The sequence below is a fragment of the Anopheles marshallii genome, chromosome 3 (genome assembly GCF_943734725.1).
Source record: "Anopheles marshallii chromosome 3, idAnoMarsDA_429_01, whole genome shotgun sequence".
NCBI lineage: Eukaryota > Metazoa > Arthropoda > Insecta > Diptera > Culicidae > Anopheles > Anopheles marshallii.
In genome coordinates, this window is record NC_071327.1 from 36,571,041 (window position 1) to 36,643,129 (window position 72,089).

The 72,089-nt window shown below is 38.7% G+C and overlaps 1 protein-coding gene across 1 annotated transcript; it reads left to right on the top strand.

Annotated features, from left to right (window-relative positions):
- Positions 1 to 3,526: 3,526 nt before the first annotated feature.
- Positions 3,527 to 37,360, top strand: LOC128712555 (AF4/FMR2 family member lilli). The gene is made up of 15 exons (XM_053807448.1): positions 3,527 to 3,594; positions 5,461 to 5,581; positions 28,723 to 29,112; positions 29,469 to 29,663; positions 30,449 to 30,674; positions 31,730 to 31,760; positions 31,848 to 33,848; positions 33,950 to 34,196; positions 34,290 to 35,639; positions 35,722 to 36,236; positions 36,363 to 36,443; positions 36,510 to 36,681; positions 36,777 to 36,869; positions 36,988 to 37,093; positions 37,183 to 37,360. The coding sequence occupies exons 1-15, from the start codon at positions 3,527 to 3,529 to the stop codon at positions 37,290 to 37,292; spliced, it is 5,706 nt and encodes a 1,901-aa protein (XP_053663423.1). The 3' UTR covers positions 37,293 to 37,360.
- The last annotated feature ends 34,729 nt before the right edge of the window (positions 37,361 to 72,089 follow it).

The window sequence follows — 72,089 nt, forward strand, 5'->3', positions numbered from 1 at the left end:
ATCGATCTCTTGGTTGTGTGTTTTTAGCGTTTCTTCCGAACTGGTGAAATTGATATTTGCCATTGAACCAGCTTCGGTTTATATGCGTTGTATGTCGGTGATTTCGTACAATAATGATTGTGAAAAACTTATCTAAGTCAAAACGGTCGCATAATAACACTAACGCTGCCAAAGTGACAGTACTAACAGTCTGAACTGAGGCGCTGGTATTTATCAAAACGTCACAACAAATTACAGTGTGTGGCGTACAAAGTGTAAACAATGATTAAACATTTGTTGGTTCCTATTGTACTGAAATAGGTGCTTCTTAGCTTGCTGCTTCTAATTATATACATCCGTTTTTAACACTAATGTCAGAGTGTACAATAAACAGTGTCTGATATTTTCATTTTTTTAGTACAGATATTATCACCTAGAAACCATTCTACTAAGTTATAGAAACCTAAACCGTTCTACTACAGTCGCTTCATTGGCTTGATTGAGATTTTCTTCGCAGATCGTTTAATGTTCACGGTAGGCAATATTGACTGGCCTACGCATTTACTGATCTGATGTCGTAAGACTTCTAATCTTGGGATCCAAAGAGTACATAAACCAGCCAAGGACATTGTTTCGGGCAATAGTAACTATATCAACAGCTACACATGACATAGTAATAAAAAATATCTAAAAAGTGCATTATTTGTGCATTTTATATATTTTTATTTGGAGTAGAAACTGAGCTGTGCGGTATAATTATATTAAAAAGAGTAGTTGATCTTTATTTTTCTTTGATCAATCTAAACTTCTGTGCAAAAACAAAATATCTTGCTTTAAAGCAAAGAAATTTCATAGTCAAATGCAGAAATGATACACCCTGTTTTTTCACAACTGTTCGATCGCATTACCGCAACATGCAGTTGTCGATCAAACATAACACAAAAAATATATATCATGTCCTTGATGGAGAATATTATTTGTTGTTCGTTTTGGTATAATGCCGCTCGCGGTGCAATGTCAGATAATTGAATTTCCTATGGAAATGGACGAAGTAAACAGGTGTAGCTGTGTGCAGGCAGGCTACGTTACTACTGTCAGCTGCCGCTAAAAACGGTCAGTCTATACACCGGATCGATCTAAACTGAAACTTCCGAAAGCGAATTATTGCTAACCATTCTCCAACAAAACTCCAAACGGGAGGTAGTAACATGAGATGTTGTGGAGCTTGAAGCGTATAGGAGTTTTTCACTACGAAAGGGTGTTTTTGTTTTGCTCGCAATATGCTTCCGGGTGTTCGGTTTCGTTTAAAGCCACCCCATCCGCTTTGAACCGTTTTGGCGTAATTGAAGCTGGACAGTTTTGTTGGGTCAGGATGTCAGGAGAAACGATATTTTTCAATTAAACCAAACAAATCGCTTTGCGAATGCCACCATCCACACGCTGGGGAATTCCGTACTGGTTGTGGGTGTTTAGCTTTATAATGTGTCGATTATGGGGATGATTCGATTGTTGTATCAAATTTACTAATTCACCCGGTGGAGATGAGACATTTTGCTTTCGGTGTTGGTGTGATTGAAATTTTGAACCATTGAATTTGTTTGCTGAGGTAACGTAATGTACATGATATGGGTTATTTAAATCGATGCCCGATAATTTTACTAGTCGGAAACAATTGATAAGGCTATTGGAGTAATTAAATTCATTATCGGTTTGTTCTGTAATAGAGAGTGGGCACATTGCGCTACTGATACTAAACGAGAAGTGGTACGCACGAATAATACGCTAATTATAAATTGAATAAATTTAAAGTGGAAGTGAATGTAAATCGTGCTTTTTTTAAAGCGAAAATTTGTTGTTGATTTTTAACTATTTACTCCATTGAATGTTTTTCTTGTAATGCACTAAAATTTACGACAATGCATATTCTTTTTAAAATTCGTTATAATTCGTTCGTCTCCGTTATAATTAAACTTTCCTACCGTTTTAATGCTACAATTTTCGAATGCAGCTTGGCATCTGGTTTAAGTTCAGCGGCTTATGCATGCCGGGGTCATATTGCAAAAAGTTATGAGGCGGGGAAGCTTCATGTTTGAAGGAAGAAATAACGCATGTATATCTTTACATATCTTTACATATGCTCCATGCCGTTGCTTGACTTAAGTTAAACAAAGTGCACTAGATGGGTTGTTACGAACAGCTTATGTAGTGATTTGCGAAACGAATTGGTTTCCCTCCGGCTGGGCTATTGGCTCCGGTTTGTCAGCAAGACAATTTCTTACGCATGTATACATATTTACATATTTCCACACTCTTACCGAAGGCTAACTGTGGCGGATGAGGTTGGTTAACTTTGTGATAACACAATCTAACAAAATTAGCGTCTGGTTTGCTTACCGAGTTGCGTTTACGTATTTCTGTAAGTCGTAAGTATCGGAAGTTGCTACACCCATCATCTGTTCAAAGCGGTTCTCGATGTCCGACGAATACATTTCTGCGGTTTGTGGGACTGCATACTGTCCTAGAATGTATTGTGCAAAGTAATGTACATATACTACCGCATGTTATAATTCGTACATGCAGACGATAACAATTAACCGCAACCAGCAGAGAAGTGGTGAAATCCGTTTTATCAACATCAAACGTTGAACTATCATTTATTAAGTATCGTTGATTGTAGATCATTTTTGTTTGGTTTATCCGGCTTGTTTTAATAACGATAGTATATGCATTGGCAATGGAAATATTTGGTTCGCATCTGATGGTAGTGCATTTAAGCTTTAAGGAAGTATGATCATTAAGAAATTGGCTATTGTTTTCTGGTTTTTGGATATGCGGATATGGGTAATTTTTTATCAATTTTATTGTTTGGATTATAAAGCGAATTTAAAAAATTTGTTATTTTTATATATAATTACATTTGTAATAGTAGTTCACCTAGAACGAGCAACAAATGAGCAATTTCTATCTAATTGCGTGTAAATATAGAGTTTTTTCGTCTTTGAGTAACAAATTGTTTCTCAATCAAATACAATGTAAAATCAATATCTTAATGCTTTGTTCTCAATTTCCAACATCAAGCATTTTAAAATTATTTATTGTATTTTTCTTGATTTAAATTAAAATTGCCATTATATGCTGATTTTTTAATTTATCAAAATATTTGAAAATGTGTTATTCGAATTAGTGCCGTAGACGAGCTAAATCCGTGAAATCGACGGGACTGATAACAAGTCTAGTTGGAAACTGCTTATAATACGTTTGCTCACTATTTGCGACTTACGGAAAGGTAACGAAAGTATCCTCCGCGTCTCCCAACGTCAGCTGGTTGCAACGTTTACTATCAATTTCCTTGTGAACGGGTACGATGAAAATAAAATTCATTTCAACTATCGTCGGAACCTATATGTATAATTTTTGATGCGTATAAGCGACATCATAGTAAAGCAGGAAAAGCACAATATGGCGGGATTTATATTGTGTAGACTGTGTAGTGAGAAAGAGTAACGAAGGGAAACAGGAGCGATGTGCAGCACAGTTTCAAGCAATCATGTCACATGGTGCTCATGCTACTGGTCTGGTATTGCTGATCTTCCTGCACCGTATGGTACCGTCCCGGTACGGATCATATAAAGTCACCCTGTGAACGATAAAGTATGCCTGCCGGACGCTTTTTCTTTGTCCGGGTTTGTTTCCAGACGAGCTCGTGTCCTTTTTATAGCAAATTTTTCGAACGATGATGACGACTTTTCCACATCGCCAAAGGAACGGGTAACGTTGCCATTAAGTATGCATCATGTAGAGATGCTGCGATGGCGAGATGTACGTAGAATCGTAGTGGTTGTGCTGTTGTGAATTGTATATGTGTGCTTTGCCTGTTATGTTCGTTGAACAAGTTTGCGTGTACTTAGTGCGAGGAATGTGAATAAGTACATTTTTTTTTCGAAGTCATCTAAGAGATGTAGAAAAAATAGTCAATATCGTTTGCCGAAGTGTGCCACATTAGCTAAATTTTCCCTCACCAATATGTGTATCTTGTTATAGCAAACGAGTTCAATGACGCCTGAGGGTATATATTGCCAGAAATAGGATGGGTGAGTAGTGACCAGCGCTGGTAGGAAATGATAAATAAATTAGCATGAAAACTAGAACAGACACTGCAAGATAGATGCTACGTGGTACACTGAATTTTGCAGGAAATTTTGTAGAACTTCCTGGCATTGCTTTCATCTAATCCGTGAGAACCATACCATCCTGCTTCTAGGCACTGGGGCAATCGAGGGCGGTTCCCGATGCTGGTGACCATGACGATGGCGATTCCGGTTTTTGTGATATGATGAATTTGTTTCATAGGCTTATGAAGGGGTAAAATTCCATGTGTCTTTGGGCTCGGCTAGCATCACTAACCAATCCTTCAAATGTATAATTGATTGTATAAGTACCTGTGTGTACGATCAAACCGTTCAGACAGTGTTGAGGACAAACAAATGCGAATGCGTATAACGTTTCTTTTTGACGAGATGATACAGTTTATGCGTATTCGGTGTGCCATTAAGAAATAGCTCAAAACGTTAATTTAATGACATATGAAGTAGAATATTTTAAAATGATCACTTTAGAATGAAAGGTTCAACTAAAATCAGTATTGTTAGATGTGAAATAGTTTCAATATGTAAGACAGAATGCATTTCTATGGAATTTTAAGTTCTCATAATCAAATGTTGAAATGTCGCGCTATAATGGATCCTTCTATTCTCATTTTCAATTATATTTTATTTTAATGTCGCAACACAGACTTGACATAGACTGAGGTGATGAAGTTTAATGATGGGCAGTAGGAGCAATCTTTGTTATATTTTCTTATTGTGCTCCAAATCGTTAATGTGTATGCACTTGGAATGTAAAAACGATCGAGAATAGAATTCTGCTGCAATAGCGTGGGTAACGATGCTGGATATTTGTTTTTATACTGCGAAGCTAACGAATTCTACCAGCATCACCTAACGAAAGATAATCTAATTCCTATTTCATTGGAATTAGTGTTGTTGCGAAGCCAGAGCAAACATTCGAAGAGTTACACCCGCATACATTCTATCGAATAAAACGCTGAACATGACGGTATTGGCCATGATATTGTATTTTAATGCTTTAACGCGCTACAAATTGAGGACTTGTGTGTGACCCTGTTAAAATGGTCGACGAGTTTGAATTGCGTTTTTGTTTTTATACTACCGATGCATTGTTGTTTGACCTCAGATGATACAACGACAAAAAAACAAACGAGTAGGTATTGAGAGAACCTTGATTCGTTTTATGTGTCAATAAGCGTATGGGGAGCGTACATTTTATGCTGCATTGATTGAAAGTTGATTCATTTGAAGGCATATGTTTTAACAATTGAGTGGACTTGGATTGAAAGCATTAAGCGTTCTTTGCGGAGCTCGTTATTTAACTAGTTTGTTTGGTTTCTGTTGATACCCACAGGCACGACGATGAGCATGAAAGGATGGAGCGGAGAGAACGGGATAAACAAGCCCGTGCCCAACTGCAGGCCGAACGGGAACCGGAACCAACAGCACCACTATTCGCAGCACCGGTTAAAGTGGTAAGTGTTTTAAAATCTGGCTTTTAGTGTTACTTTTGTTTATCGAACCGTCACGTGTAGAGATTCAGTATATTTACATACGCCCAGAACTTTTTTTAAATGATTGTGAGTTATAAGTTGACTCGATTGAATGGATGACATTGACCTTTGATGTTATTTTATCTGATATATATCGATAATCGATTATCTAGAAGGTGAAAACTATAAATCATTATTTAATCAGATACCAGAAATTTCTACACACTCGTATTCCCAGTTTGTGAAGAATGTTTAACTTTCGAGGTTACAATTGGTGGTCTTCAAAATAGGAATTTCTCTGCATACAAAAGTCAAACAACCCATAAGTCCATCTGAATAAAGCTGCATCAATGAAACATTTTATTATTGGTCGGCTGACTGTATGGCATGCCCTCGAGAAGAAAGGTTTGTGTGAAGATATTTGTTCCGTCAGTTGTCCGGTACAACATGTCCACATCAGCAGAGCTATCGTTTGGATAGGATACTTTTGGGCTTAAAGAGTTGTCTGTGCATACATTCTCCGTTGGGGATGTAGGATGTGCCACTTGGATCTTGTCAAGTGTTACCCATGGATTCGGAATGGGTCCAAATTGAAAGGAACTATTGCAAGCTAGGATGCACTGTATGTTGAGTCTTCTTCTAATCCCATTGGAGATACGAATATTGCTCCCACATCCCAAGACGAGCACGCTGAATGTTTATCCAACCGTGAACTGGGCAAATAAGGTTATGTGCGCTCGCTCTGTGGAGGTTTTTTTCCATGTGTGGGTTGGTGGCGCTCGATTCCTTTGCTCTCCAGCTGAGCGCGTGCGATGTTACGTTGCTCGTTCCGGTGTGTTTGAGACAAGCAGCTGCTAGATGCAGTTACGCCGGTCGTCATTTTTTCCAGTATCGTGCAACTGTTTTTGAAGTTTGTAGGATAGTCTGGTAGAGTGGATGGTTTTGTTTATTTTTTTCTTTTTAAAATATACTCTTGATTGGAACGTTTCTGTTACAATACTGTCCAGAACTTCATGAATTTAATTTTTTAATTTTTTTTTGTTCATGGGAGGGTTAGCATTTTGAATTAAAATTTTCGCAATGTTGAATATTGCTTTGTTATTTATGAACATATTGTTTTTGTTTGATAAAAAATGTTATTTATTTTTATTATTATTTTTATTTTTGTTTTCAAATCTACTTACAACAACACATCGTTTGAAGATGATTTGAAATGTTTGATTTTGAAATGTTTTTACTTTGAAGACGAAAATACAGCATCGCAAGAAATCGTACTACCTTACTACTTACTTACCTTACTCATTCTATTGGTGGAGTTGTGATTCCTTATCGAGTGCACCCCAATTGCGATCATTGCTAGCTTATATGATTGCTCTGCTATCCTGTAACCTAGAGATCGTTGGCAAATGGGTTTACGAGTGTGACGGAGCGTGACGACGAGAACCGGTCGTCTTTGTTGGTAGTACGTGTGCTTTTCATTTCTCTATTTGGCCATCCTAGCGATGTTCGTATTGGGCGTGTGTTTGTTTGTTATTTTTCCTACTCTCAATTTGACCACTTTGACTGAAATTTGTGACCCGTAGCGAACACGACGGTGGTTCCGGTCTACCATAAGCGTTCGTTTACCGGCGGGATGGGATATGCACATAAAATGGAATACCCTCCGACACATTGCTGACCGTTTGTTGGCGAGTAGTTGAATATTCGTTCGTTCGTTTGCACTGAGCAGTTACGGAAAAAAAACGTCTGCCAGCAGAACAACACCAAACTATGGAAACTCTTTCAATTCCCACGAGGGCACGAACTTTTCCTTACGTCGTTGGTGGGTGTACGTACGGCTTAGTCGATGTCCCGTGGCCTTCTGTCTTGGAGTGTTATCTTGTTGCACACTATGAAAAATCTGACTCTGTTCCGCTGACGAACAGAGGTGGCAGGTCCCTGTCTCGCGTTGTGGATTAGAACGAAGAGTGGAAAATGAGCGGGCATCTGGGAGCAACTTCTGGGGAACTTTATATTCCTTTCGCATGTACATCGTCTTCTATTTTCCACTGCTCTGTAAAAATAAATCCTGGAAGAGAAATCTTCCTTCACAGTGTTTTACCGATCGACATTTACCTATACCTGGTGCGCCGTCTACATCGACTAAGAATGCAATATTGAAGGAACTGTAGATACTGTATCGTTCTCGTCTCGTGCTGAAACTCTTTCATCTGTTTCCTGCATCCGAAAGTGTTGTCAAATCATGATGAACTATTTTCGAAAGCTTTGATACTATGTTGCTAGATAGAAGATAGTAACGTATTGTTATTCTTTGATGTATTCCAATCTCGGAAGTCTCAGTCTGTAATGTTGGACCCTTCATGTAAAAAACCAGCTCTGTTGATATTATATCCTTGGTACACTGATAGCTCTGATTGGAGAAACAACCAACATACAATAGTAATAAAATACAATACAACACAATAAATTGGTTACATCTAGATTACAAGATGGAATGCGAACTCTGTGTATAAAACGTTTATCTCTGCAAATTCATCTGTGTTTAAGCTCTTTATGTATATTTGCTAATGAATTTGAGTTGTACCTAGCTAACACGCAGTGATTTTATTCATTTAAAAGCATTAGCTGTAATGAAAGCAGAACCGTGACAAAGCGTTTTTGCAACCGCAAATTCCTCAACCGCATCTGCTTAATCTCGAAGCAAGCATTATTTAGACTGAGCTGTATGTGTGTTTCCAGGTTCAGTCTCCAGCGCTGTGGGGAAAAGTACGCGCGAGAACATACGGAGAGGTGATTGTACCTGACAAAGCAAACACTAATTACCATAATTAGTCGATGGAAATTGTTTCCAAAGTGCGACTCACTGCAAGAAACGCTCTGTACCGTAAGCACCGGTACGTCAGAGTGTTGATGATACTACGAAACCTAGTGATTCTCTGGAATGGAAAGAAGAGCAATGGAAAGTATGATTGATGGAAAGAGCAAAGTAGATCGTGCAAAGGATGCGCGTGTTTGGTGGATGTACATTGAAGTCAACCCACCTGGAGGGAATCGATATTTATGTGAAACGGAACAAAACTTGAGCACAGGTTTTTGCGTGTTTGCCTCAAAATCAGTACCTCCGTCAGCACTTGCATACACGTGAAGGCGAATCGTGTTTAAAATATTTCGCCCAGAAGAATGATGACGAAGATGCGATTGCTTTTTAATGAGATTGTGAAAATCGCAAACGGAGAGTGATTTAGATTTTGAATTTGTTATCACTTCACCACGAGGGCAATGAGTTTTTATTTGAAAATGTATCAGTATTTTATATTTGAATTTTTGTTGCAATAATAGTCCATCTTGTTAACTACGAACATAAATACTACGAAGACATAAATATCATTCTGCAAAGTTGTTGCTTATAAATGGAAATAATTGATCCATAAAATATGAATGGTGGGGAAATCCCATCGTACTGAACGATTAATTTCATTCCACACTCACCGTGCGGATTAAGTAACAGTTGAGCCAACGAGGCAAATATCCAACAAGATTGCTCGGGCGGGCCACCCGTTGACCTTTCGGTGCGGATCGAAACTCATCGGAAAAATGAATCAGTATCAAATAAAACCGTTCCTGGCGTTCCACTACCACTGGTCGTTAGTGATGATGAAGATGATGATGCTGTTAGTGATGGACCGTAAGAGCCTGTTTGAAGGATTGGTTTGCATTCGATAGACATATCAAAATTTCAACAGTACACGAAGCAAGTGGTGAATCGAAGTGGAGTGCTTAAGGGTCTACCGCTTAACAAGACGATGCGTTAGTACATGTTAAATCATATTCGTTATAGATGAAAAAAAAACATGTGCAGTTTGTAGAGTATCTGCTTTATCTGTATGATTTAGGAATTATGTAATACGTCTTGAAAATTCTAATGTTTTTTGTGCAACTTTATGTTTTCGATAAAATATCTTTTTTTTTATCGTTTAATCATAAACATTGTCTCTGATTTGTTTCTACACCGCACCTTACCCTCATAGTGATTATGATACAGATTTGCAAAACCTTGGTCGTGTCCTGTCCTCATTCCAATGACGGGTATACTGTAAGATGTGCATTCAGCTATGTGCTAGTACAGTGCATCCTCTACTTCCACACGTTCACGACACACTGCTGTGTCGAACGAGCTTGTGGTAGTGTAGAACAGCCTGTTTCTGCATGTCAGCTTCACATTTTGCATAACTGTTTGAATCAGTTACATTCGGCGTTCTCGTGACCGTCGTCGTCCAACCCGAGCTTATCGAGCTGGCGCGTACGTCACACAGCGACCGGTGAACTGTCTGATGGTCCTACGGAAGGTTTCGCATTCTGGAATAATCATCCAGAGTACACATATACCCCAACCGACCATACCTTCTGTATACCGTTTCATGGTTCTCACGGACCTTCCCATAACCGGCAACGGACGACAAAAGGGATGCCATCGAACGAATAGAATGATCCGGTTGTTGCAAGTTTAATTACACATCATTCTTCGGTGCGAATGTACCAGACTGATTGTTTGGGGTTGTGGGTTGGAACAAGCGCGCAGCGTCGCAAGAGCAGCATGATGAGGCAAACAAAATGGAGCAGAGCGCGCACATGGCACACGGTCCCAGATGGTACCGACGGCTCCGTTACAAAGTGTTGGTTGGAAGCGAAACTCGTTGGATGTTGATGTATGCAGAATTGCATCACGTCAAGGTTAAAGTTTTACCATTATCTGTGATGATCGTGTGAGAAGCTGAGCAGACTGCCCATATATGTATCCCGTTTTCTCCCTCGTGGATGAGAAATTAAACTTTTTTGATCAATGAGAGGGTGGCAGCTTCTTTGCTTGGGTTGAAAATTTTCATTTCGTTCAAGTTATAATTTTACTTGTTCCACTGTTGCATTGTGCATTTTTGTTGTTTAATAGTTTAGACTTTATTGTGTTGAATATGTTTTTATACATTTCTTAAACTATGTAATTCTGCTGTAGAACAGTTGTGCTTCAAGATATTTTTATTTTTTCTTGATGAACGATCTGGTCGTATTTTAGAGTATAATTTTGATTTAAATAACATTTTTAGTGTACACCATGATAAATCACAAATTATTTTAGAGAGCATGCTAAATGGAATAATAACACCGTACAAAAGTTATTGTTTTGCTACTAACTTTCTCTACAACAAGTAAGAAACACAATTTTACGAGCGTAACTCATGACCCTAGTGTCACGTCCATATTAAGTGGAGATTTAAATATGGACCGCTAAGAGACCATGCAGACGGATGATGGAAAATGGGAGCCGTTGGGTTTATAGTGCACAGTGTAAACTGAGTTCGCATTTATTGCGGTCCGATAAGCTGTGTGTCATCCGCAGAGATGTACGGTTGCATCTGCGAGTTTATTTATCCTGAAAATGAGTAACGATCTGTCTGATGTTTATGCCTGGAGAAGTGGAATAACAAAGGACGAAGAAACTGACGGCCGGAGGATGCACTTTGCCACCCTCATATATGACGAAACGGTGAAGTTACGGTAAGGCAAAGAAAGGTATAATGTGGTTCAGACGTTGCAAAATGCATACGAACACGTAACGAACTCCACACTGAAATGGAACGCTTTCCCGAGGCTGTGTCTCAGCGTTCTTGTTTTAATGTATCGTTGAGCTGCTAACGAAATGAGGTAACTTTCGCGGTACAGCTAGTTCAATGATTGTAAAATTTGCATGAAAAAAATGCATACAGGTACGGTACTTTTATTTTAATCTGTAACCTTCTCTTCAATAAGAGTTATGGCGAATGTAGTTGAGAGTTGCGACTGGAATGAAGCAGTAAAAAATTTACAGGGATGTTTTTGAATGTTAAGTCGTAAATTATAGCAGGAGTTTTAGTTAGGGTAACTTAAAACAAAACGTTGCTAACCGAAATGCACGTGTACTTTTTAACGAAATATTTACATTTAAAAGAAGTTGATGTTGTGTAAATTCTTATGAATTATTTAAATATGTCACTGATAAATCGCATGAATTGTAAATTATAATGACATGCATTTGTCGTTTTAATGTTCATTCATAACTCGGTTTGTAAAAGTTTATTTCCCTACAACTCTTTGAACCCACGTTGATTGTCCCAGAAATAGACAACCAACGCAGTTAGGAAACGCTCCTGTGATGGTGCAAACGAACCTACAACTTCGTTTATATTGCCCTCGGCACAAGAACCTCCACCCACGTCCACTTCCCTCGTCCGATACAGGACGTACGATCGGCGAAAATGTTGGACTCGGCCTGACCGGGTTACAATGGGTGAGGAAAATTGAAATTCAATTTTCCATTTCGCTCACGTGCCGGTACACTCGCGCGCGCATATCCAACGTGCACCATCGGTGGCGCAAAGATAAGGGAAATTGTGTTGGTGTGTCCTTCGGCAGAAACCCACAACGAGTGTACGTCTCGTCAAGGGTGTGCGGAAGATGCGCGGTGCGCAAGGATGAAAAGGTGTACGTGACAAAGCATGAACTCTCTTCGGAAGGCGGTACATTTTACCGCTCATTTGGACGATGCTTCGGTTCGGTGGAATGACTGGTGGTGGGTGACAAAAAGAGGCGTTTTTGCGTCCTGTAAACCTGTAACCACAACACACAGGATGATAAAAGGGTTCACCCAAGAGTGTGGCAATGTACTTTTTCCACCGAGGGTGTATTTTTTTTACGCGAAACTCAAGCGGGAGGGCACTTTTTTTTAGTCACGTAAGGGTAGCGCCCATGTAACATTTACATGAAAAAAACAACGTGTGGGATAGTGAGGTGGGTGCAAGGCGTGCAATAAATTACAAAGCTTTTTAACATTTTGGAAGTGGTTTCTTGAATATACGCTTTGTTTCCCTGTTCACAAATAGAACTTGTTCTTACGTTTTCTGGTAATCTTATTGGAAGTAGTTTTATAAAGTAATAATTGTGCTTTAATGTACTGCGTTTGCTAGTAGCTGTACTTTATGCATGATAGAAGGAATTATTATTTATTAAACGAATCATTCTAAGATTAATATTTTTCCAATCGACATTTGTGTAAATCTCAATATTGTCTGTTGTTCCCAAGTATTGTTTCTGATCTTCGAAAATTGAAGTTTTGGTTTAAATGACGAATAATTTCGATTCTGTATCATTTGTCCGTGCGCTGATTTAATTATCAAAATCTTCGTGGGTAGGTAAATGGCTTCCATCCTGACCGTACTGTTTAGAGAATCGATCCTTGTTTCAAACTGAACGTTACATCTGCAATCGTTGATCATAGGAAAACAGAAAACCGTGTTTCTGTTCAAAGGGTACTCTATCGAATATCGATTTTTTTGTGTGGAATCACCAGAACAAATACAAAATACGGTTCTTGATTCTTGTCAAGATGTATACAGCTGCAGAATCAGATAAAAAAGGATCAAACTTACTAAAAAAATAGGCTTTCGATAGTCCGTTTGTCTGACACGTTCTATCGACACGTCGCACGAAGCACCTCCATAACATTACGTCTGATTGTTCTGTTTTTAGCATTACACTTTCGATATATGTAAGTTATGCATTCACTACGGAAGTGTTTAACCTATACCAAAAACTAATGTGATTGATAGAAACCGTAGCGAATTATATGAATGGTCCGGCAGTTCTAGCATTAAGAACATTTATCATCTGGGACGGTCCGGTGGTGCATTGGTAGCGGCGCTGGTCTACGACGGAACCGGGACAAAATCCCTTCCGAACCTTACCCCTTAACGAGGACTGAGTATCCGGCTACGTGGTAAAGTCGATACAGCCTGATCGTTCTTACGGAAAAAAGCATTTAACATTCGTCTTAAAACCCCAGTGTCTTTCAGGAGGTTTTCTTCCTAAAAGATCATGTATCTTAAAAAAATGTATTTTCATTTCTGAGTTTTAATTTCAATGAGATATCCATCAGTTTATACGTCGTTCGTCTGTTCTAAAAATTGTTGTAGCTACTTTGTCTTTCCAAGAAAGCGTTGGCATTTTGACATTTTTGCAAAAAAAAAGTTTGCAATGTTGTTCAATTTCTCAACAGGGCAGACTTAGCCGTTGGGCCCTTATCGGTCGACCCTGATACAACCTTAATTCACAGAAGGAGAGTAAATTCGTTCAAAAAAAAAATAATGTCAAACAAAACGGAATATGCGTAAGCAAACGGTGTAATTTTATCACATTATAGGTTAGAAATTGTGATAGTTCCTGGAATAATGAAAGGACCCTCTTTCATTTAAGTTGCAATACGTATTGTGTATATTGGTGATCAAATCGTGTTCCAACATGGCGTTGAAGTAAATGTTTAGTTTTATCTTGTTTTTTTGATAACAGAATGACACAAAACATACCATCAGTTTAGACTTTTCTGGGTTTTTAATGTCATTATCCATTAATTTCAATTGTTTGTGTGTATACTTTACCCAGTCTTTCCAGCATTCGATCTCCAGGCATCAACTGAATCGGTTGAGGAAAGTTTCATTGAAAAAAAGCGTGTGTTTCAAATTATTGAGGAAAAGAATCGATGTTGCCCGTTTTTCTATCCGTATCGTTATGGATATCCCACGGGGATGCTTCTTTATAAAAAATATTTCTTTTGCTCGTATAAGTTTACACCGTTTGCTTCGCACACGCTTCGCCATCCAGAGAAATCTAAGTTGTTCTCGTTCATCAGTATTGCTATTTGTTTTCCGAACATCTCCATTATGATGGTTCTTTTTTCAGAATTTTTATTTTTTCTACAATTAACGAACGGCAGATGAATGAAAAAATCTGATCAATGTGTAGTCGGCCCAGAAAGAGATTTTTCTCGTTCCGAGAAGATACTGGACGTTCATACAAATGGATGGGTCGATACCTTGAGCAGATTGTATGAGTTTCTATTCAGTACTGCTCTTACCGCGTTTTCAGTATTTGTGGAAATGTTGTGTTCGTACAAAAGAAATGAAACTATTTTTTTTATCCCTTCCTAGAAGAGAAAATTAGTTGGAATTCGGTCGGTTTGTTTCATGTGGGGCCAGTAATGAAACGATTTCAAATAGTAAATAATTGTTCTCTGTTATGTTTTGTAAATTCGGGAAAAGTACTTACTGAAGCGAACAACAGGGTGAGATGTAAAATATTTTTCTATACAATTCTTCATTGCTACTTTTTTCTGATCAGCAGCCTAGTGCTCACTTTTAAAAGTGTACGCATACAAAGTGTTAAAAGTTTGAGGATAAATGAACGCTGAAAAGTAAACTAGTGGCATAATATTCATTAGTCGTGTATTTTTCGCGCAAAGACGAAAAGAAATAACATTTAACGGATGATCATTGAGGACAGTCGACGAATAACTGCTAACATCAATTAATGGTAATGGGCTTTAAAATAGTGGGTATTATCGACCTATAAACGAGACCATCCCAGTCAGGAAAGAGCGCCTGATGATGGGTTCGGCTTATGATTTAATGTTTGGTCATATTTCATTTCGTGCACTTACGCCGTACAAGGTTAAGCAGCCGATCGTGCTAATAGCTTAATGTTCTTGTCATTTCGAGTATGTTTCGTTGCTTTGTGTAAGTATTCAACAAATAGGAAATGAATGGAGGCATGAAAAAACCCTGAAATTACCTTTCAGTTTCATTAAAATAATAATTATATTTTTTTTACTCTACGAAAACGAAAAAAAGTCGAGATTTTTTATGAACTAGATCTTTTGTTTATGTATTTAGTTGATGTTTTTTTGTAGTAGTTGCTATCAAGCGTAAAGTCACGCTATCTTGTGTTTTCATTTGACGTAGATTTTTAATTTTCGGAAAGAGCAAATTGTAGGGATAACTTGTATATTACACTAATAAGATAAATTTTCGACCGTTTATGCCTTTTTGGGTGTATTGTTGTCTTGATCGTGTTGATTCGCTCTGTGTTGTGTGTTTTTTTCGACGAGGTTAGGCAATGTAGAATGTAAGAATTAATTTCAATTACCTGTTAATCAGTTGTTGATAAGCCAGAAAAAAAGAAAACCCATAATTCATGCAACCGAAAAGTTAAGCAGACTACAAAAATACCTTCTCTATCGTTCATAGACCTAAGCTATTATAAAATGATCGATGACGGTTAATGAGCTAGTATCTTGCGTGTTGCTTTTTATTGAAATAAATAATTGTTGTTTGTGCTTTCCATTAAGGGTCGAGAGCAAATTTCAAAGAGGTCCTGCATAAGAATAACCAAGAAAAAAGAAACATTTATCAGTAGTAAAAATGTATCATTTAAATTGCATTTAGTTTAGTTTTTAATATATTAAAGTTAAAGATACTATGGGTGTCTAGGGTGTCAATACTTAAACTATTCACTCTGTTATTTTATGTATATACTATAAAACTCATGAGTAAATTTAATCCTCTTAATAGTGGTATTGTTTGATAGCAATAAAGATTGCGAACGCAATATGCATTTTTCTCGCCACTCAGATGATAAATATCAAAATATAAGCGATAAAATTGATAAAAAAAAAAACAAATAAAAATAAAATCGAATTTCTTCTTATTCCGGTGAAGAGTTTGAAATAGGCTATTAATACCAATTGATCAATTATTACAATAAATGAAGTTTTTTTTGTTTTCTTCGATGGCAGATAGTTTAAAAATGAACTTAATTCTGTTTTTACTCTTGGTTTAATTATTCATAAGGCCATGCGGTTTTACTATTATTATTACGTAGCCAGAAAGTAACTGTCCTTACTGTGAGAAAACCGGTTCTTATTAGATTCGATTCACTAAATTTGTTGCATTAGTCTGATTGCCGATGAGGCAGTTTTTAGATATCTATTCGATGAGATTAACAAATTGCAACAGAAAGTGACTGGTAATAAGCAGTGTAATATCTCAAAGAGCGTTATGTAACCGGCAAGATGATAGTGCATGTCACAGTGTTCTAATACCCACAGTGTCTAAAATTACGGTCTTTCCTTTTCCCAAACTTTTTTAAATCAGTGTTAAAATTATGTGTTAAGTGATAAGTATACCGACAACTCTTTGAAATTTAAGATTTGAAACATTTTTAATAGATTTGAAGGTTCGGTATATTTAATGGTGCCATATAGACATCATAGCGACAGAAAGCGATATTAATCTAGTCTGTAATTTGTTAATTGCTGGTCACTGTTTAGTGTCACGTTGAATTGCTGATTAAATTTAATCCCTCGCCCTTGCGAAAGCCGCACTTGGCATTTTAGACGCGGTAGAATGCGAGTGGCTTTTCAAAATCTCTTCCGGTTGAGCGTTCATTGCTCTTTACTGTCACCCACCGCCCAAACGTCCTCAGATTTGTGCCGTAAATTTAAGCTTCCGATACAAGCAGCATGCCAATGGGTTTTTAGTTCAATTAAATAGCGTGCATACATAACCCGCATAATTTTAACATTTTTAATGTGGTAAATATGATTGAAGGTTTCAGCAGTACGATTTTATGTACAAAACCACAACCATTGGTCCGAATAGATCTACAGCGTAGTAGAATTAAAAATAATTACAGTTACGCAGAATGGAAGAAAGGGTATTGAGTTTAACTGTGTATTATAAAAATATTGACGCGTTGTTTAATTTCAAATATATACTTTTTACTATTTTTTTTACTACTGCTACTTTTTTACCAAACTATTGTAACCTTTTTTATATTATTTTTTTTCTTTTTAGGTAAGTAGCTGATTAAATTACAATTGCCGGTACGAGGTAACTGGTATGTTATGTATCACGACTTGTAAGTTAACAGAATAGGGACAACCTTTATGGAAGGCCCTATGTTGTAATATGATATAATCGCTTCAGCATTTTATTGTTGTTAGCTATGCAAAGCGATTAAGGTTGTTGGTTTTTACGTTGGAGTTGTCTGTTAAAGTTCTATATTTAGCATGATAAATAAAATTGTGACAATTAGCAAAGCTTTCGTGGCGGCTAGGAACAAAATTCATTCATTATAAGCAACTTTATTGATTACCTCATGATGACGGCATTTGTCGTATTGTCAACGCCGCTTGCGTTGAATTTTGTACAATTAGTTCAAAGCATTATCTGCTTGTTTGCTTTTCTTCTTATCGCGGTTAAATAGCGAACTTTGGTATCACTCGGAGTCGATAGTCAAGCAACTGGTACAACACGATTTTGGGCACGGAATTTTTCAAATGTATCTGAACCAATCAGTGTTCGAATGTTGTTAATGAAGTGTGGATAATATAGAACTAGAATAATATATAATAAATATAGAAATCACGGCTTTACCGTGCATTCGAAGTGACAATATAGTCATCGGTAATCAAAGGTGATTATGCAATTGAACCAAAAGAGAAAGAGTTTAATGAGTTTGTGAGAAGAATGAGAAATCGTGTAATTTCTTGTGTATTCAAGATTTGTCCATCGAATTCTAATTGTCATTTCAATAAGCTATCACTTGTGATTGTGATGTTTATTGTACAGTTTATTTTTCCCCGCAACTAGGAAGGCACATAGTTTGTCTTAAACCCTTATTAACCGTGTAGATTACCCATGATTATATAATGATGTCGCTTCTACGAATACAATTATCTCAATCATCAAATTAATTCAATAATCCCTCGTTTTACACGTTTGTGTAATCGAAGGCAACAGATTCGCTTTGCATGTATAGACTACCTGCTATCCCTTACGCCACGGCACGCACGGCATTTTTTGCATTAAATTACTTCTCCGAAAACTTGCAGTTAAAACAACCCCCCTTTAACAGCACACTTGACGGATGGCAATCCGCGTATAAATAGCGCCTCGTTTCGGATGAAACTATAATCGGTTGCAAATTTATTTATACACGCTTTAACCCAAAGCTTCCTTCTCCAACGGTCAGGCTTCAGCAGAGAAGTTACACTCCCGTCACGTGGCCAGGATTTTGAACCGGAAGAGTGCAAATGTGTGAACGTGTGGATGTTTTCTGTCGTTCGTTTTGCCACTCCTTTGATTTGCAATTGCGTGAGCGGTTAATGGTTCTTTTATAAGGTGTTCTGCTTTATAAACCAAATTTGACGATACTGATAGTCTCATGTAGCTGATCGATTCTCACCACGATTATGTGAGTTAAATTAACATACCTTGGTAAACAACTTAAGTTTTATTGTTATATATATATATTTATATTGAGCAAAAAAAACGATTGAAATTGAGAAATAATAATAATAAAAAAACAACACGTCAACTTTTACTTTCTTTGACACGTGATATGATTTTCTTTGTTTTTTTGTTGTTGCTTTGTTTCAGTTTCTGTAAGTAATCAACTAGACCTAATCATTTGAAGAGCTGTTGTTTATCTGCAGCCCTTTAGCCGTAAATTTTACGGCTATAGCTCACTCACACATGAAAGGAATTCAGCTGTTCGTTGCGTCTTATTTCACGCTGCTTGTCGTGAGTGTTTAAACTACACATACTTGCGCAGTCTGTGATGCTGCTCGTTGATTTTTGCTTGCGTCACTTTTAGCAACTCGACGCTGTATGGTTGGTACATGTGCAAAGCAGCGTATGATCGTGCCAGTGTCGTTGTATTTGTACACAAGAGTGCGCAACGTTTGTCGTCTATGGTGGGAGAACGTTGGTGTCTCACGTGGCCCTACAGGTTTTGGTTTCCGATGTGATGGCAACAAAGTCCTTGTTTAGTTTGTAATTCTGATACAACATGAAGTATTTTGCAAAAAGTCTGAATAAACCCCTTTGGGGAAGAAACCTTTTAGCGCTGCAAATCGAAAACGAATGAGCGTGCGAAGAAGTGTTAGGCCACGTGACTTAATATTAGCGATGCCCGATTAGGCCAGAAATATGCATCACACATCTGTTTTTGTAACTTTGTCTGTCCTATTATCATGATCGAAACAAATTTGTGAGTTGAATAAGTCACTTGTATGATATTGTCGATGAGAACCAGCTTTTTTACATTGAGGTAAACATCTTAGCTCATTTTATATGGCACCATGTACGTAAAGACCTCAAGCTTGTCATTGAAGATCATTGTGCCGTTAAGTACACTTGTTACACTTGCTTCGATGGAAGTAACTTATCTCAACTTCATTGATAGATCAAGTAGATAACACCACATGTAGATTTCTTTAGTGCAATGAAATCGTAAAGCATGTAGTACGTTTTATTAATTGCAACGTGTTAAACGCAAGAGAAATAAAAGTGCGCACTTGCTAACTTGGCCGTTTGTGAAATACAAAAAGCCTCTTTAGTTCGTAAGTGAGGTACATTGCACATTGCATTCCATGTTTATTACTCCATTTATTAAGCTAGAATCTGGTATTGGCATTGCTGTTTTTCCATTTTAATTACGTGGGGGAATTTTATTCATTCTAGTCGTTTGTTTGTTCCCTGAAACGGTGTAAACAACTCAAGAGCACTTCATTCACTTTATGTTTTACGCCGTGCGCATATTGACCACCAAGCTATGACTGTGTTTGTGCGTTATCAAATTGAGTAGCATACTGATATTGCAACGTGTATAAACATATATGGGACAAAACCCTTAGAGTAACTGCATTTCTGTTCGAACAGAAGTAAAAACGGTTCAATTTTCATCAGTTTGTCAATGGTCAATGGTACATAAATGAAGCAAATGAAATGTTTACAAAAAACTGAAATACATACCAAAACCATCGGATGATGGGAACAAAGGAGCAAACGAATGTTTCGCTCTTAACGCGGAAGATGAGAGATGCAAAACGATGATATAATTTAAAGTAACATCTGCTGATGCTCGCTCACAACAGGTGCAAGCGAATTGTATGCGTGTGGAAATCGAGCATAAATATGAAACAGAAAGTGTCCAGTTGGTAACCGGTTTCAAAAGCGAATACCAGAGAGAGACAAGATAGGACGAAGGTGGGCGAGAAAGGAAAGATTAATTGGCATCAAATTTTGGGTTTGTCGGTATAATTTTGCCAACATTATTTTGCGAATGTTCGTTTCTTGTTGGTTGTAAATGTTGTCCATGTACCTCGATGCCTGGATGCGATGTAAGGTGGAACGGGGAATTGGCAAAATGAAGTTGCTTTTCGAGTTGCGAATAATCTATGCGAATTGTGAGGTCATGCATGCCATTTTATGGCTTACTAGACTTATGCACCACGTAGACGAGGGAACGGTTGGGATGGGATATTGTCTCAGTCCTGTCGTGTGGGTTTAACTTTTGTTATTGTAGAACGACGATGAAAAGTTTTACGAAAGTTTACGAAAAGTTATGTACTTGCCGAATTTGAAAAAAAGCATTTGACGATTCGTTAGTGTTGTACCATACCAATATCAAGGTTATCATAACCGAGGAGTTTCTTTGCGACTTCAAATTCCGAAGTCATGTTTTCCAATAGATAGCTAAAAGGTACTCACTGAACTTGCTTGCACTGCGCTCAAACCTCGTCCGCTTCCAAGTGTATTTGGAAATATTTCCAAATTTTCCAAAACATTTGTAACGCATGCTCTCCCCCGGGTGGGTTGAGGTGCGATAACCTTAGCTGATACAAAAAGTAGGATTACCACGAGAAAGATGTACCAGATCAAGCGCAGATTAGATTTTTTGCTCGTCGAACTAAACATGGGCGGTAGTGCAATGTCCTTCTTGTTGATGCGCTAGTGTTCGATGGAAGCTACAATGACACACTGATATGAACTCGTATTGCATCCTTCTATAGTTGCGCGTGTCTAGCTTCCGTTTGGAATTCTGCACGTGTACGTTACACACGAGCAGTCTTTCAGAAGTTTGGTGTGGGTTGTGCAATGTACGCCTCTTTCCAATGTTTCCTGCTTTGCTTCATTTCGCACGAAGGTATCCAGCGAAGTTTTTCGGTAATCCTTTACTTTTCATCTCCACAAAGTACCCGGCTGGTTGTTCTGGGAAGCGCACATGCACACTTTATCCTGAAGCAAAAAAAAGATTCTCTTGGGATGTTGGTTGATTTCCTGGGAGAAAGAGGCACTAATATACAGCTTAAAACGCTCACGTACATCACCGTCACCTCACGTACGAGTGAGAATATTTTGAGGTTTTTAGTGTCTGATAAGAGTGGCAGACATTGGATGAGGGGTGAAATGCCAGCGGTAAGTTGTTTGGCTGCTGTAAGCTTTCTTACACTGTTCCAGTTTGTATAAAGTGCTGAAAAGCAAGTGCACGAGAGGATAGCACGTAGAACAGTAGTTGAATGACATCGGAAGTGTTCTGGTATTCATTGTGAGAGTCCTTGTCAATCGAAAATAAATCAATTCCAGGATGTGAAATATATGTATCATTTTAAAATTATGTTCACTTCTTTTTCTTTGAAAGGAATACCTTTCCAGTAGCTCCATTATCATTGCGTTTTTATGCAATTGGCATGTATCGGAAACTGAAATCTTTTGTCTCTTATAATTGTCTACTGAAGACCGTCGTTGATGATAGATAAAGCAGATAAGACATTTTTTATACTAACTTGTCAAAATATTAATACAAAAATAAAAATAAAAATAAATAAATACACCGTGGTTACATATAAATTTCAATCATTGATGTATAATTTACAGATGTTCAAACCATTTTTTATCAATTATTGTACGTCAGTCAACGCTCCTGATGAATGTACCATAAATCATATGCACATACATCAAAACAGGATAGGAAACGTTGGGAAAAATCATCAACAAGATAGTAATATATTAACATTAATGTCAAACCCCTGGGGCATGGTAAAACGCAGTACGGTGCAATCCAATGTTGTGGTTTGGGATGCTCATCCTTGTTTGTTGCGTTTTTTTCTACCATGTACTTTATTGCAACGGATTCGCAATAATATTGGTTTGATGGGTGGTGCCCTGCAATGATTCGGTTTCCACAGCCCATACATTTGGGAGTTCATGTTGGTTATATTTTATCCCATCGTTTGTCTGGTCACAAGGCAAAATAAATGGGGTGTAGGTTCACTGGTCAGACGCTTAAGTGTAATTGAATGTTTACCATTTCATCAGTTGCCCGTCCAACCGTTGGTACCGGTTTTGTCTCCTGTGTGGGTAATAGTGCACCTTTTGCAAATAGTACTTGCCGTACATAAACCCTTTGATGTACTATGAGCAGCATAGTATGACTATTTTTAGTATTCGTTATGCTGGCTGTGCTGGCGTAACTACAATTTGGTTAATATTGCTTCCCAGTTTATTATTTTCTAGTTTGATGCAGTCGATGTTTTCGTCAGGTTTCTTGAAATTATATTGCAAAGATCGGGATATTGAACATTGAAGAAGCTATACAAAAGTAGCGTGGAAATTCGCTATCACCTTCCATCATAATGGGTTCAAAGCAAGTAAATACGCCGCTGTTGAGGACGAAAGCGTCGACGCAACAACGATTGATGGCTTGTTTACCAATCAGAAATTAACGCTCGGCTTCCAGTATTGTGATTGTTATCGAGTAATTACAACCAATAGAGTGGCGTCTGTTGTCGAATGTCACGACGGTAGAACAACACAATAAGCAGCAATCGTGCTCATTGCGACAGCCAGCGAATTAAATAGATCATGAGTTTCCAGCAAATAAATTAGATTGATTTAAAATTACAATTTGTAAGTGAAGGTTAGAACTGTATTTCATTGATATTTACCTATTTCGTCTTTCTGATCAATGCAACAATAGTTGTTCCGGTTAAAGCTTCACCACCATTTTGCGAATCAGCTAATCGTCACTATGAACAGTGATTATGAGAGAGTTGCGAGAATAAAGGATGTTTCGCTTTTCCATCAACAAAGGTTTTTTTTATTGTATTTCATTTTTTCCTTCGAATTTCCACCGAATGGCTCTAATTTATCGGGTTGGTTCAACGATTTGTGACAAGGCTCTCTCGATGTCGATGGTGGTTGCCCTGTGATACAGAGTTGGGGTTGTGCGATTCATTGGAGTATTTATTTTATTCCGCCTCGCTTTTGCTATCTGTTTTGCACGAACGAACGGCCGAGTGCATTGAACGTTGAAGGATATGTTTGTGGGTTGGGTGGTTTCGGATGATTTTGTGGTTTGAGAGAGAGCCAGAGCGTAGGTGTCGATAGTAGCGTAGTCTTTTTGTGAGCTTTGGATACCCATTTGTTTCTGCTAATTGAGTTGCTGACAACTCTCAACGCGCTTAATTGTTTTAGTTTACTGATCCGCTGTGTTGTTGATGCTGTTAGGACTTTGCTACAGCGTAATTCGTTATATGAGTGTCTACATGCCCTACAAGGGGGTTATTGAAATATCTAAAAACAGTTTACACATGTTTATGAGTTATAGATTTTGAAACAAATGTTTCACAGTTTTATATTTTTTTAAATTTAGTGTTGACTGCGCTTCAAGTATAAAAATTGTTAAGGTTTAGTAACTTTTATTTCACTAAACGAACGGCATGTTCGTATAATAAAAGACCAGAAAGTATAGGTCAAGAGATTTTTTTGGCAAACAAATTCTCGGCTCTTTCACACTTAATGAAACGTTGTTAATGATATGTTTTATGCTCATATTAAAATAATGGTACACTAACTATAATTATTAGTAGCTTCCCTCTAATTCTTAGATTGTAACTTTACACATAGAAGAATTCTTTATAAATGAAAGCAATCGGTGAAACAACGAAAAATGCAACTAGAACAAAAAGAACAAATCTTTTTTATTTTTGTATACTTGTATATGTATACTTTTGTAAAAAGTGCCATAAATTTATGTTTGATAAAAACTGAAAACTTGGCACATGGAAAGTTATGGAACTAAATACACCGAACACTATTGCATTAGACAGAAAAAAGGGAGAAAATAAATAAAGCTATCGTAAGGATTGGGAACTGATCTGGGAAAACTTTTACCGTGGTAACCAATCAACAGAGCATGAGGTGCGCTTATGTACACACCGAGCATCAACTTGGTTGCATTTTCAATCCATTGTGATAAGGCCGCGGTTACCCATTTAGCGATTTTTGTTCATTTTGCTTTTTATTAGGTTCTCTAGAGTACATAAATTTCACCACCACAAGTACAACCTAAATTTCTTCAGGGCAGTCATTGTAAATTCTTACAGTTAGTATTAAGAGTATGAAGGTTTGTTGTAGTCTGGCAAGTATCCTTTTAATGTTTTGATTTTTTTATCAAAAGGTACGACAACATATTTTGATGCTTATGAACAGCAACATAATATATTTTTAATTTAACATATTATATTTGAAATCACACCACAAATTTGAAATTTTGTGGAACCAAAAAATATATATATTTGTGAAAATATTCAATCCTAGTGATTACCTAACTCACCCGTTTTGGAAAAGTACGAAACCAAACTAAAAACAGTTCAACCGCTAAAGCTTCGTAACAGAAACGTGAGCTTTAATCTTTGGACGATAGAGTTGATTCCCCGGTATGTTCTTCTACGATGCTCTAGTTTTCTGTTTCACAGTGGTTTTATTTCTTATTGTTGCCGCCAGAGGTTACATTTCCTCCACCTTTTCACTGTTCACTTGGCCAGACTTTAAAATGAGCTAGTTTTTGGTTCGGGACAGAGCAAACGAGAGTTTTACCGCTCTTCTTTAATGTCTCTCACGGTCCATAGATCCTTCGTCACATTTTTTTTTTTTGTCGCTAGCCCCGATGGTTGATGCTGCGATGGAGGAGTTTCAACAATTTTCGTTCAAAGCAAACTTGGTTTTCTTTAGACGGTAGCTAGTGCTTTCTCCGAGATCTGGGACTGAACGTCGTAAGGAAGTCGTAAAGCAAGAGCCACTCGTTCGTTCGTGCTTAGTTTTCCTGATTATATGCTCTACCTCCGTTTCCGCTTGGCATAAACTTAACATTTCCTTATGCTTTCGGTTGAGGAAAGTAAAATGAAATTGATACAGTGTCATTTTACGAGCGAAAAAGTTGAACTCGTTTGTCCTTATGGTTGCTGAATTGGTGGTTCACTGTCGTGATGACGTTTCGATTCATACCAAGTTCAGGTCAGTTTTCGGTTCTTGTAATACACAAGCAGAATTTGTTTTCGCCACCTACCACTAGCGACACACCGTCGTGTGTATTCTTCCATAAATCAACGTTTTCCTTTTATTCCCTGCTTTGTATGGCACCATTGATTGGTGATCGTGCCTCTGGAATCGAAATCGATCCCAAAAGGATATATGCCATCGAGCATTGCCATCTCATTTGGTTGTGCGAGAGGATGTTTCGATTTTTTCGCAAAATATATTTTTCATTCGCCAAGTAACTGCCACACAGCCGGTCCAATGGCATTGTATTCAGGTACCGTGATACAATGAGCGCGAAAGCTAAATCCGACGGTCACCATCATCTCCCCAGATGGCGGTGAAATTGATTTTAGCATAAATCACACGTTGTCGAACGAGATCGTTTGGTGTGTGTGTGTATTGTGGAAGCAAGACGAGTGCGTATTTGATCGTTTTATGTCCATTCGTCCTACACACACGATGAACTGAGTAAGATTTATCTTTCCACTAGTATCCATTTAGTGCGAAACACTGCGAAGCTGCTGGGATGAATGTTTTGTTTTGCAGAAATTCCCACATTGTTTCGTAGAAGATAACTTGATTTTTTTTTCTTATACCGAAATATACATATTGGGTTCTGCTGGTTGTTTCTTCTGTTTGGCTAACTGGAAAGAAGTTTAGCAGAGCAGAACGAATGGTTTGCATTTACAATGGCTAGAATGTATGGTGTATGGGGGATGGGGTGATACATACATCACGTTCCAGTTCCATACATATCAATCCATTTATGTTCGATTTTGCTGACCTTCCGATCCGATTGAAATATACACCGAGCTCACATTCTTGGTACCGATGGAAGAAGAAAGCAGTGTAAACAAATCCCTGTTTTTGTTAGTCTAATCGATTTGAATGTTTGGTTCAGTTGTAGTGTAATAAAGTAGAATACTGGGGACCGTTTTTGCGTACCGATTAAATCATTACTTCTTGAATGAATGAATGTCCTTGAAAAAATGAATGAAATGAAATGAATTGCCTTGTCCTTTTCCTACAGAAGTGACTTTTTGTTATGTGTGCATAAACTTCTTCAATCATAAAAAGAATATACGAATTTTGTATATCATAGGGTTCGTAAACCACACTCATTATTATGTTTGCACACGATTTGTGTACCACCATCGTTTGTTTCTCTGTGTGCAGTTATGCGTTTATAGCTGTCAGCACGTTAGTAGAACAACCCGCAACGGACGACTTCTGTCACGAGAGGAGAAACAAGAACACTGCACCAAAACGGTTAAATGCGAGGATTAGAGCAAAAGCTTAGTACGCCGCTTTGCACCTTCTGCAAGATGCGTCGAAAGTTGTGTGCTCTAAGGTACATTGATTGCATTATTGTGTGTAGAATCGGGCGACGAGAGCGAGTAAGTTCAGTTAGGGGAAGAATGTCTCAAAGCACGTCGCCGGGTCCGTAAATCAGACTGCAACCGGTGCTAGTCTTTTGAGCCACGGTTAGGCGAGAATGGAATCCAAACGAGATCATCGCTTTTGAGTGCGCTTTAAGTGCGATACCGTGTTTTGCATGTGCAATTCCGCTTTGTGCCCGAATAATATGCATAGATGGCATTGTCGTTTTGATGGTACGCTACATGCAAACAAACATATGCACAGACAAAACTTTAAATATAGAGAAAATGAACCACTGACTTCCAAACTCAGAAGTGTTTTTGGAATGAAACCATATTTACGCTCTCGTTAAAATCTCATTTAATTGAAACATTTGGTTGTTAGCAAATAACGGCTAAAACAACACTGGACACATAATTAATGTATATATTTCATAATGATAATTAGTCCTATAACAACATTGAACATATTTAATGCTTTTTTTTTTCGTTTCGTTGAATATAGGTCCATAATTCGCTTTGCATTACTTTTAGAATTTAATAGTTCACGGAACTTAAACAGTAATATTATCATCCCTAGTCGGGATGAAAGCAGTACAAAGAGTTCTCGAGGCGTTTTCTCCTTTTAATTTGCATTATACTGTAAACTAGAATAGTTACTAGCAAAAGAAGTCGACTCAATTGGTCTACACAATCGAATACTAATACAAGTTGTGTTATTTAATCGATGTAGAAAGTCTTATTGCAGATGAGTGTAAATGCTTAAATTTTTCATTTCTTTAGCGCCTCATGAATCATTGGTGACTAGAGAATCTATGAGAAGAGAATAGAGATTCTGACATTAGTATTAAAGTATCAGTGTATAAACGTTTAGTATTATTTGTTTTATGCAAGTGTTCGCAATTTATGCAATTTAGTAGTTTAAAAATGAATGCCTTTTTTGAGATGCAATGATGCATTTGGTTTACTATTGATTGTGTGTTTTAGTTGTTTGTGTTGTTTTAGTTGTGTTTATGAAACACATTCAGAAGCGGCTTATGAAGGCGTAGCAAATACGCTCCATATTACGCAGAATTCGCGGGAAAAGTTACATAGCGGAAAATGAAATTCAATCAATATCAGACTTGCAAAACTGTCTGTGAACGGTAAAGGTGCAAGAGAAAATAAAAAAACGCTAAAGTGTACGCAAATCCCTATGGGATGGGGCTAACGTAGCGTCAGCGTTAACCAACCGGCTAGGTTAAGTACGATAATCGTTTAATGAAATGAAGCGAGCGGTAATGATAAAAATTTAATTGATTGCACTACATTGATTATTCAGCGCGTGTTTATGGTGGCTTCCTTTATGTTTCCGTCCAACTGCGGACGATGCATGTCAACGAACGCACAACGCGAGTCGAGATATTCAAATTATCGCTATATTCGCTATACAGGAAGACACTTTTGAATCAATCGAGAACGATATTGTTTATTCTTGAATGAATTTAATATTACACAATAAAAAGGATGAGTATAATTTATTTAATCTGCTTTTCCAAGCGTCGTTAAATATTAGAGTTGGATGAATTATTGTTTGAATATTAGTAGCACAATTGTAAAATAATTCAATAACATTTCTGTGATACATGTACCAACTCTGTGAAACATACATAAACTCATAATTGCCCTTAGAAGCAACGTTTTATTAACACTTTGTTTTTCGTTTTTCGTTTCGCAGCAAAGCCCATCCGATATGGATATGCACATCGCACAGCGACTCGGTAGTTTCGAGGCAGTTAAGAAGCATATTATGGAACCGCACACGTCGTATCAAGTGATCGGTATCGCGCCTACCCCTTCAACGCCCCTACGTCCCTCCAGCGTGATGCCCAGCCTGGTCTCTGGCAGCCACCATCGGTCGCTTGCACCAAAAACCAATAGCAATAGTAGTAGTACCATTAGCAATAGTATCGCCAACTTCGTCAAACCGGCCGACAATCGCTCGATGTACAATGGACGACCATCGTCGTTGTCGGGATCGAGCGCAGGACGAAACAATCTACCAGTACATTACTCATCCTCGACTTCCTCGTCTTCTTCCGCACCCGGGTCGTTCAACAAACACGAGGTAAGAATATTCAAAAAGTGTTCAATATATTTTTCTTCTTGAGTCGTTTTATTGTTTATATGTAAATTCATTTTATTTGATTCTTCATTTAAGTGCAGTTTATATTTTTCTTTCCGAATTAAATCAAGTAATCTTGAATAATTTTTAAAGTACGCAGTAATCATTTGTGCTCGCTATCATTTACAAGTCCCATTTTAAAGAGATATATGTATCATATCAAAAACGAAAAAGTAATACGCGGTCTATTGAAGTGTATGCTAACCGCTCAGCAATAATCAATTTCGTCATACTAATTTCATTTTTCCGTTTTTCAACCATTCTGTACCTTACCACGATCTCTCCCTTTCCTATATTAGGTACATGGAGCCTCATCAAAAGGACCGCCTTTATCCGTACCACCTTCAGTAATGAACGGGCGAGCATCGTCCGGAGGGAATATTGGCAGTAGTAGCGGTGGAACAGGTGGCCCATCCTTCGGCAGTGATAAGTTACCCTCGCAAATGTCCAACGGTCGACTGCCCCAGGTTGCAAATGCAAAAATGCCTAGAGTAGTTAGTTATCCTTTTTTTATGTGTCCTTATGTTATGTTACTTACACGAGCCCATTGCACTCCCATCGCCAATGTTTCACGTTTGGTCGTCTTCAGTTGAACTTACACATACCCCTAGATTTGCATCTTTTGTTGGTCGATATTTGCTTGTTGTCTACCTTAAATCATTTCCTTCAAAAACACCTTGGATAAGTTGTATTGTTTATGTTATATTTCCGTTATACAACAAGTATTTAAAGAATTATATTGAAAAATGTAGCAATATGCTTTATGTTTTCTGATTTCATGCATACATTATTGATTGCGTGCTTGAATAATATTTCTTTGAGCTTTTGAAGTCATTAAAGTAATGAAAAAATATGTCAAATATAACAATAATTGATTAACGTTTTATTATTAGATAGAAACATGGCCTCCTCCAGTTGTAACGTAGATATTTTCTGTTTATATAACTCTTTGTTATGGCTTATGTTCCTTGCTACCATTGCATACTAAAGTATGTGTTTTATTTTGTCGTTTTGTGTGTGTATGTTTTGTTTGTGTAGCACAATTAGCTGTACTATGTTTGGGTATTATTGCTACAAAGGTTTATTTCTAATGAGTTTTTGCGCTCTCTTATTTCTTTTTCACAATCTTTTCATGTTGACTCTCGCCCATTTCGTGCGTACTTCCGTTTAACCATTTATCGACTCAATTCACACCGGCGCCAAACATCATCTTCCATTGACACAATACCAAACACACTTACAAACACACAAACATGTGACAATGCCATTGCCAAAACAGAACTCAAGTGATATTTCAACTCCGCTCAAACAGGGCAGCAACGTTGAGAAAATACTGCACGAGATGAAGAAGAACATCTTGACACCGCTGACGGAGATCGGGGCCACGCCGCGAAAAGAGCTGGAATCGAAGTTTAACTTCAACAACCCGAGCGCAAACAAGAGGCACGTTTATGCTACACCGGGGTTTTTGGAGCCGTTAGTGGAAGGTGCCACGAAAACGTCCCGTAAGTATAACGGCGAGTGAATGTTTTGCCATGTCGGTTGACGGTACGACAGATGGTAGACGAGAAGTAGGGTAGGGCTGACCCACGTGTCTGTCAGATATCCCGTAGTAATTGAGTTTATGGTTGGTTGGGTGTGTTTAGCGCTTGTACTGTGCTCCAAAGGTAGCAAATGGGCTTTTGTTTGACGTTTGTTTGTCGTAAGTCGCGCGACTGTCCTTGTAGTGCCTTGTTTCTTCGCTAGCGAGATGCAATCGCAAAGAAAGTTGTTTATGCACTCATGTTGCCCGATTCAGTTTTTTTTAACAAAATCCGCAAGAAAACAATTGCATAGCTAAACATGTCAAAAGTGTTTTTACGAAGCTAATTATATTAATCGGATGATATAATAGTAAAAAAATATATTAGTAATAATAATAAAAAATATATTAGTAAAAAATTAATTAGTAATAAAAATAATATTAGGAGCATACTTATTCTTTTTAAAAGTATTAGGTATAGTTAATGGATTTAATATCATAAATTTTGTTATTACATCAACATTTGAGGAACTTATCTCATTCACTTGTTGATTACCTTGGAAATTATTGGGACGGTACGAACTCTGTGGTGGAATAATATACTATGCCTTTTCCTTACGATTCTAGCTAATATACTAAGCCTTTTCCTTACGATTCTTCACTGATGACACAAAAACACCCATTAAGAGGACGTAGTTTCGTAAGCGAGCATTGCCAGTCTGTCGTAGCTGTGCCGTCCGTAATCATTGAATTATTGATTACAAATTTTTAATCGATATTTCTCTTTCTTACTATCCTACCTATCGTGAATGAATCGTGTCGTCTTTCTTCGAATTTTACCATTGCTCCCCGACATTTGTGTCCATATGTGTGTCGCGTCCCTTGGATTATCCTGATGACCGCCTTTGCAACTGTGTGCTTGTGACCTGATGATGGATTGATTGGTGCGCCTGTCATTTCACCGTCGTCCTTGCGAACATGACCGCTGGTGTCGGTGTCTACATTTGCTGTACCATTTATCGATGGTGTGTGGTGCAGTTTCCGGATTAGCGATGCTTCGTCCACTAGGGTAAGTATGCTCGTTCTGTCTCCACTAAAGATCTCCCTGTGTAAGCGCGAGATAGTAAACCCATTTTCGTTTCTTTGTCGTTTTTAGTTCAAACATAGAGGACGACAATCAGAACAACGGTTCGGATAGTGATGATGGAGGTGATGGTGAATCAAAGAAACGAAATTCTAGTGATACCTCATCGAACGAAAGTGCAGAGGAATCTTCGAGCGAGGACTCCAACATTGGCAATAAACGGGGTGGAAGCATTCCCATTTCCAGTGTTCCAATGAGCGGAGAAGTGAATGGAAATGTTGGAAACGTAGTGGGAGTGGAAGGGGTGGCTGGATCGGCTGGAACAGGAGGTAGTAGCGCTGGTGGGAACAGCAGTCCTGTGAGGAGACCGAGCGATTGGTCGCTTTTAAATTTCCTCAAGCAACCTACCAGCAGTAGTCAACAAGTGCCAACAAGCGAAAGTGCCCCCCATATTGGTGGTGCCACCGGGGACCGTTTTGGTTCGCTTCACCATCACCAACATCAACACCATAGTCTGCAGCGGGCGCTCGAGGAAAATTCCATATCATCTCCATTGCGGCCGCAACGATTAAGCGGTGTAAGTGACAGTGTACCCTGTACGCTCGCTTCTCCTATCGCGGATGGACGATCCGGTGCGCCGGTAAAAAATGAACCCCTACCACCGTTGGACGATGATCACTTGTCAAACGCAAGCAGTAGTGCAAGCAATGGCGAACTGCCTGCCAGCACGGGTATATCTTCGTCCGGTACCATTGCATCATCCTCGTCGTCATCGTATGTGAAACAGGAACCGTATCCCAGCGAAAATAGTGCCTCGCCTACTCACGGTATCAAAAGTGAGCTAAAGGATGACAGCGCCGACCGGTTATCGTTGTGTAGTCCCACGAAAAGTCCGGATCTACAGCATCACCCGGTTGGTAGTTTCAATCTCCACCATCGTCAGCAACAGCACTTGTTCGGCGATAATATCGTCGAGCAGGAAGATGTGATATGTGCCCTACAGGAAGCCAAAGAGTTTAGCCTGATCAAGCCTATCTCAAGCATGTCCGATTCCGATTCGGATGACGCAGATATACCTAATATGGTTGGTGGAGATCATGAGCAGCATCGTGTGAACCTGCATCACGTTAACGCGCATACAGCTCATCAGCCTGAAGGTGATACTGTTGCGCCTGGAAATGGTATAGCACTAGTATCGGCCACATCTAACATTACGAAGAAGAAAAAGTGGAAACGTAAGCTAATTGCCGGTTCCGGCAATGAACGTGAAACTCGCGATAGTTCTACGAGTAGCAGCGAAGACGAACGATATGGTGCTACGAGACGGAGTCGATCGCAGTCCTTTGAGAAGGATAAAACACATCTAAAAGCACGGGGACGGGCGCGTAAAGGGCACAATACTCATAGTAGCGGTGGAGGCGGTGGAGGCACTACGAGTGCCGCATCCAGTGCTCGTTATTCAGATGCGGACTCGATAGCAAGTGGTGGTGGGCATCGGTCTAGCAAAACATCATCACATGGATCGACACCAACGAAAAAGGGTGGTAACTCGTCGGTGGGTAACTCCATGGCGTACGGTCACGCAGTAGGTGATACAGGTGGAGTTACGGGTATAATGAGCCCTCCGATTAGCATACCATGTGTGGATAGAATTGTGATGTCAAAAAAGGTAACCTCCCGCAAATCACGCAAATCCTCAAGAATTTGCAGCAGCGAAACCGTACTTTCTACTGGAAGCAGTTCCTCGTCGTCTGGTTCGTCTATTGAAGCCGGGGCAGGAGCATCCTCAGCAGATTCTGGCGATTCAGATTCCGGTAATGAACGATCTACACCAGCGCCAGTTGAAATTTGTCCTGTTGTGCCAGCGGTGAAGACAAAGAAGCATAAATCAAAGAAAAAGCACGATAAAACGATAGCAGTAGACGTTCCAACGACCAACATATCGGCAGTCAAGGGAAATAAAGCGATTGCTGGTGAAATTGCAATAAAACATGGAACTAGTAATGGCAGCGGAAGCAGTCGGAGTAACAATAACTTCAACCTGCACAATCTATCTTCCGACAGCAATGACGAGTAAGTCTGAATACTTGTCTATTCTTCTGATGCTATTTGACGAACCAGTGGCTTTAGCGGGTTGTGTTAATTATTTTATTCATTTTTTTCTTTCATTTTAGAAGGCCTTCTGTTATGTCTTCTCCATTTCAAGGCAATGGAGGAAAAGTGACTGAGGTCGTAACGAGCGGAAGCTTTTCGAAAAAATGCCATAAATTGTCAGTAAACCAGACGTTAGTCCAAGAGGATGAATCCCGCGTGCTGAATGCCAATGGTAACAAAACGGTCGATGACGATGATGACGACGACGATGATCGCTCTGATACTCACAGCGACAGTGAAAGCGATACTCCAACCAAAAAAGAGACGGTGCGTACCAACAACCAAGTGTGTGTTGATGTATGATTGTCCGATAAAATCAAATTATAATACATTTATTCATTTTCTATTTTTGCCAATCAGCAGAAGCAAAACAAAAATAAGAAAGCGGCTTTGTTTGCTCGAGTGTTTATAAATACGGCCGCCGGAAGTGGTGGTAAGGGAAAGGGTGGCAAGGGTAAAGGTGGTAAGGGTAAAGGACAAGTGTACATTGACCATGTGGACGAGCTAAATGTGGCGAAAAGCAATGGCACTTCAACGACACCAAATGCAAACAGCCAAACTGCAACTAGTGCAGAGCAGCGTCGAACTACCCAGCAGCATCTTACCGTGCCAGAGCTTGCGGGTAATGTAGACACACCACCGAGACCTTCCTCCGATACCGGAGAGAGTCGTCCAAACAGTCGAGCAACGGGGGTTATTGCTGCCGTCTCGCCTACGCTGGACAAGATGCTCTTCTCACATACCAGTGGTGCCTTAAGTACTAACAACCTGTCGCTTGTCTGTCGGATCGATCTAAGTCGTTTGTTAAAAATTCCACCGCCACCACCGCAGAACCGATCGCAGCCTGGGCTGCGGACCCACGAAAGCAACAACGCACACCGCAGTGCCTCTTCGGCGCGTCAGAAGAGTATTAGCCCTTACGATCAATTGCACGGTAAGCGGCGCCGGAATTCGGTTGGTCAACAAGAACACCATGATCGAAGTGGCAGCTCGGTGCACAGTTCCTCCTCAACTCCGAGGCTGTTGGATGATCGCCTAACGTACGGCGGTAGTGTTCCTTCCCGTGTTCTTGCGGACGACTGTTCCCCGGTATTAGAGAATGGTGGTTCGTTGCGACATCGGAGCAATTCCATAAACAGTGATCATAGCGGTGCAGCTCAAAAGGCCAGGGAGTATCGAGGCGGAAGTGATGCAGCTTACGGAAACAATTCACCTTCGATACACCAGCGGCATAATCATCAAGCTACCTACAATAATCATCATCATCTTCTTGGCAGTCAATCGGAAATCAATTCTAGAGGGAGCGAAATTGAAAAATACGATGAAAAGTTGTTGGCCAAATCCGAGAAGCTCAGCTACGATGGAGAGCAACAACGCCTAAAAGAAGACAAAGCTATGTTGTTTGGAAGTAGCCGTATGGGTAACGGAAAATATTCTAGCTATAGCAGTGTAATAAAGCAGGAAGGCAATGCGGGGGCAGGTCAATCATTAATCAAGCAAGAGTACAACAGGGAGGACCTGTTGGTGGATAGTAAGCTTGGGAAGCAACCTGTGGGACCTGTAATGACAAACGGTACTGCAGGAGAGGGAGAATCCATTGTCCCATTGGGTGGAAGCGGTCGTATGCGTAAACGGTCTACTAGTGCCGGTAGTAACAATACGTATAAGGAGAAGCGCCGAAAAAAGGAAAAATCATCCGCAAATTTACAGGTGAACTTCTTGCGATTCAATTGATGTGAAGAAATTGTTGCTATTTATGTTTTGTTTGGTTTTCTTATTCCGTTGCTTGCAGACTGATCCACTTGACCAACTTCCTCCGACCAATCATGATCGGTTAGATGAGTGCGCTTCTGGGGCAAATGCAGGACGTACAGCAATATCGACAGAAAGGAGCTCCATCGCTGGTCAACAGCATCCGGCAGCATTGCTTCACAGTAGCTCCAATCATCAAAGTCAACAGCATCTTATATCAGTCGGTCCTGGTAATGGGTTTGATACAGGCAATGCACTAAATAACGATGGTAACGTTGGACCACCAGTAGAGATCCCGGTGCAAATAAAAAAAGTGTACGTGTCGTATTTCGAGCGCAACGAAGAAGTACCGGAAATACGGGACCAAAGCCGTTTTCTGTCGGAAGCCAAACGACTAAAGCATGCAGCTGATCGGGAGGGAGACCATTTAGCACAAGCAATGTTGTACCTGGAAGCCGTGTTGTTTTTCTTGCTCACCGGAGACACGATGGAGCGGGATCCGATAACCGAGAAAGCTGCCTTCACGATGTACAAAGATACGCTTTGTTTAATTAAGTGAGTGTGTGTGAAAGAATGTGGGAATGGGAATAGCTGGTCAAAGTTCGTTATAAACCACCGGAACGGGGTTTCCATTTGCAGTTTAGGGTATACCTGAATTGACATTTTGAATTTTATTTTTAGATTCATTTCGTCCAAATTTCGCAGTCAACTACAAAATCAAACAGTCCAGGGTAACATCCATACTAAGGTGGCCATTCTGAGGTAAGACAAAAATTGGCTAGCAAACGGATTATATCTGATGTCCATACTTCTTATATGCAATTGTAGTTTGCGCTGTCAATCGTTGATTTATCTCAAGCTGTACAAGATGCGCCGAATCGAAATGAAAGAGACGGCAAAGACAATCGGCGAGTTTAATCACAAAACCAGCACAGTACCGGCTGAGTTGGCCAATGGAAACACTCCATCACCACTGTCACCAACGTCAGTTGGCTCACAGGTAATTTAAAATTTACTCCTTTTCCTAACAACTTTGCGTTTCCTGTATGAATTCGTAAATAACTAATGCAATATTTCTTGTTTCTGTTTTTGCAGAGCTCCGGTTACAGCTCTGGTCAGAACAATCACGTTGGATCGATGCCACCGATGAATTCGTCCCCTGCCCAATGCATTATTATGCCAATAAATGTAAGTGCATAATTAATACATTTCTCTGGTGGTTCTGGTGTTGTAGAAAGCAAGCAGTAACCTATCACAAGCAATGCACATTTGTACATTAATATGGATTTTACTATTTCTATAACAGGTTCACAATGCGTATCAAAAGCAGACAACATTGTTTACACACCTATCCACATGTCTTGACCTTTGGGAGCAAGCGGACAGCTTAGTTTCACGGGGGAACCATGTCGGTGAGTGTGAATGGTCCTTGATGTTACACTTTTTTTGTCTAATTTTGTATTCAAAATAAGTGTAGTGAGTAATAATGGTTTTGTTTTAGAATTTTTCATCGAACTAGATCACGAAAATGGACCCATGACGCTACATAGCTCACTGCACAATGTCGTAAAGTACGTGCAAGCCGGGATTCAGAAGCTTCGGCGCATGTAACATTGGGCATTGCTGGTAGAACCGGTGCAGAAGCAGCTAGAACCGTTCTAGCCAGTTTGCTATAATTGTTGACAATAATGAGCAGCGTTAAAACGGATAGGAACGGTGCTGGAAATGCGTAAGGAAAAATGAGATACATCTAATGTGTGCTTTAGCGAATCTCTCACACACGTACTGCAATCCGTCGGACAACACTACTCTTACTTTCCATCATTCAACAATGACTACGATTATGGACCAGCAATTTTTCCGTTAAACGAAACAGAACATTCAAAAGCAATCGTCGTGCAAGATGCAATTGGTCACTACTCCGTGAAGATATTCGCTATTCGGTAAGGTAGAAAGGCTTGGTCGTTAGTGTGCAAGACATGGTGCTATATGTCCGTCATCGGAATGACGTCCAACCGTTCGTTGCATTCCAACGATCGTAAGTAAAATCAGGTGTTTGCACACACTGTAATGGTGTTGGTTCGAGCGTGAACTTTTGCAATCATTAAATCTAACATCCAAACACATGGGAACATTGAACAGCCGTAAAACTGTAACCAAACAGAAGCTGGTGGCGATCAGCATAAAAAACAATCAACAACTAATAGCAGAAGCAGCATCGTGATCGTTGGTCAAACTACATAGCTCAACTGTGTACGCTTTTGTTATTTCACAGCCGTAGAGGCAATTAACTAATCATGTTTGTTATACAAGGACCATATTAAAACGGTGTATAGAATAATTTATAGGTTGTCTTGCTTTCTCGTAGAACAAAACGCTGAATAATGAATTAAGTTATAAATAGCAAAAGTGTATTTGCATAACTTTTGCATAACAAAGTGTAGAAAATCATCCTGAACAGTAATTTTTTTTTTGCTGTTAAACCGTCTTTCACGAGTTTCTGCCATTTTAAGGACCTTAAGTGAGTTTGCTGTGGTTATGCTACCACGTCTAAATGTACTATCGACCTCTAAACATGCTGGTGTATAGTTTGTGCTTTCTAGCGGACTGACGTTTTACTTTTGTTTTATAGTCGTGTATTTTGTGCTTAAAACATTTCTTCCGCGCTTGCATTGTAATGGTGTTGTCAATAAGAATAACACTAGTTCGTATCGACTGGCAAAGCTAGTATCGAACGGTGTTGGGATAGTTAGTCAACAAGAACGAATATTTCCTAAGATTTTTAAAGGAAACACAAAGACACTATTAGGATCCACCCGGGCGGTCCCGTTCCTATCCGGTATGGATAATAAAACGTAACAGTAGACAGGAAGATGCTGCCGGTAGATGGAAGAAATGCATCTTTTTTATATACAATAGCAAGGTATCCAGCAACAGCTACATTTAGTCAGAGAATCAATGATGGAGGTGAAACGATAACAGTAAGGCTATTTTATATGTTGTTTATAGAGTTTTTAATTATTTACATGCTTAATGCTCACACAATAAATAGCGGGAAGTGTACACACGAAAGACTTATTGAAGAGACATACAAAAAGGCAAGACTTTTAGAAAAGTATGTGGTCAAATAACAACAGCCATGACCTAATAGGTCATTACGCCAGTGCTGCAGTAATACAACGGCAGTGCACAGTAACAAAAAGCCACAACGACGGTGGCTCACATCAAAGATAATTTAAAGAAATTTTAGTCGAAAGATGGCAAATGTTTGAGAATTTCTGTCAATGTATCCCTTGCTCTTGCCTCATATCTCGTTCGGAGTAGACGATGTGCAACGGTGTTTGTTAATTAGATCGTTTGTTTGCAACTGATTGCAAATTGCAGTGTTATCTGCAACTTTGTGTAGGCTGAGGGTTGCTTTTGCAGAAAGCGCAAAACATCGATTATTGTCAATCAGTTTTTTTTTATTGGTGAATAAGGATTGAATTATATGATATGAGTATGATTGGATGATTTTAATATCTTTCAAAATTAATTACAAAATACAAAACACATTGGTGCAAGCCAGATTCTGTCGGGAAATTGGTACAGATCGAATTCACCATTTCGCGTTGCGGTTAAAATTCGTCAGTTGATTTTTAAAGTATTAAATATAAAGACGCTCACCATTAAAGCCACCACTACTGTTGCAGGATACGTAATGTTAACCTTTTTCCTTCCAACCACCTACACACGAAGGGTATGTCCACCAGCTGCAGTATGGGTACGATGGTTTATCTGGCTATGGGTATATTTATAAATAATCATTCTTCAACAGTTGAAAAAGCACCATAAAGGAGAAAAAGGAACTGGAATAGCTCAATTAATATAAAATTATGCCTCCAAGCCATATTCAGTTGGTAATTACTGAATCTAAACCTAATCTGAACCTGATTTACAATTGCGTGGAAAAAAAAACAAAAAAATGCATAAGAATATCGGAAACGAAACACAAACACACCGCGAAAGGCTTAAATTTTGTTTTTATTGTTTTTTTTTATAGTACTAGGGTTTTTTATTGTTATAATTTATTGTTTTTTATCAATGTTATCATTGGTCTTTATATAACACAATATGAAACGACAATTTCGTCGATCATTAATTATTGCTGAATCTTGCTACCAACGTTGTTAATTGTAATATCATCTGTTAATAGTTTTTTTTGTTTTGGGGACCAATGGTTTGATAGCAATAGTACTCCTCTCTCTAAACAACCTTCTCTTCTTAATTCGGGTTTAGCTGATGGGCAAACCGAGCGACAACACTTGGGCATAAAAACATGATTTACAGCCTATTCTTAAATACGATTACTGCAATGGGTAGTGAAAAGCATCAGAACCTTAATGTAATTGACTAGCATAAATGGACTTGAATATTTGATTGTCTGTCGTATGAATTCTCTGATTCCGCTGCACTACCTGTACCCGCATCAATAATGAAACAATTAATAAAGCAGATTAAAATGAATGAGTCACGTGAAAAACGATCGCCCAATTATGTAATGCTTTGTTTTTTTGGCATGCCGCAATGTACTAAACAAAAAATAAATAATAGAACAAACAAGAATGCAATTCAACTACAATATTATGAGAAGATAGTGTTCATAGAACGGGGTAGTGAAATTGTGGCTAGGACAAATGCAACAACACCTATATTCATTCACAAAGTGCAACTCAACTCAAAGCAAAGGCAAAACTATTGATAATTTAAGTGAGAGGGTAAGCGTTAAACACAACAGGAAACCGAAAACCTGCGAGCAACTTTGCGCGAAACTTTGTGTTGCAAAGTGCTTCAAACTGAAAGCATTACTAAACTAAAAGACTATAATAATGTACGAAAGAAACAAAACACGAACCACTTTAAACCGAGTCAAAGAGCAATGGTGAATTAGGGCAAGAAGATCTTATAGATGATTTCAGATTTGATGTGGTATGCTTTTCCAATGTGAATAACAAACATTTGGCGTAAAAACTAAACCATAACTATGTAATACACAGACCAGAAAACACATAAAATGACAATTGAACCTGTAACAAACATTTGTAAGAAGCAGCAACTGGTAAGAATGATACCGACAAAAAATCGACTCAATAAGGAATGGAAAGTTAAATAGAACAGAAGCTTAAAGTGTATTGTGAGATATTATATTAGCGCTATACATCTCTATATATATACACACATGCATACACATCGATATATAAATAATTATATATTGTATACAGAGTAGTAAGGTCGATAAACTTGGAGGTGACAAAATTGAGTTATAGTTATAAGACAACGTAGGGAATCAAAATTGTAAAAACAAACAAACAAGCAACTTACTAACAAGCAAACGACGGCAAAAAGTGAATGAAACACTCATCAGATTTAGCAGAGGAACAGGTAAGACTAGAGAAAACCTGCATTTTAAAGCAGCTGAAGCAATGTGCATACACTGAATGAAACACACACCACATACAATATGGAAAGTTGGAGGATTGAGGGTCGATTTTAAGGAAATGATACAGCACATAAAACAACAATTGACTTAGAGTTACTATGTAAAATACACATACACAGAACCTAGCAGCAATGAACGAAACGTGTCAGTAAGTAAAACTATATTCATAAGAAAACTCAACAAGTAAGCAAGACAAACAGCAAATGGAACGCAAAAGCCTCATGTGGCAATATCTTGGTGTTTAGAATAAATAACAAAAACACCTTTTTTCTTGTTTACGGAGCGTGTTTGTGCAGACACGCCATACGCTCTTTAATCCAACGCGAACAAGCGCGACAAACTAATAAAAAGGGACGAAACGGGGATGGAACTTTATTTATGGTGATAAGTGTTTGATAATGAAACACGAGACGATGTAACAAACTAGGGAGTGGGAATCATGCTTGCGTGCGTCCTTTTGTAATGAACGCAAGGACTATATAGAAAACAAAAACTGAAGCAGAAACACAAAACAACCGTAACAGAGTAGAATTGTAAATAAATTCTATATACACAAGTACTAGTATATATATATCAATAATATTGCTATTATTATTAATATGATTATTATATTAAAATTGATTGAAGTTATGTAGAACTTTTAGAATAAAAAAATCTGCAAAAATGAACAATAACTGAAAATGACAACTTGCGCTCACTCACACTTACTTATCTCGTAATTACATAGCATTACACACGCGTGAGTATTGTATTAACATTGGTGAATATATGTTTGTCTCTGGGTTTTGAAACTTGTTGCTAATGGTATTTTAAAACGCTCCATTTCAACTCCTAATTCCAGAAAAGTGCACATTATTGGATCATCGCAACTGTCATTTCAAAAATGTTTACCGACGGAACCCTACGACGGTTCAAGGGGCGAAAGCATCAATGTTTTGACTATTGGGCGAAAAATAATTGTCAAAACAAAGAGGCCAATAGGCGAGAGGTTAGAAAAGTGCATGTTGTTCATTAACTTATTTTCCGCTGAGTTCGATTAAGTTTACGTTCTGTTGCTGGCTGAATTGCCGGTTAGTGTAGTTCGTGTTTGATTTAGGGTGAGTAATGAGAAATGTAACATTATTTAAAGATTTATCCAATACTTTTGCCCGTTTGTTAGGCGAGTTGATTTGTTGGTTGTTGACAGTGAGGTTTTTTCCCCCATCGCCCGCGTTTACAAAGTAGTGTTAGTTTGCTGTATGCGAACTGTATTCATATGGTTAGTAATGTGCGTGTGGGGCATATCGTTGGACGATTACAATTTTAAGTTCAGAGCCGTACAAATGATTTAAATTTACATGAGTTTAGTACAGAAACAGTTGTCTGTTTCAGCGATTAGTTCAACAAATGATTCAATAATAGTTCACCGGTAGGGATGTTTGCACTTTGATTAGGTTTATTATTTTCCACATTTATTTTATAATATTTTATTTATAAATATTTGTGTAGATAAGACTTTTTTTGAACATTTTTTAAGGAGAGAAAAATGACTTCAATGATGCTTAAAATAAATAGCCTTGCAAAATATTCTATTTTGAACAACAAATCAAACTTAATCATGTCAATTTCAAACAGATTGAATTCTTGGTCGAATGCCATGGTTAAAAAGTAATAACAGGAACAATCGAATATGTGAGATACCTGAAATGAAGTTGTTAAAAATGAATTTCTCGATTAAATTATTACAAAGACTTGTTCTTATGCAGTATCTCTTATTCGGATCCTTCCAAGTGACTTGTTCGTTGTATTTTATCCATAATCGTAAGGTCTAATATTGCGGATGGCTCACACGATTCGGTCGAGATTCCATCCAAGGGAGGCTTCTTCGTGAGGTGCCTAGTTTAATTGACAAATCCAAAACCATCTTTACTTCATCTATTGCCGAGCTCGTCAACTCCATTGATTACGAAAATGTGCACATCTCCAAAGACACTGAAACTGGTTCTACAAGAACAGATCATAGTACGATCATAGCAGTCCAGTACGAGCTTTTACACATGGTTGAATATTGCGAACAAAATTAACATTGAAAAATGAAAGTAAATAGTTAGACTTTGAAGAATGCCCCTGTTTCAATTCAATTCGCATGATGATCACTTCGATTCGCTTGGATGATCAACTAAGAGTTTGATCAAAAATGTTCAAAGATTGCTTCTGACGAACGAATGAAGGAATTTCAGATTTTGAAAAATATGAGGGTACAGGCAGTCCCTGAGATACGCTATTGTAGCGTACCGCTATAACCCGGGAAATTCCGGCGCATTTCCCTAGTTACGCGACACTCAAGTTAAGCAAAACTCATTTTTTCAGTTCGTATCATTTTGTAAGTAGATTTGTTTATTTTTTTTTTGTCAAATTTCAAATCATTTCAAAAATAGGTTACATTTTAATACTATAAACAATATTGTTTACCAATATGAGGGTATTTGAACTGCTATAAAAATTAATTTTGGTAAAAATTTACTCTACTTGTCGTAAAACGTACAAACAAACATAAAATTATGAATTTTTAACGTGCTTCATAACGTGAAAAAGAGAAATCGATCACTGAGTAATAAATATAAACGATGTTATAAAGGTAATTCGAGTTACGTGATTTTTTCTGGCCGGCATTATTCGCATAACTCGGGAAAAGATTGTACTTCACTTGCTTCTCTGCACTTAATTTATTCAGCAAATCAGGCGACTTTTTAAAACATTAACATTAAACATTTAAAATAAATTAAAAACAAATGTTTCATATGACAAAGTAATCTATTTTCGACCTTTTTTTAACCTTTTTTCTTCGATTTTGTGCTATAAACTAACTCAGTTATCAAATTTTTAAATTAAATCGCGTATCTTCGAATCCGCGTATAAGAGAGCCAGCGTATCTCGGAGATTGCCTGTATTTCAACTAATTCTCGGTGCGTTGAACAAGCCGTGCCGAATACTTTGGGCCATTAAAGTTATCTGGGGTTATGGTGACGGGCCCGGTGATGTATTGATAGCGGCGCCTGACCGGTCTAAAACCCCTCCGGACCAACGTACCAACGACATACGTAGCATTGACTGTCCAGTTACAGGGTGACAGGATGCAAATTGTGTCAAATTTCAGTAACAGATAATTTGCTCAAATGTCAATTGGATTTAAACTTCGTTAAAGATTCGGCGATACAGTTCACTATTTCTTTCTCACCCGATCCATTTCTTCCTTGAAATCCTGATGTCGTTTGTGTAGCTCAAACCAAGCTTTTGCGTAGGTTTTTATATGTGTTGAACGGTGTTTTTTCCACTGTCATATATTAAAATTTGCGGAAGTGTGTACCTATACCTGTAAGTGTTGCGGAAGCTCGTACCTATTATAAAGAAAAGTTAATCATCTATGGTCTCAAATTACCGTGGTATCTCACCTCAGTGTGCGATAGCAGAGGGATTTAAGTACATACTTCATTCCTTCCTTTTGATCTTTTCTATTGATCGTTCGTATTGTGTTAAATATAATAATTGCACGTTTTCTCAATACAGTGCGTTTGTATCACAATGCAGTTTTCGCAATTCATTAAATTCATAAAAGGATATATTACATGTTTTTCAATAACTGTTTGCTATACCGTATAGATGGTAGAAAAAAAGTTCATTCGGTTTGTGCTCATGAAAATTGAGCATCTTTGCAAAGGATCCTTGGTCGTTTTTTTCTATTTAGTGTGTCTTACTCATTATTTCTATTATTCGATAAGTGTAGTATCATTACTTTTAAGCGCTCTCAAACTTCTATTAAATAAGTCACATTTTGAAAGACTTGGTTAGCAGGTTGGTTAAAGCACTCACCTTCAAATCGCTTTCTCACCAAATCGGTTTCTTGGTCTGGGAAAAAAAAGAAATCTGGGATCGGTAAGACGGATTGTACGCGAGAGTTTGGCGATCAGATTGATTCTCTAGCACTAGCATTGCGACTTTAAGGAGTCATATTGATCGAACTCTCCAGGTGCAGTGATCGTTCATCAAGTTTTGGGAATGCAAATTGTTCGGTCCTCCCGTTTGGCTCGACAGGCCATTAACTACTTGCCTACGGTTAAAGAAAACTCATGGAAAGCCAGATACGTCAGGATCGAAACGTTTTTTTATAAACTGTTTTATAACCCAAAGTAAAACAAATAATATGAATCTCGTTTTTTATTTGAGTTCAAAATTTGCGTATTTCATGTGCTTAAATACTTGGGATCAGATACTTTCCATTTAATAGCCCTGCATAATTTACCATACTATGTTGCATTATCCGTGGAGCTTGGTTGTTGGAAAAGTATGTGTCTTACTTGTATTACGCGTAGCTAGAGGATGACATATCGTAGACATTAGTCAAGAGCTGATTTCGGTTAGATGGCACATAAAACGCACTGAGTTTGCTAATGAGCAATGTCTCGTTAGTTTGTACTACCAAGCTTCATGGATCTTTTGGAAGACGATAAAAAAAGGTTTTGTCGTGCAGAAAGAGGTTTGATAATGTTCGGGATGTTTATGTTAAAAAAATACATTAAAACAATTACATTTTACAAAAAAAAATAAACAAAATGGGGTTCATTTCTTGCACTGATTTGGAAATATTAAACCTATAACAAAGGGTAAGGCTGGAACCAGTTTTTGTTTTTTTGATATGTATATATATATATATATATATATATATATATATATATATATATATATATATATATATATATATATATTCGCTGAATTTTAGACAGTCATAAATGTAGTTAAATTAAAACATAGATCTACCATTTTTCTTTATTAGTTTATAAATATTTAATGTAGTTGAACTATCCAGTTAAAATTCTAATTGTTATGAAATTGCTTATGCAATTAAAAACCGGAGTGAGTTGTCGTTTCGATGAAAATTTATTTGATATTGAATGAATTTGATAATCAGTAATCCATAAGACAGTTTATTATTTACGTCTGGTAGAGGTATGAAAGAAAAAATATATTCGCAGTTTTTATTTTGAAGCCAGATATTCGGCCTGACCGTTTTATCGTTAGTAAAAAAATGAATCCGTTTACTCCATTTACATAAACAACTTTTTGTTGTGTAGTGTTTGCGTGTCATTCTTATGAGTTGGTCATGAACTCTGGGATTTATCTTCTTGGATGTGCTTAGCGATTTGTTGTCCAAGATGACTGTCAAAGATAAATGGAACGTCATATTACCATACAATGCACATGCACATACAGTGCGATGCATTCGTTTAGCCGCACCCAGCATATTAGTGTAATTCTCAGTTGCCGAATCTTAGTGAAATGAAATTCGATTCACTTTAAATTTTTTGTAATTAATTTTATCTTTTCCTCATACTATAACAAAATTTCCATAACTAATAGTTCACTTTAGCAGGTTTAAATCCTCAAACCCGTAAAAAAATCATTCGTTTGGCGTTTAACCGCCAAAAAAATCAAAGAAATAAGTCAAGAAGAACAGTAAAAGTACAAGTCAATAAGAAATAAGAAATAGTCTTGGAATTGTATTTTTAAGTGTCTGGTGCCCCTCTATTGGTATTAATGACTTCTAAAAATTGTTTTAACATTGAAGTATCAAGGTTTTTGATTATTTATTTGTTCGCCGATTTGCTCTCAGCATTCCCTTATTTTGCACACTTTAAAGTCCAGTAGGGTATTGACTAACATCTCTTTGCGTAAAACTTTGTTGCCATTATTCCCCAATGTTTCTCGATAAGATTGCTGATCCATGGCCTTTATTGAGATATTAAATATATTAAATGTCACATCATAATTGTTATTGACGGATAATGCGGTCGCATTAAGTAATGTTTGAATAAAGATCTCTGTATTAATCTGTAACGATATTGCTTTAGCGTAACTTCAAATTCAGTTGTTCTGCTGGTGCGTGCAATGACCCAGCATTTGCTATGACCTGCATTTGCCTTTTATTTGCCACCTTGCCGTATACGCCGGCACTCCCGTTTACTGGTTTTGCGAGCTGCTTTATCACTACCGCGCCGTACTCGCCATTGACTGCGGTCGAGAACCGATGGACGACGAAGTTGTTGAGTTGCCGGGCCGAGTACTTAAGCTTGGCCCGAAAGAGGCTAACTAACGCTGAACAATTTCAGCATTCCTTCGCCCTTTACGGTTGGTCTGGGTTTTTCTTTCTTGCGGGCGTGGATCACGAGAGAGTTCCACAACAGAAAAGTACATCCTGTTTTTTTTGTCTTCTTTCACGTATTTTTACCAGCGTCCGGCGTAACGGAAAAAGTCGGTCAAGTGACCGCACGCGCGCCCCACAAACTCCCGGGAACGCGCGTAGATGTTTGTGTGGGAACCGATGTATCGAATACACCGACAATGTCGGTTCGGAAAGAGTCATCCCAGGCTAGGCTAAGCTCGAGATCTTCCCGGCGAGAAGGTGTTTTTATAGGATGGCAGGATGGATGCAAAAGTAAAATAAACATGACAAGCTAACGATACCGATTTAGAATCCAAGGCTCACACTTGGAAGTCCTGCAATATTGGCTTCGGGTCTTGGGCGCGCATGCTCTCGCATGACAAACGAGATGAAAACGAGAAATTCTCACCAGAACACACCCGTTCACGGTGTCAATTATGGGAGGATTCGGTCAGTTTACAGAAGTTTAATCTTCTGATGATATCAAAACCACCGTAACGGTTAACTACTGTAAATCTATTTGGCTTGGTTTGATGTATGAAATTATTTAAGGAGTACTGTGTCGTATATCACTAAGCGTTCGATAGTGCACTTTTGCTATGATTAACGTATGTATAGGAATGTGGCATTCAAGTTGGGCGCGACTAAATTTCCCCTACTTGTGCTCCACATGGCGCCTCTCATTTTAGAAGTCCTCGTGGCACTCGCACCGCCCGACACTCACAGCGGATGCTGTGATCCTGAACGAGTTCACTAAAAGCACACGCTCTCTCCGGTCCGCTCTGGTCTCAATTGCTTTTATCACTTTTAGTACGTTCCCGTGCGCTTGGTAGGCTCTCTTTCACGCTCGCCGTTCACGAGATGATAACAAATCCATCTCTAACAATGCGAATTATGCATCTCGCTTGCACCCAAGGTGATCCGTGACAAAAGTGGAACCGTGTTTTTTTTTATTGCTACTTCATTCCGGCCCTGAGATACGCGAGATTGTTGGCGAGGCCCGTTCCGATCGAGCCCGTCGTCATTTAGTTGCCGCACTCAATCGAATCAAGTTGTGTCCGTTTTTATCTCTCTGTCTCTGTGTATCGTCGCCACCGCCATCATCGCCGCCACCGTCACGCGTTTGCTGTTTGCCTCACCGTGGAAAGCGGAGAAAAGAATTGGTGAAGGCAAGCATACCAGGCCCCGTGCATCGTGGCCAAAAAGTGCAGCAGCATCCCACGCGACCACTGCTGTGCATGGGCGTTGGGCTTTTGTCCCCGAGATTTGGGTTGCAAAACGTGGGGGGTTGGCTCCTTTATCCTTACTGCGTTCCACCGCCATCGTTGAGTGAGTAGTGATTCAGGCAAAAGTGTTCCTGACGCAGCGATTTGTTATGACCTATCCGCAATCACCTTTGGGTTGAAAGGTTTAAGAACCAGAATTCTGCGCCCCGATAAGGCACCTTATGACCGTCCCGTTTCTGTAAGCTGTCTGTGTGCGTGTTGGTGCGTAGAATTGGGTGGAGTAGTGCCGGTTCGGGATATTTTTTTCGATCTAGTTCCTCCTCCCAATGAATGTGTGTGTGTACGTGTGTGTGCGTGAATGTTAATGTGTCTGAAACGTGCCCGATTTTAGGTCACATACTCTACTCGGCTGGTCTGTGGAGGTGGTTTGCTGCTGCACGGAGTGGTTTTTTATTTGCTTCATTTATTGCTAAATCCTTCGCGTGACCTCGCCTTCAATTTTTGCCGGTGGTTGTCACCGAGTGTGCGTGAGTGTAATCCGTGTCTGTATGAGGGTGTAGATTTTTTCATTTCCCAATAAGAAGAAAATACGACTGATAAAAAGAAACGACAAGAAACACAGCCAAAACCTACCTCCTAAAGAAAAGAAAAAGATATCTTCACTGATACGGTCGGTATCAGTCGGAGTGCTGAGACTAACCGGCAGGCGTTGTCCTTTCTAGTTCGTGGTCAGTCAAGTGTGTGTTTTTTTCACAGTCAAACCATCCGGTTTATGCTTGCACGTGAGAGCAGGTGTCGTGCGTAACTCGAGGTGAAAAAAAAAAACACTTGGGTGGATCCTTTCCATTCATGCCGGAACGACGAGTGGCTGTACTGACGTACATTTGACTTTTTTTTGCATTGTCCATGCTTCTTGCTGGTTTGATCGCACCCTCAACGATATCGTTTCCCCTTCCACAGCTGTGTGAATCGGCCGTGGTGAAGTTAGTGAAGGAATTTAAATTGTGATTCGATTGAGCTTGTCTCAATTTAGTTCTCCTGGCGGAACCTCTCCGGCTACAGTGACGGCGTGGTGCTGGGCAACTTTAGGTGGAAGCTCCCCGTTTATGTGACGATTCTGGTGTTCCAGTTTTACGTTGAACGTTTTACGAAACACATAACTGTTTACCCATAGTGAAACATCCACCGTGATTACTCTTGCAGTGCTGTGTAAGGCGTGAAGAGACGCATAAGGTAAGCAAAATAATGATATGCCTTGTTTTTTTCTATTTCGTAAACAACTACGCGCTCAAATAATGTTCAATAGTATACCTTGCAAACTTTAATCATCCTTGAATATTTTGTTTTATTAGAACAATTTGTTCCCGGTTTCATAAATCTAGATTATTTTCTTCGTGGTAAATTGCGTTGAATGTTCAGCATGTCCGCATGTTGTTAGCAAAAAGGTCCATCGATCATTCTCGTAAATGATCCATCCATCATCTTCATTCCAAGAAAAATATTACACATGGTCGGCGTCCATGTTTCTTCAATGTCCAACAAACCTAATGGTTACGTGAGCTTTCATGTCACTGAAAGTTGTCATACGGTTCCGTTCTGCGCACATTGTTGCGTTAATAATATGTTGTTTGCAATTGAGTTTTTTAGTGAAATTCTTCATATTTTCAATATGTTGAAGAACGCATTTGGAAGGAAGGAGAAGGATCGAGTTTGGAGAAGAAAATGTTTTGCTTTATCTGCTTAGCGGAACGACGAACATCATAAAGCACCAGGCGTCTCCATTCCATAAATATATTGGAAACAGTTAAATCGTTGTTACCAATTTCTACGATCGAACTTAAGGAAACTTAAAACCAAAATTTCTTGTTATTTACATTTCTTACTCTTGTTCTTTTATTCTCTCTTCGCGATGGGGATTAAAGCTAATTTGAGTTGCGTTCTCGTTTGCAACGGTTCGCAGGGAATGCGAAACGCTCGCAGCTTCATACGGGGAAGCATTCGGCACGAGAAGCTTGATTGTGATCCTACAGGCGTCTGTTCCGGTGGGATGCTTGTAAGGCTTGTTAATGATGAATAAATTTAAATTAATACTTTTAAAGGGTTTTTTTTGCTTTCCCCATTTTGCATGACGTTTTGCGAAGCGGTTATGCAACCGGCTCCGACCCGGAACACAATTATGGAGAGCTTAGTTGCTAGGTTTTTGGGTAAAGGTCTTAACGGAGGCTTTTTTCCATTGCACCTGGCAGTGGCGTAAGTTTTGATATGCCTTCGTTTTTTTAAGTTTGTCTTTTACCGGGCAAAAAACGCTCATCAAAAGTATGATGCGTGATAAGCCGTATTTGCATACCCTTTTGGAGACAGTAGATCGAAAATTAGAAAGTTTAAGGAGCGAAATTCTATTCTAGTATTTCAATAACAAAGAGGGAAAATAGTATGATTGGTCTGTTAGAAGCAAGTAAATTTCTGAAAACTCCTTCTATTAAAGTCGGATACGTCGGATTGCTTCACATTTTCATACAGATAGTATCTATAATTTTACAACACTCTTTCAATTTCCTAAAAAATTGATACTCATACTTCGATTCCACTTTGTCTACTTTGATTGATTGCAATGAACTGCACGATATGATGCAATGAATACGTTTCGTTACTTTATCGTCTTGGGTGAACTTTACTTTGACTACGGTGCACCGAACCTCGATAATTTCGAATTGATTGCGGGGCAGTGGAATAGCTAACAAAGGAACCATAATCCATTGCGTCCATCGGCTTTATCAACATTTTATTCCTTCAACACTGGGCTCGTGCTTGTGCGCAGAACGAAATTTTGTGCAGCCCCGAAAGCTCTGTGTTTTATATAGATGGAATTGAAAAAGGGGGTTTTGGATATGACTTAGATCGAATCGCTACGGTCTCTTACGCCGGTTGTGGGTTATGTTCTAGAAACATAAAGATGCCGGCTTGTTTCTTTCCCTGTTTCGTGTAATGCACGAAGAATGCCACTTTCTGTTTGCCTTTCTTTTTTCCTTTAAAGCAAAGAATAAGCTATAAATCTCGGCTCTCCGATGTCGTTTTACTGGTATGTTTGGTCTGGATAGTGGTTTTATGTGTTTTTGTGTAGGGTTTACTCTTGATTTGCTTTCACAGACTGTATGCGATAGGCAGTAAATGCGTTATGATTTTTCGATTCGATGGACTGAATGCAAAAATAATATGTTTAACCTAAGCTTAGAATTGAATTGATGTAATATAAACAATTATTAACCAATTATGTGGCGTTGGTGTTGTCTCACGACTGGTTCAAAATCCCATCCGGATCAATCCTCCGTACGCAGGACTGACTATTCGGCTACGGGTAAATAAAGTCAAAGAAAACCAGAAATGGCAGTCTTAAAACTCTTAAACAGTTATGCCGATAAAGAAGCAGAATAACATACACCATAATTGATTTAAAAACAGATATAACATTTGTTTTGGCTATATTAAAAGTTTATTCAGCTTTATAAAACATTAAATGAGAAACGACCTAAAATCCATGAAGTCTTTGACCAAAAACTAAACAAGGAAGACTCTACGTTGCTTTTGTTTTTCTGTTTTAACTGTGTAAACTGTTTTATCTCATGTGAGACTCATATCCATATGATGCGGAGAAAAGACAACACATCTTCTCATCATGTTGAGTACTACTTGTTCAACTTGGTAGTTAATATAACATACAGGCAGGCAGTTCTTTATGAATGAAAAAGTGTCCAACTCTTTATTTATTGTACATTGTATGGCTTTAGTCAGAGCAATCCTCAACCAACGCTTAGATCAATAATAAACCAAGGACGTTTCCTACTTTTTGCTACAATATACTGTATCGTTACACACCGGTAGCTTTCTTTCTGCGGAACATTTGCTTCTGACTGGTGCTACAGAACATAAAACAGGGGTCGACAAAATAGGAAACGACAAGAAAAGATGAATGAATTTGCCAGCAGCAGACATGTATTATAGTCTAGGCTTCACTCGGAAAAAGAAGACGTATGATGATGGTTTTTGTTTTGCTCACTGCGGATAAGAAAGTTCGTAAAAAAGGATAACTAAAACGGATTGTGGAAAACAAACACTGCAAGATGGAGTGTTCATTCGGAAGATACGTTTTCTACTTTCTTGTACCATTCGTTATGCTTTCCTTCTATTGAGCTGTTCGTATTGAAGCGGTAGCCAAATTTTCCAAGTGTTAGAAAAGCTTCATAGGACAAATAATATCTATCGCTTTCCTTCTCATACTTCTCAGAGCTTTTTACATGTTATCATCTACTCAGGGTTCTCGAATGTACCAAAATGTCGTCAGTAATTTCGCATATCGTAGGAAATATAGTCTTTACCTTGTCGTGATACAATATAGTGATAATAATATATATATATATTTTGTCATCAAAATACTGTTTTCGGAAGCATTAGCTAGCCGGAAATCCCGGGAAATTCTGAGTCTGATTTGCACAATAGGGTCAGCAGAAATGACACTTTACGTACAGATGCCAATTTGTCGACTTTCTCAACAGGACCCCATCTCTTTACCAACGTCGCTTTATATTGCTTTCGTTCGAGTTTGTACACGTGTGCCTGATAATAGAGATGAAAATCGATTATAATCGCTTATCCTTATGTGTGAGTGTGAAAAAGGGAAACAGTTCTTCGACTCTTCGAAATGGAGACGCCCAGTCATGTGATTTGTCTTTGTTTCGCAGTTCGACCTTATTTGGGCGTTATAGTGACGTAGAGTGAGAAGCTTTTGCCGGCATCAGCCCTCAGTAGTGTTGGGTGGAGATAGAGACCATGTCTCTTATTTCATCTTGCGTCGTGGTTCCGGTTCGTTCGTTGATATCATAAGCCTCGTATCGACCCAAAACACGCGTTTGGTGGTTGTTTTTATTTTCGTATTGTTAGAATCGGCATATGGTTATTGGACCTTTTTTAAATGATTTTTATACATTTTTTAATCGAAAAACAGTCCTTGAAATTTAAAATGCTTGTGTAAGTAAAGTCCAAGAAAGCCAGAAATGGCAGGCCTAGACCTCTTCAGATTGTTGTGCGTTGTGTTAGGAAGAAGATCATGTTATGAAACTTAAAGGACTTTTCTCTTTCGTTTTGTACTGATCTATTATATCGATACATATTATATGAAGTAGATACGATGAAACCAAATTTGTTATTGTTATTAAATTGTTTCGCTAAAATCGCACATATTTTGTAAATGATTTAAATTAAAAAAATGTTTTGCATTGCGGAAATAATATCTTAAACGAAATGGGTTGCTTACAGTTGATTTGATGATACACAAAATTACTTCTCTTTGATCGTGTAATGGGGGCGGGGCGGTGGTGTATTGGTAGCGGCGCCAGTCTTCAAACGGCAAGGGACCGGTTACAAATCCCATCTGGACTAAACCTCTGTACGCAGGACTGACAATTCCGCGATGTGTAAGTAAAGTCCAAGGAAGCCAGAAATGGCAGGGCTAGACCGCTTCAGATTGTTGTGCGTTGTGTTAGGTAGATTATCATGTCATGAAACTTAAAGGACTTTTCTCTTTCGAAAATGATTATCGCTCTATTCACAGGACTGTTAGTTGTTTGTTCGATTTTTTTTAGTTTAGATCGATCGAAAGTCAACAGCCATAAGCCCACGAACCCTTGCACGTCCATGCCGTAATTCGCTGCACTTGCATCTGAAGTGCAACGGGTTGATTGGCTTCCGTAATGAATTGTTCAATAACGCTAATGAGTTTCCCTGTGTGCAGTGACGTTGCTATGACATCTATTCGTACCGCGGAGAACGTGGGCGTGCGTGAGAAAACCTTCCCCGGGGAATGAGGTTAATCTTAAGAGTCAAATGTCCGAAGCCAAGCCCACACACAGCTGATTGTATGTGTGGTTTTGTGAAATGTGTTGAAGAGATGAAATCAACTGTGAAGATTTAATTAATTGTCGACACCGTTTGACGTGAGGAAACAAAACGGGGTCATAGTGATGCTCACCAAACATTGTGCATACACCGACAAGGTGAACTACGGAAAAAGAGGTGTTCAGGTTCGTTTCTGCCTCACGTCAATTTCACTTTATCAATAGAGGTTCACCTCAACTAGAACCCCTCAGTGTGACGGTGACGTTTATTAGTTTTCCTATGGCTTTTTTGTGCGGGTTTTGTTTTTGTGAAAGAAATGAATGAATGGTGGAGCTTTATAATACTTCAACGGAAAATGAAACCTTTACCAAATGGAACATATTGGATTTACTATATTTAAAACCAGAATCCTTCAAGAATGAAATGTTAAGAGATTTAAGCGTTTAACACGTGGTAAACAACTCCAAGGATTGATGGTCGTTAAACAACAATTGAAATAAATTGAGTAAAGACAACATTAATTACTTATTACACTAGGATGAACACATCTATTAGCTTACTATATATATTCCATTCATTTATAAAACATAATATATTATACAAACTTAACACACTGATTATTTTTAATTCGATTGTGCTGGTCAAATAGTGTAATGAGTAACTTTCACATCATTTTCTAGAATGCATTTTTTTACAAAACATTGAATAAACCATTTCAACTACTTCAAGTTCGAATGTACGTATTCATTCTGTTTTTCCTAGCATAATTTCAAAGTATGCTTCGTTATCTGATACAATTGTCACACTTTAAACTTAAACACCTGTAGCTACTTACATAATACTAAAAATAGAAGTAGAATTATATCCCAGTCGAACAAGATCGATTGGAATATTCTCCAAGCTCAGGATTTGCACAAGTTACGGTTGCTAAAACTAGGTCACGGAGTAAATCATTTATTGGTTTTGTCGGAACTCATTTGTACAGGATATACTTTTAATAGCAATTATAGCATCTTAATAGTAAACTTAATAGCAATTATTGGGGTGTTTCATATTTGAAAAGAAATGAAGACTAACCATATCAGCATGCATGCAACTTGTACTTGTAAATTAATTTTCTTTTCGTCTGTATCACTATAACCTCGAAGGTCTTAATCTGCCATCTCTTTATTTAATTCTTTCCTATATGGATAGGAGTAAGTGGTGTGAGAATGATAATCACATAAAACTCAATACAAATTGCTGTATATAAATATCGTATCGTAATAATATTGAAGTTATATATATTCATTGAATAAATACTACTACATAAGAATCACTCAAACACCAGGGGTTAAAATATGTAGAATACTTACTTAAATACTCCCTTTTGTAGAACAGTATTTAGCAGCACAGCCGGTTTGGATATCGCTATAATTTCGCTTTTTATGTCGTTAATCTCTAATTCGAGATTTTTTGAGATTTTTTTCTGTAGCATCTTTAGCATTAGCGCTTACTAGGACTTCTAGTTGGGACTGAGTTGTAGAAGATAGACTGGACATTTTCACTCATGATTCTGATAATGACCTTTAATCCATTATTCTTGACTACCGTTATCAAGCCAATAACAGCTTTTCAGTGTAGATGTGAAAATTATTTTAACAATTAGTTGAAAGCTCTGTACAATATTTCCATTATTTTTAATTTAACCAAAAAACAATAAAACATGCTCTCATGAAACTGTTTCGTTCTTCCTAAAGCCCTTCTCATTTGTTTCAATTTGTTATGCTGCAAACCAATGTATAATCTATTGTATTGCATGTAGGTTTGAAAATAGAGAACACACAATGAAATCTCACCTTTTTTCAGGGAAGATCACCTTACATCCATTATAAACTGTTGAAAAACGAAAAATTTTCAATTAAAACCGGATATCCTGATTTCATACCGATAGTTTTCAAAGGTTTTAGTCCACTTTTTTGTCGTTCGAAATGTTTTTGCTTCAGCTGAGATTTTATTTCATTCCGTACAACGGAATTCTGAGGTTTTTATCGAACATCGGACATCGAGTGGAAAATTCAATTAGTTTTGAAATTAAAACTCGTAGAACATTCCCCGTAATGCGACAAACTTCAATGATTTCCCGTTCAGCTGGCTCGGTGTGGAATTGGATAAAATGCTACCTTCATTCCAATTTGGCTTGGTTCAGTGGGGAAAAGAAAATTCGATGATGGTGGATTTTTCAATCCATCGATGGGAACGGGATAGATTTTCAACCGATACCGATGGCAAGCCTTTTGAGGCGAAGGATAACACGACAGATGAGTTTGTGTGCCCGTTGGACATCGTCCAAACCTGATTAAATACCACTTCTTCGTGTTGTGGCTGTGGCTATTTCTGTCATTATGGTTCTTGCCCGGCCAAAGCATCCCTCAATGTTGATGCGAAGGCGGAGGATAGCTTTTTTTCACCGCCATGTAGAACCGGTTGGCCTCGTTCCAAAACTGTGATCGGTAATGAAAGTCTAAATAATTGAGCACTGTCAAATCTGCACCAGCGTTGGGTCACCATGGGCTCTGGCCGTCGTATCAACCAGTTGCGGGAAATGCACCATTTGCAGTGGAATTTTATTTTTTGTACTCGCTTGGGGCTAGGATGTTATTCGCCATTATGCGGACCGGTAACAATATGCCATTGATACAGTACCAGTGAAACGGGAATATTGATGAGCTTTCAGGAGAAAAGTCATACCAGCCCATATTCGCCCCCCGATGGGCATAAAAATCAACACGTCGATGGACTTCGACGGATGATTCGAGTATGACGCGCTACATCAACACCTTCATCGTCAACTATATCAGGTACGGCATCGATTTTGGTCGACATCATTATGAAAATTGCTTCAACAGCAAGTGATTGAGTTGATTTTTAAAATTTTGTTTGCTAAATTTGTTTCCACCATTCAATTGCATGCTGCAGGATATGCATTTGGAAAGCTTCTTCGGTTGAGGGCACGTTCCATGGATGCCTGGTAATCTTTGGCGGACAAAACGTGACCCACATATTTAGTTTAGTTTCCGCTTCCGGGCACCGTGCATCGGAGTTCGTCATTCATTTCCGTATGTTTGAACTCGTGCATCATTCACATTTATATAGTTCTTCGATCTAACTCATACGTTATCCGATGATGCTACGATATGAAAGTTTTGTTTAGCAAAATATCATAAAAAATTCTGCTTCCGACCGCAATTTTGCATTTGCTGCATATTTGAGCAGGAATTTGTTTTATACATATTCTACGCTGAACGGTTGCGTTTTGGACCTAACGTGTGCACAATCAAACATTATTTTGCTTAATGCCTTTTTGCTTGGGATGGGTTGTAGTGTGACGTAACAAATATTATTGTTAGTTATATTTAACCAATTGTTTAGAGGATTTCATTTGTTCAATACTTATACTAATAGAGAAAAAAAATCTGTATGCATTGGATGAACAATGTACAGTATATATCTTAGTTACGATATTAATGTGTATTGTTTGTATTACACAGTCTTAGTTTGAACGATGAAGTCGCTGTTATGTCTTAGCCTGTTATTGATCTTGTTCTGCCGTTGAGTTTAAGACTGGTTGTCTGTAAGTATTCGAGTATAATCATATCTTCCATTTCCTTAGCGTAGAGTGTTAATTAATGTTTGAGTGATCTTTTAACCGACAAATTAAAACATGCAACACGATTTAATACTTAGAAAGAATTTTTACTTATTCATAACAAATCAAAAAAGCAATGAATATCGATTTGAGGCTTCCTTAACTAATTTTAGTTATTGAATGTCATCCATTTTTACAATGAGCGTCATGATGTTCATCTTAATGTATCTATTTCCAATAAAATCGTAGCACCAAATACTAGACTATGTCATCTTCCTTAGCATCGCCATCCATGTTCAACAGGCATTGTGATGCATCACTACTTTCGCAAGACAATAATTCATTGTTAGGCATGACGCTCTCGCCTGATTGCACTGCGTTCATCTGATACGTATGATATTGCTTTCAACCATGCAAAATCTAACTGAGCGGTCACCAGCAACACTTTTTATGTGAAGAGATTTCTGTGTGGACTTGGTGGGAAAAGTCGGTTTGCTCACCGACCAGGAAATGCAATCTAATTTCCTATCATTGGATGTTGAATTATTGCATCGGAATTCAATAACCGACCTTTTGTTGATGGGTGAATGGGTAAAAAGCGGCAAAACAAGCAGAAAACCACCATGGAATTGGATGGAATGGATGTCCACTTAGTTTGTACGAGTGTGTGTGTGTGTGTGCAGGCAAACTAACCCTCAGGTAGTTTAATCCTGGCATCCTTACCTTCCAATCTAAACTGTCCCTTTTTAAGCTGCATGTGCCGTTTAAGTTTCAAACACGTTCACCACTAGCATCTTTTGGTCGTGTCATTTCTCGTCCGACCGTGCTGCACGTGTACGTTTGTAGGCCTGGCGCAAAATGGAAAACTAATACAATCGCCAAAGAGTGTTGGCGTCCTCAGTAGACCATCATCGGAACACTATTTGCCAATCTACCCGTTTTGATGTATCAATAATGGGAGGCAAATCCAACTCAATTATAAATATCCTTCCTTGCTGAAGGCGTAAAACAGCGAGGCGCTACACGGGCAAACTGGTTCATGCGAACATGCACGGTCCATGCTATGCTGGTTTGCTATCTTCGGTGTGATATTTTTCGATGCTGCTAAACTTATCTGCGGCGAGAGAAAATGAAAAATACAATGTGAGTCCCGGCAGATGTGCATGTGTGAGCAGCGTTGGACACGTTGCACCTAACCAATCATCACACTAATTGTGTTTCTAATTGAAGGCCAGAGTCACAACGCCAGCTGGAAGAAATATTCTGCGTTGACAAACGAAGTGGTGATACTGTTCCTATTTGGTTCAGCCTTTTCAGTGTAGCTGCGTGTCTATATTTTCATGGGATACGTATTAATACTGACTAATAGTTTGCAAGATGATATAATGCGGATTCTAGACGAATTATTCTTGTGTTGTAGAATATGTTATACCGCACCTTTAGTTATTACAAAAACCATTGTCTTTCTTAACATTGTGATTGTGATTAACAGCAAAGTTTTTTATGTAATCAAATGTATATCAAAGAATAAATCAAAAAAATTTCGCTGTCAATTTTTTTTTTTCCTGATCGCTTTCAATTATCCACCAGGAACCGAGGGGAAGGTTCTACCGGTTACTTTATTCTGTAAAAAAAATCTTGTCCTCTTTTGTACACTGCTTTGCCATTATAATCCTAATCGAAGCACTTTAATCAAGCGCCTTGGCATCTTCTTTTTGCACCTTCTAGGGACGACCTAGGATAGCCCCTGCTGCCTTTGTGCGTCGAAATTGAGAACGATAAGAAGGATGGTATATTATTTACATATTATTGGATTCCATCAATTTCCTTACCTTTGTGGTGGTTCCAACAAATGAAAATAAAAACCTATCTCCTTACAAGGTTCATCTCTCCCGAACGGCAAGTTGGGCCAAAATTTTCGTTCACGTGTTTAGGAATTGTGGAACGTTCCTTACTTTCATCACCCTTTCACCAACGAACCTTGCTCGCCATGCACCACCACCATCGCTCGTCGATTTGAGTACGTCGTCCTATTTTATCGTGCTTCACATTGCAACCTGACAGCGATCTCACTGGTCCGGGAAGGAGAATTCACGCAAATATTGACATGGTAAAGATTTCCCATTCAATTGCTGTGCGGAAGGATCTTTTGAATGGGATTTATTGGTTTTACCATGACCTTTTCCTTATTTCCGGTCTGTTATCCGGAATTGCGTATTTTATTAACCGTCTTCAATTATACTTCCTGATGCAGTATATTACTTGATTCGTAAGGAAATTGGAAGGATTTTTGAAAATACAATGTTACAATGTATCAGTTTATTACAAGGAAAAATAAAGACATTTGTTCTCATCACAAAAGTAAAATGCTTATTAAATATAAGTAAATTATTCAGATTTCATACACCTGTGATTCGGTGAGTGCTTTTCCATGTTGACTTCCTTTTTAATAGAACATTTTCCCATAGTTATAAAATATTTAAAATGAATGCTGTTTTAATAATAATTGCGTAAGATCAAATAAGTTTCCCTGTTATCTTTTATTTCCAGATCTCTTGGTGCTGTTAAATCCTACACTGTAAGTGAAATGCAGTTTGACATACTATAATTTGTTGTTAAGATAAAAATTACACAAATTTGGTTTCGTAATTCAGTAACAATTGTGAAAATTGTTTCATAAAATAATAAAATGGATGGCCGTTTTGACGTGAATAAACACTTTGTACACCTCCCTCAATATCAGTGAGGAAAGTTCAATGTTAGTTCCATACCCATTGTTACACTCGTTTATAACACATTTTAGAGCACCTTTCATTGGCTTCAAATGGAATTTTAAGCAAGCATTTTCTTTTTAGGGCGAATTAGCGTCATGAGAGAATTTAAACTTTACCAACGTACAGAATAAATTGTTGTTGCAGTGTAATAGAACGTGTGCCCGTGCCCATGTACCAGGAAGGAAAAGTGATTGCGAACAAAAGTGTAGAATAATTTTCTCTGCTGCTTAGCTAGCGGGCTCCGCACAATGCCAGAGTACACCGGCAAACGAACCTTTATCCCATGCTCTGCTTTTAGAAGCACAAGACTTTTGCGGATGTGCACACTGCATCTGGTGTTCGGATAGCGCGAGAATCTGTGCCAAACAACTAGGGTTGCATTCGTGCACTATGGGAAACGAAGAAGTTTCTTCATTTGTAGGTTTGCCTGTTAGAAGCAAGCATTCGAAAAAGAGAGAGAGAGACAGAAAGAGAGAGGGCTAGAAAAAGTACCATACCAGAATAAGCTTCTTCACGAGAATGGTGGCATAGATGGGAAAAGCTTTCCAAGAGTTGGTGCAAGCTTCTACATGCCTGCATCATCCTCATCATCACGATCGCTTAAGGGTTATATAAAGCGTTGTAGTTGGTATTGCGACTTTTGCAAATAAGGACAGAGAGAGAGAGAGAGACCTGTGTTGTGAAACGAGGAAGTCCAACGCGCCGGAGACGGTAAAACAAGGGGTACGAGAGTTGAAAGTTTGCCAGAGAAAATTGCACAACTTTTCCATCCAACGATAGTCCGCAAGCTAAAACGTGTCCTTATTCTTCACTTGTCCATGCTTTCGATCTCTCTTTATCACCGGTATGAGACTAAGGCGTGGTCGCTTCTAATGCTGCATGTATGGTGCAAGTGCAGCTACCAAACTCCGGTCCAGACGTATGTGAGCAAAAATGTTTGAAAGGCTGGTTGCTGCTAGATTTGCCGTTTCAGCATCTTGGTAGGTACCTACAATGTGAACCAACCGGACTTCGTTTTAACACCGGTACGTGCAGACCTCGACCGACTGTCTCGGTGGTGTAGAAAAATACAGGATCTGTTAAACGAATCGGGTAGCTTTCGGCACATTTGGCATTTTGGCATCGGGCCACATTCCATTATAGATCTTCGAGAAGAAAATTGACATGAGGGAGGAATTTTGACGACCAGTTCGAACAATGTTGTTAACAAAAGGGAATGCCAGGATCGAGGTTGTCACACGAATTGGTTGGTCAAAAGCCCTCTTTTCAATCGGGTCTAGCAGTTCGATTATTTCGGAAAGTATATTCGAATTCCTTTGACATCCATTGCCCCGTTTATGGTGGAATTTTGTTTTTTTTTAAATTTCGATAAAATCGATATCGCACACATCGCGTCAGTCGGAATTATTTTAAGTAATACATGATTTTTATGAATGTAAGAGGCGATAAGATTAACGATTGATATTTTAAGTAGGAATGTTTAATTGAGAGATTATTTGCTTTCCACTCATGTTAAATATCGTTTGATTCATTACGTTTCTCTTATATTAATAATAATTGATTAAACACAAAGCAAAAAAATCACATCAGAAATAATCGATACTCTTGCTGCATACAATATTTTTGACCAAAAATAAATGTTGTTAAAACATACTCCTATTTTTTTCTTTAGTGGTAATCAAATAGTTAATAGTTTTGGCCGTTTATTTCAATATTTACCGAATATGAGGTATTTATATTATCTTATACACGTCATACGCTCGTAGTGTTATAGTATAGTAAAGATAGTGTTTCCTAACATATGAGGAATCAATCTTCCATTAAAAACTACATTGCTAACATACGAGCAATATATCCACATCTTAAAAGTATCTTCGATTTATTGAGACATTGTTTTATGTTCCGCTGCAGAGGCAATGTCCTTGGCATCAATAGCTCCATAAATTCGTAATTTTACTTAGGATGGTTCTTCCTTGTACCCTGTTAGAAGTTCTTCGATGCTATTTATTTCACTTCCCAATCCTAAAGTAATAGCCAACGTCACAAAATCATGAACTGCTGGTTCTCTGGTGACATAAATCAGCAGTTCTCAGTTCTCTCTTCAGCAGTTTCTCCAAACACTCCATATCAGGGAAAAGCCTTTTTGTTTCCGTTAGAACGGACAGGCCGTTTGAGCTTATTTTAGCAGTTAGCCGAATAATCGTCAGTTTTTGTAACGGGGTTCCGATTTAGAAGGGATTTCGTTTCGATCATGTCTAGTGGGATCGACAACGTTACCAAATACACAAACGAGCCGCGTTAGCCAAATTTATTTCTTATTTCTGCTGTTTTACAGAACAGAATCAAAAACAAGCAAAAAATTAAAATTTTAGAAATCAAATGCTCATAATGCGATAGTTTGCTCTTTGGAAAGGATATTTTAGTAGCATTAGGATTTCTTCTTAAAATTTCCAATTAAAGAAATTTGTTGTACGGATTACTCGTTGTGAATCATAGTTACCGTAAGAAAGTCATCGGCTAACAAGCGGCTTATAGTTGCACATGCTGTGTAGTACGTCAGAAAGGGGCAATCTCAATCCTATGCTATAGGTCTTGCAATTGTGCAACTCAAAATTTCAATTCAGTTTCCTCATCAAGGTCTAAGAACTTCAATTTATTGAAGCCAAAGCTTTGTTTCTAAACGATACATGGCGAGACGAGATATTTTATTTTTTCCATAAAATTGTAAAAAATGAAAAAAAGATAAAAAAGGTGTTCTTAATTGTTATAATACCATTATTAATTCAGGCATATGTTCTAGGTTATAATTAAATTATTTGCTTTACATTGCATTACATTACCAGAGTAGCTTAACTGTCTTATATTGCTCAAATCTCTGCGTATTATTGAAATTCATCTCAGAGCCGTTTCTCCAAACCCTAAGTAAAACTTCTACTTATTATCGTAATTGGCGACTTATATCTGCCATTTCTGGCTTTCTACACATATTTTACCACATAGCCGGATATTCAGTACTTGCTACGGGAGATTGGTCTGGATGGGAAGTTGAACCGGTCCTGTCGAGTCCGGTCCAATCCCAGGCGCCACTACCAATGCACCACCGAGACCGTTCTTCTACAAATTACATTTAATATAAAATTTGATTAGTTACTTAACATATTTCTTTATTCGCTTTACTTTTTAAAAAAACAATAAATAATAACACCAATACGCGCTGCGTTTCCGCCAGACGTTTATCGAATAAATGTAACCTTTTGTTTGATCCCATTTGTATTCCATTGTGATACCCATTGTTGGCATTTGTTAGGTTTCTGTAACGAGCTTCCCTTGTCTGGGCGTTGGCCTGGTGCACGGTTATGTTTTGAATTATTTCTCGATTCCTCTTCCTACCTGTTAGCGTACGGGACAGTTTTTCGGATTAAGGGTCAGCATTTGGTGCGATGTGGGTGAGGTCAATAACCGGAACATAGCCTCTGCTGTTTCTGCGTTTCCCAAACGGAGGTTGGTTTCCTTCTAAAAGTGTTCGTTAACTTGTCATTGACGTGTATATGAAGGAAATTTCTTATACCGATTAGAACCTGTTACCGAGCGGAGGGTGTAGTTTATTTCCGCCACCACACTGAATCCTTCTTGGGAATACAGTGTCACGTGGAGCAGACAGAAGTGTTCATTTCTTAGAGGCTATTTTTTACACTATAAGCCGTTAAAAGGCTGTCAATAGGTTACGACGCGTTGCGTGAGGTGAGGATTCTATGCAATAAAATAAATATAGTTATTCATTGGCAGGAGGCACCCCGTCCAGTAGGATAATGCGATGGATTTCCGGGACTTTGCTGCATACAAATTGGATTATGGTGAAAATATTACATGACAACGTAAGGGAATTATGAAGTTCTCGTTGTGGAAACTTTATGTCATGTTGGAAATGACGATTAATTTACTGCAAACTGATTGGATTGTGTATAAATTTGGAGTGGTTTAACGCAAAGTAATAACGTTGAAGACTCATAACTGCGCTACGATCCGAACGCGCATGGTGATACGCGCTTATTTTCATAGACACTTCATATATTATTCACCATATACACCATTTCCGTTATTCACCACCACTTATGTGCTGTTATATTACGTTCACCCTATGTGTTTTCTTTCCTACCGCACACTTTAACCAGACGGACAGGATTATATTTCCATGCTTGAACATTGGCGCACGATCGCACCTTGTCGTCACCCCGCGATTAAAGAGCTTCCCCATTTGCGCGTGTCTAGATCGCGTTGGTGTTTGTGTACGGGGTATGTCTCATTTTCCTCGGGATTGCGTCTGGCGCTTGGAACGCACCTATCCGTACGCGGGCCAGTTTAGTTTGACGGGAACCACCACAAGAGTAGTTGGTTGCGCTCACGAGCTATCTCGGTTTTTATTGCCCGGACCGCCGGCTGGGTTTTTTGGTTTTTCCTTTCCGTTTTTTAACTCTCCGTTTCGTTCCGGTTTCGTTTGCGTTTCGGTCTCGGCGCTAGTTTCGTTCTCTTAGGTTTTGTGCTTCGGTTGGTGAAAAAGTTCTCGATAGCCTCGGTGGATCCGTTCCACCAATTGATGCACCTTTCTTTCAAATAACATTTGAACGGTGTCTATAATTTGTTCCTGTGTTAATTTTTAGGTAAATACTTTTACACAGCAAAAGGAATAAAAATTGTGATTACAGGAAAGCAGCCCAAATGATTAAATCTGTTGCGAGACATTTTGTGAGTAGTGAAATCTCAAAATCACACAAACATCGTTCCTATTCGTTGAGAAAACTAGGAAAGGAAAATGTGTTAAAAATATAAATTATTTCTATTTTAACTGCGCAACGACAATTTGACAAGAAGGATTTAGATACATCAGAAAAAGAATACAAACCTCATGATCTGATCTTCCGATCGCTGTGCGACAGTGTGCTGTCGAACAGGTCAACGAACATGGCGAGTTTTTGCAACATGCCGTTAAAAAAGTGGGCCATGCCATAGCTGAACAATGCGAACTATTACGTAACGATATCTGTGCTTTTACTAGTGTAGGTCCCATCATAACAGACCGCGCCGAAAAAAAACCGCCACCCTTAACGTACGACAGTCTCTAGTGATCGATAGTTTTGCGTAGTTGGGTGGCGAAGTATTCCGTTATTTCCATCGCGTTTTCCTACCGAACGCCAACCACGCACTGGAAGCGTTTTTCTCGGTCGTCCCATTTATAGCTAAATATAGATTCATGCACGAAGAGTTATATTTATTCAATTATTATTAATACTCGACGCAGCGTGACGCGGATCGTGGCAACCGTTCCTTCGCAGCAAACTCTCCGGGAAAACCCGGAACCCTTTTGTTACGTGTGTGTGTGTGTGGATGGTCCGCTGGCTGGGCTGCAGTTACCATTGCCGGTGACCGTGTGCTATCCGAAAGCAGTTCCTACAATCGAAATATCGTATCATCTGCACTGTATTTATTGTTATAGGTGAGTTCGCGCGCGTGCTTTATTTTTATCTTTTCCCCTCCAACGGGCTAGCCAAATTGGTTTTCGGGGCTTAGCTAGATATGCGTTTTTCGCATGGTGTGTTGTGAGTGTTGTGTAGACGAAGATTTTTTTTATGACTATAAACACGCCAAAACGTACGCTACGATCACAAATATTGAGCACGATACAAGATTATGCATTTATGTTACTAAAGGAGGCTTTTGATTCAGGAGTACAATATTTTTGCTTTGTATATGAAACGTTTTCTAATCATTTTGCATAATTTTCCTTTACAAAAAAATGGTCTGGAGACCTGAAACATATCACAGGATCGTAAACAATTCTCAAATCTAATTCAAACCATGCTCTTTGCTTCGGTTGCATCTTCCAGAATGCGCTCCCTAGCTATGGCAGCACGAACACAGTGCGTTTGCAATCGATCGTTCTAGCAAGGACATTATTTTAGCATAATTTACTGTTATTACCCCACAACGAGCGCCCGTGGTTTTAAGCGATTTGACCCATTTTGATGTACGATCCGGGCTCGACGAGCCGCTTTTTCGAATGGTGCAACATTTTCGCCGGCTCTGTGTTGCTGCGCGCCTAACCTTCTGGACGAACCATCCACCTACCGAGAAATGGTTGAACGTGGCGGCCTCCTTTGGTTGCCGATCAGCCAGCGAATTTGCAACATGATTCCGGTTGAAAGAACCCCAACTCCGCTGCAAATCACCCTTCGGATGCACGGCACGATAATCATCGTTTGGCAATTTGGGCGAAGGACTCATTAATGTTCGATCGACAATTTATGGAAGCGATAAAATTAGCGAAACATTATATACAACCCACCGCGCGTCGTTGCGCTTTACGTCCGCTGCGTCCGGAACAGGCAGATTATAGTGTTTTATTTTTCTGTCTCGCTGCTGCCTTCCCGGCCTTTGTAGGCACGGTGAATTCGGAAGGATTAAATTGCCATTAAGGATTGTTTCAAGCAGGATTAGGGTTTAGTGGAGCGATTGGATTTCGTGTCTCCCGTACGCCGAGATTCGATCGGAAGGTAGGAGGCTTGCCGGTGGAACAAAAATCGCGCAAAAATACAATAAAATGGGTCAAAGGATTAGGTTTGATGATGACGATGATGGCTACTTTGGATTAGTTTTAATTGCCGTTGTTCCTTATCATTGCCAATAAAAGAGCTTAATGAGCTGTGAACAATGGACACACATGTTGGGTGTAATAAAGTAACAGCAAATCGATTAGAAATATTCTCAATTAAGCTCAACGGCTGAGCTGAACTCTCGTGTTTGGAAAGTTCTAAAATGTTGTATCTAGCTTTGTGATGCACTCGTATTGCACTACATAGGGATGCACTTCATACTGCTCGGCATATTCCTCTATTATTTATGGGAAACTCTGAGTTTTATGTACATCTAATTTTTGAAATGTAGTTGGATTAAAATTAATTGTAAAATAGAATTAAATTAAACTAAACTTAATTTAATTTATTTTAAAGAACTAAATTAAAATTTTATTTTTTTAACTTCTGCGAAAAAACTACTTCAAAATAAAAAAAAATACTGGAACAACCATATGTTAACATAAAGAATTAAACTATGTTGTGCGATACATTCTAAAACAAAAACGAAAACTTAGCAATAGACAGCAATATAGAGAATAGCAATAACATTACACCACAGGTATCAGTGAATCAAAAAGAAGCTCTCTAATATAATAAAAAAAACCGCTCCAGGTTTCCAGCGATGCTTATCGCTTCAAAGAGAGAATGCCAGTACGGATCAGGGGTTCGTTCGTGAAAATTCACACTCAAAACCAAACCACCGACCGGCGGATAGACCCGTCGGTTCATCTTCAACGAACGTGCAATGATGCCGTTGCGTTGCGAGCCCGATGACGCCGACGATAATTTTGTGGTTGTGTGTGCCATAGCCGGTATTGCGCGGATCGGGGAGTTCAGAAATTTTCAAAAATAGAAATTTTGAATAGCCGAGAATCTATTTTCGGGTGCTTCGGAAAATTTGACTATAAACACTCTCGGTGTTCCGCGTGTTGGTCTTTACCATGCGCTTCCCATCACGCGCTCGTTTGGCGTTTTGCTGCTCCTTTTGCTTACACGCTTCCAGCGCTTTCCTCTATGTGCACGGTTCTGGCGCGAATTCTAGTTGGAAAAGTGGTTGAGAACGAGCAGCAAGCGGCGGCGTCTTAGGTTGGAAGATGTTTGTAGCTTAAGCGTATATACATAGCGTGCCGGTTCATGGATTTTGTGCGGTAAACTTTTGAATCCTACTTGCTCTCTCTCTTTCCGCTTGACAACAAAATTTGGTCCGGGCTACGAACAAAGTCATATGATTGGGATATACTAAAAAGTGCAACAAAACAGATATCCGACACTCTTGTTAAAACAAAAGTCCTTTGCTGTGCTCCCATTTACAGAGCTTGATTCGAGCGTGACAACATGATGGAAGGATTTGAAAAGTTATTTCGTTCTAGGAGATTTCGAACCGAAACTTTTAAAACATCAATGATCTCTGTTCATGAGCTAGCTGAAATAATCCGTCGACACTCTTTCAATCCGGATGGTTTTTGAGCAACTGCTACGGACAAGGCATACACTCTTGGAGGTACTGCTGTCAAAGGTTGTGATGATTTAAACAAAAACGATAATTTCTTCCAAAAACTCAGAAGCACTTTTTCGCCATCATTCAGCTAAAGTAAAGAATTCAGAAACTAGGACAAAGTTGTATTGTATTTTGTTCGCGTTTTAAATATACTTTACGTGTTCCGGTTGTTACGGTATTACTCACCCTGACCCCGCTGACTTTTCGCCGAGTTTATTTTTTTTTTGGTTTATAGTGAACAAAATTGTGGAATCCGAAACATTTGTTCGGAAACAACTTTGCAAATGCATTCGGGGAAAACTTATTGCACGAAGAAAATTTATACAATGAAGTTGCACACGAAACTTTATGAAATGATTCTTTTGACTTCCTTTTTTTTGTACACAATGCCAACCCTATTTCGACTCATTCAACCAATGCAGAACTGAAAGATGTGCAGCATAAATCAACAAAAGGAAGAATTAATCATGCAGGCAAAAGAGAAACAGCAAGTTTGCTTATGTTAAGTTTCGTTTTTTTTTTCGGGTCGAACAACCGTTTCGGTCCCATCTTATCTATGTGAACTTAGACTAAGAATCAGACAAGCATAGTGGTAGCTTCTATGCTTAGCACATCGGATAGAGCAACATCTGCTGTAGGTTCTCGGAAATGTACTTTATTCTGAAAATTCATGACTTATCTAATAATGTCGAAACTTAGAAATACAAACAATAAAACGGCATACGGAAGCTATACAACTTCTTCATCATCGAATCGTTGCAGTAGTTTAAAACGAATCAAATGATAACAAACACAGATGCGATTGAAGCAACAACATAAACAAAACGAATGTAAAGTGTCCTCAAAGAAAAAAAACTCCGTAAAATTCCGGATTCTGCACACATTTCTGGAGCAACAGAATTGTCCTGGCTTTTTTCTCCCTTTGCGAGTTGAACACTGCGAGGATATGCATCTGTGCCATGCCTGAAAGGCCGAAAGCTTAACCCTAGAGGTTATTGTTTATTTTTGTAATTTAAAATTAAGATGCACTCTTGCTAGCAAAACAGCTGGCTTAGCCGTTGTATCTTAGAATTCGTTCAGACGAAGTGCAATTTGATTTGATACTCGTGCCTCTGTGTTCCTGTGTTTTCGTTCTTCGGCATAAAATGAGGCCACATTCAGAGCAGAGGACGATAAAAGCTTGTTTCGGTAGCCTATTTTAAGCTTCCGTTTATTTTTTTTCTTTTTTTTATTCATTTTCCGCGCGCTTATTGCTTCGTAGCATTGCTCAGCATCGATGAAAATGTGCGCAACATATGGCACACGGAGCGGGACCGGGATGCAACGGAACAGAGGATCAGAAAAATTTTATGCTCAGTTTCTGTTGGTCCAGTCCCGGGGAAGCGCTTCCACGCTATGTACGAGTGTCTTCGTCGCCATTGCACGGTATCGCTGGAAGTATGCATAAATGATGAATTTTATGGCACCATTCCACAGCATGTGCGTACTCACACACTATCCCTGCTGAATATGTTTTGCATGTACATTTTGATGCACTATTTCATATCATGTATGATAAAATGTGATGATTTGTGGTACAATTTTTGGTTTTGCCTGCAAAAGTTCCTTCAATTGTTGTGCAAAAGCTTGCAAATGCATACTTTGCAGAACTTTTTGTAACGCTCTGGAATCCCGCGGACAACACCTTCCAATGAAGCTCGGTGTGTTTGTGTGTATATTATGCTACTTTTTGGTATAATTTATGTGGTACATAAATCATCGCTTTATCTGGTGTGTCTGCATATGCTAAAATGCTGGACAAACATTTTTGGAAGAAACATAATTTTGTGGGAAGTTTTTTAAATATTACTGAAATATTGTATTTATTCACATACTTTAATTTACAAACTGATTTTCTTTGCAATGAAGTTCTTAAAAAAAAAAAGATTTGAGTTGCTGGCATCCGAATGTTATCACACGACCCACATAAATGTTAATGAATGGATATTGATTTGTTGTGTCTCCGTTTGTCATACGCCGCATCATTAATGATAGTCGTATTTGTTGTCAATGGTCGTACTAACGAAGTATCAAACGAATTAATTTCATCGTAACGAGGAACTTTGGGAAAAGCTAATTTCATGCTCGACTGAACGTCGAGTAAGTCTGCACAGAACTGTTATCGTTTAACACACAGCCCTCCGTCAGCCCGGGATGGGCATCAAATTTCATCCCGAGCTACTGCAGCCGTGCACTTCTACGGCTATATTGGTCGTGTTCATGTTCGTGTATTGACGTTGTTTGATGTCGTTCGATGGTACAAGGCTACAAACCTGCACGGACGCATAATGTGTATGCGTAGGCCTGGGTGTGTGTACAAGGCACTTGAATGGGTATGGTTAAGGGAATGAAAGGTACTCTCCCACTGTATCCTTCAGAGGCACACACGATCGGAAATGTGTCCCCGTGTCATTTATACGTGGCTGTACGAATAATGTTTGGTGTCATTTGTGAAATAAACACCGTGTACAGTGTATAAAGTGCAGTGCCTTCGCTTTGATGGCTAAGATTATAATTGCATGCTATCGATACTGATATTCGATGCGGGTGAAATGCATTTGAAGACGATGCTGTTTTGAAACCGTTTAAAATATTCTTGAAATGGTTAGTGGAAAAAGTTTTATCATTGTATTTCTACCAAACGGGGAAAAAAAATCATGCCGCACAATGCAAACTCTCATCTATTTTCCAATGTCATATTATCGAACGCGCGTGGGGCGTATGTTTCATATTTTTCTTATCGTTTAAATAACATTTTGATTGCACATTTTATCAAAGCAATTAATGTGGCTTCAACATATGGCACCTTAGATAAGACACGAAACAGTTTGACGCACAAATTTCCCTGGCAAACGAGAGCCCGTGGGAGGATTTGAGCATACACAATTCCACCCTTCCCTATGGAGCGTTATCGAACAAGAACAAATATGTTTTATCAATTGCCGCGGTGCAGGGCTATTAGTGACGTTTGGCTTTTGGTTAGTGTTTTGGGTAAATATTTTTTGCATATAAAAAACTAGCGAGCATTCGGGTTTTGTTGTTTTGGCTGC

What these genes read in the sequence shown, in the direction of transcription:
- LOC128712555 (XM_053807448.1), top strand. Translation starts at nt 3,527, where the DNA reads ATGTCACATGGTGCTCATGCTACTGGTCTGGTATTGCTGATCTTCCTG. An exon ending in GGTCGTTCAACAAACACGAG is followed by an intron (nt 29,113 to 29,468) that starts GTAAGAATATTC and finishes TTCCTATATTAG; the next exon opens with GTACATGGAGCCTCATCAAA. An exon ending in CAACGTCAGTTGGCTCACAG is followed by an intron (nt 36,682 to 36,776) that starts GTAATTTAAAAT and finishes CTGTTTTTGCAG; the next exon opens with AGCTCCGGTTACAGCTCTGG.